The sequence below is a fragment of the Podarcis melisellensis genome, assembly GCF_964234715.1.
Source record: "Podarcis melisellensis genome assembly, chromosome: 12".
Lineage (NCBI taxonomy): Eukaryota > Metazoa > Chordata > Lepidosauria > Squamata > Lacertidae > Podarcis > Podarcis melisellensis.
Window position 1 is genome coordinate 4738841 of NC_138544.1, and position 71421 is coordinate 4810261.

Below are 71421 nucleotides of genomic sequence, written 5' to 3' on the forward strand. Positions count from 1 at the left end.
CGGGGCTCCAGAACGGATCCCGTTCGCATCCCGAGGTACCACTGTAGTTCTGTTTGGTCCCTATCTATCACTATCTGCTCTGACCCTTTTCAACCAAAGCTGGAGCATGTTTCAGAGAAAAAGAGTCAGGACATATTTGTATTAATATGCCATTTGTTCCAACTGCAACATTTGGATTAGTGCGCTGTTTTGGCAAGAACTAAGGTGGGAGTAGGGAAAGTGGGAAATGGCCACAGGGCACAAAGTTCTACAGTGCATCGGATTAGTAATAGGTTACTTTCACACAGCTCTGTGATTACTAATTTGCCCAACAATCACACTTTCAATGCAGACTTCCATTTGTGAGGCATCAACAATATAATCTCAGTTGTGCAGATTCCTGGACTTTAACAAGTTAGGAAATCCAATTTATATAAAGTGGTACCTTGGTTCTCAAATTTAATCTGTTCTGGGAGTCTGTTCAACTCCCAGAATGGTTCGCAAACCAAGGCGTGGCTTCCAATTGGTTGCAAGAACTTCCTGCAGGCAATCAGAAGTCATGTAAGCTGCATTGGATGCTTGGCTTCCAAAGAATTTTTGCAAACCAGAACACTCCCTTTTGGGTTTGCGACGTTCAGGAGCCAATTTGTTCGACAACTAAGGTACCACTGTACAGGAAAAATTTAACAGAAGCAATGGTAAAGTCACTCATCTGGAATGAAAGTTTTGTAATTAGCATTCCACAAAATATTTTTTTAAAAATGAAAGTTTATTCATAGTCAATGGCTCAAATAGCAAATAAAAAGAATCTGGTAAGGCATCAGCCTATGACAATAGTTTCTCTGTGTCCATTGGCTTCATAACACCTTGGTTCCCATTACACAAACATCAATGTTAGTGGTTAAACTCCCTGGTTAGACAGACTGAAAACAAATACACAATAAGATGAGGACCAATCTGCTTGGCCAGGCACATCAAGAACTAATTCTGCACAAGGTAGCGTCTACAGGAGAATGTACATACAAAAAGTTTTGATAAACAAGTGTTCTCTAAACAGCCACATTCCTAATGTCTACTTGTTAGCATGTTAAATATGTGTTGTCTAGTTTGCTCAGACACATCTTGAACTGTCATTTCATAAATTCACACATGTATATAAAAAAGTGTTTTTTGTAACTGATCTAACCTTTACACCTACACCCAAGAAACTTAAAAGCCTCAGATAGTGCTTTATCTTTCAATTCCACATACTAAATGTACTAATTATATTTCAAAAAGCAGAACAGTAAAGGGCAATACATTTTAGTGTATCAATGAGGGATTATGGAAGCACATGGCCAATATTTCCATACTGCAAAGTATAGTGGGGTGTTTGACTGATATCAGAAAAAGTAGCTATAATGCTTTCCCATTAGGTAATGCATAGCTAACATTTCCAAAGCCTTAGACAGGAGCAGCACAGAAAAATGGAAAATTTATATTTTCCAGGCAGCCCTAAGAGCAAGATCAATTTGTGCTCTAAGAACACATCTACCAGCAACTATTTGTCCCACACTGTGCCCCAACCCTAGGAAGATACCTTACCCAAATTAAGTAGTTACCAAAGGGCAGTGTCAATATCTGTGCATTAAGAAATACGTGACCACTTCTGACTGAAATGCGCTCCACCCTCTTTTTATATTCAATCTTAGATGTATATGACGGCCCTTCCACTGTAAGCAAAAGCAATCTTCATTGAATCACAGGTTAATAGTATGCTCTGGATTATTAAAGACCCAGAGTATGGCACACTTTTCTGATCAGAGATACTGCTAGCACACAGCTAGTTAGCAAAATTGCTCACAAAAACTGCACTCCACACTGAAGGATATACTTTCACAGTGATGCACACACCTCAGTGCATCACAAGGAAGATACACCCTTAACTACGTTAACTTTTTTAAGTTGTTTTTTTTTTAAATTAAGGCATATTCAAATATACTCATGAGTTTATACCATTTGTCTAAGCTAATTCCATGTATAAATGACTTCCAATAGAAGCAGAGAACAGAGCTCGTTTCTCTTCTCTAATTTGCATATTCTTATAACTGCAAAAAAAAAGAGCATATATACACTACCTTTGCTTAGTTTTGACCACTGCTGTAGTTTCCAAGGCAGTAGAAGACAAAGTGAAGTTTGGGTGATAGAAAACTGTATGCTTTAGGAGAAATGATAGAAAGTAATGCTTTGTTTACAGTTCAAGACGGACTGCCCATGAAAAAAACCCCTCTACATTCAGAAGAACCATGGTGAGAGGCAGCAAGTTATGAAATGGGTTGAATTCTGCTTCTCTTGAAGCCACACTAAACTTTTTCAGTGAAAGACTTTCAGTGCTGTCCCAATTCATGCTTTAAGTGGTACATTACAATTTCCAAACTGTTAAGAGTAATTTCAGTCATAGGAGCCTCCAAATGGCATGCTATAAGTTATGGATTTTATTAGTATGATCAGGGGATGATGAGAGTTTGGAACTTTGATTATAAAATGCAACATCTTTCTCTGATTCTCTTGGCTAGGCTTTTCCTTTTCTTTTTTCCATTCTTTTCTTTGCTGTCTTCCATCTTTCTTGCTCTGATTTCTCGCATTAAATCAAAAAATACCTAGAAAGAAAAATGCAAGTGTTAGTACATGTGTGCAAACATGTGCTACATTAATCAAAGCCTGCATTTTTAGGCTATTAAGTAAAGTAAACCAAGAGGTTCTGCTTCATTCCTTTTCAGCTATGAGTGGTAATGTATTGTAGGGTTAAAACTGTTTTCATATTTTTCTTTAACAGAATTCTATAGAAAGTAGAAAGAAAACAAAAATATATCTATTCAGACCTGCTGTTAATAATGTAAGTAGTAATAATAATAATAATAATAATAATTTTTATTTATACCCCGCCCTCCCCAGCCAAGGCCGGACTCAGAGCAGCTTACAAGCAATAATAAAAACAAGTTGAATGATTACAACTTAAAAACAAAATTAAAATTCAGCATTAAAATATTGAAACATTAAAATATTAAAATGTAGCCTCATCGCAGGAGGAGAAGGAAAAGAAAAAGGAAAGAGGGAGAGAATCAAATTGGCTCCAAGCCAAAGGCCAGGCGGAACAACTCTGTCTTACAGGCCCTGCAGAAGAAATCAGATCCTGCAGGGCCCTGGTCTCATGAGGCAGAGCATTCCACCAGGCTGGAGCCAGAGTTGAAAAGGCCCTGGCTCTGGTTGAAGCCAATCTAACTTCCTTAGGGCCCGGGACCACTGGGGTGTTGCTATATATGGACCTTAAGGTCCTCCGTGGGGCATACCAGGAGAGGCGGTCCCGTAGGTACGAGGGTCCTAGGCCGTGAAGGACTTTCAAGGTCAAAAGCAGCACCTTAAATCTGACCCTGTACTCCACCGGGAGCCAGTGCAGCTTGAAAAGCACTGGGTGAATATGCTCCCATGGCAGAGACCCCGTGAAGAGCCTCGCTGCAGCATTCTGCACCAGCTGGAGTTTCTGGGACAGCTTCAAAGGCAGCCCCGCGTAGAGCGAATTACAGTAGTCAAGCTTGGAGATGACTGTCACATGGATCACTGTGGCCAGGTCGGGGCAGGAAAGGTAAGGGACCAACTGCTTGATGCGGCGAAGGTGAAAAAATGTCACCTTGGCTGTTGTTGTAACCTGCGCCTCCATGGAAAGGGAGCCATGCTAAGCATAGCTTGCTAAAATCATAAAGCGGATATGAAGTCACATGCCAGAAACCGGTAAATCAATGTTGCATGTGACCCAACTATGGAAGTAAGGATGATCTTGCTTAAATGCAAACTAGCCTGCCACCGACCCTCAATGCATGAAAATATTCCTGAGTGCTACAGAACCAGTTGCTCAAATTAGAAGCCAAGAAAACTTCTAGGAAACAGCTGTCCATCATATTCTAGTGAGTCAATAACGATTCAGTATCACATTGCTCAGAGTAAACAAGCCAACTTACATTTTGTGACCCAATTTCTAACATCTGAGTTTTTAAAAAGGACTTTCTTGTTATGCAGTCATGTTTGTATATAGGTCAGAAAGGAGAGGTTTGCATATTAAACCAATAAGCCCCTTAACCTTTTGCTAAGCAGATTTTCTGCAAGGCAAGAGCTAGTACTTAGAACTAGTGAAGAATAAGTTTTAAAAACTATAGGGTTCTTATTGTTGTCATTTTTAAAAAACAAAAGATTTAAGAAGTTTTCACCTTTGTACCAGATCATTAAAACATGAGTTGATTAAATTACACCACTGCCTTCCATCTCATTTGAAAGAGATTAAGACACTGACGCTAGCATTTTCTGCCAAGGGTATATAATCAAATTCTTTAAGAGTATGAAAGAACTTTAACACACATACACACACGGTAGCCCATATACTGTTAAACCCCACTTTACCTATAAGCATTATAGCTCATATCTCCTTCAACAATGTAAGTCAGAACCCACCCTTCACCCTTTATAGGGGCAACACAGTCGCCAGCAACTACTATCCTGAGACTGGAATTAATCCCACTCAGAACAAATGGAAGCAGGTTCAGGCCATAGTCTGTTAGAGAATGAGCATCAACACTCCATCTCACCCCCACCCCACTTTGTCTCACGCCCACTGGTGGAGGAAGAGGGGGTTGGGGGGAGTGCACCGCCCCCTGCAGCGCGATCCCGGTGGGGTGCCATTGCAGCTGTCCCCCTGCCCACGCTGGCTGCCACGCCCCGCAGGCGGCACGCCACACCCCCAGGATGCGTGCCAGCCATGCCCCCGCCTGAGGCTCCATCACTGCTCACACCAGATTGCGATAAGGCTTCTGGTTTGTTAAGTTGCAGTTTCCCACGATGTCTGAACTAGAAATACTTACCTGCAAACTGGACTTAAAACTATGGATTGCGATTTACAGGCAGCAACCGAGGCATCATAGGAAATGGTAATTTGAAAAACCAGGAAATGTTCTCTACAGCTGAGCATACAAGAGGGAATGTTCAAGCCCAATGCTTGAACTCCTGTAGCCTTATTTGAGTTCACCGATTGGGTCTGCGTTGCTCCGGGACAGGAGGAAGGAAGTCAAATGACACCGAGGTTGGTTCAAAGAAAGAGTTTATTCTGCTCTCCGGATAGCAGAAGGCACTTGCATGATCAAGTCCAAAGAAATGAGAAGTTTCATGCAGTATATATATCCTCCAGACACCCTCTCCCCCTTCCCCAGCCACGTCAGCTTGTACACGCAGGTTGACATCACAGATGTTCCTGCTCCGGCACTCTTAACCATAAAAGGGATTTCCTTCCTGCACTCCTGACCATAAAAGGATCTTCCTCTTCCTACTCTTCTCTTGGAGGAAGAGGTCATCATCTCCGGGAACACGCTTCTGGTGTTGTTCCCGGATTTCGGTCTATGCGTGTCTGCTCTGTTCCTCTAGACCAGCCAGGGTCATCCCTGACGTCACAAACTGATAAAGGAGAGAGCTGTGTTCTTGTTATGCATTTGCTCAACGGCTCAAAGTTTATGCAATTTAGCTAAGGAAAAATAGGGATTTTGGTGCAGTTTAAAACTGCATGCACAGTCAGTTTTGGGTTTTGGGAAACCCATTCCTTCACTCCAACAAACCCCAGCGAAACTCATTAGTGAGCCATTTGAATGTCTTCTGTTCAGCTACCTGTTAGAGCATTCATCTTCAAGAAGAATGAGCAATACACAAAAGTGTCAGGGTAACATTAATAATTAGTCTTGACAAGCAACGAGTGGAATCAGAGGTTTATGAAGATGTATTTGGGAAACGGTAAACTTTTACCTTGTCGACATTAGCTCGTGTTTTAGCAGACGTTTCAACATAGTTAACATTCCACTGATCAGCTCTGTTTTTTGCTTCTTCTACAGAAACCTGTCTTTTGTCTTCCAAATCCGATTTGTTACCAACTAGCAAAAATGGAACATTCTCATCTTCTTTTACCCTTAAAATCTGCTCTCTGAAGAGAAGAGAAAAAATACATTTTAAGACACATGCAGTTTAATGGTCTTTGATTTTTCAGATATGATACATTAATACAACCTTGGTGCAATAAACATGTTTTTGCTGTTACCCATCATGTGCTATCACCAACTTGGTGCTTTACAGAGAATAATTAAAATTGCCCAGAATGTTATTGGGCTCCAACTACCAACCCTGGATGAGATCTTCACGTCTCGCAGCTTCAAGAAGTCACACAATATCCTGAGAGATCCCACCCATCCTGCTCACAACTTCTTTGAACTGTTGCCTTCGGGCAGAAGATATAGGACAATGAAAACACGAACCACACGCCTTCTGAATAGTTTCTATCCAAGAGCTCTGATTGCACTAAATAATGATCTCAGGGCCAGTTGCAAGAAATAGCAAGCAGGGAGTAGGAAGGAATGAGATAGGTTTTAGGTTATGTTATGCCTTTAATAGGTTATGTTATATTCTGGATTATGTTATGTTTTATAGATTATGTCTGAATAGGATGAGAGTGTTGGAGATACGTGCAAATGTGTATGTGAACCCGGTCTTTGGGTGTTTGATTTTCGTTGTTGTGTATACTGTGTATATACGGACAATGACAATAAATTTATCTTATCTTATCTTATTCACAATATGCAACTTGCAAAGACCCTACGCAGGAGAACAGTCAGAAAAGGAGTAGCAAGTAAGAAGCTATAAACTGTTAACTGATCGCACACATAAAGAGGACTAACAGATGAGCCTGTTATAAATTTTATAAGAGGATAACTTTGAAGATGAGATGGTAATGCAAGGGAAGCCAAACACAAGAATTAGCAGTTTAACATTAATAAATACTGACCAAGTAGCGCTATAGAGGATTATCAAGATTAATGAAGATATTTACTTTCAGAATTATTAAGCAGAAACAATACATAAATTGGGTTTTTTTTATAGAAAAGGGGAAATATTTTAAAGTGATAGTGAAGCAGACTTTACATTTTACCACTGACATTGGATTAATTTGGATTAATTTAACCTTGATATCAAACTATAAAACTATCAACATGATTACTCCCCAAATACCTAACTGACAGTCATGTCACAACTGCCTGCTTAACAGACTAGCTTCTGTCCCAACACACCTGTGGCAGTTCCTACAACATGAATTTCATGCTAGATAAAGGCTATCCAAAATCCTTGCCACTTTGCACTCCAACCTTTTTAAGAATGAAAATGCCAATCTACGATACAAAGAACTGATCATTTTCCTTCTGAAAAGAAGCTCAACAAATTATTGCCCACAACTGTAAGTCTTTAGAATATTTGCAAAAAAACTGGTTTATAGCACTTTCAGAAAAATTGACTAAGGAAGTCAAAGCATTAGCTGGAAAAAGGGACAGGGACGATTTCATAGTGACATGATATCCTTTTATTGGACATTCAACAGAACATCATTTACAGTGGCATCCACTACTTACAGTGAGAGGGGAAAGTATTTGATCCCCTGCTAAATTTGCCCGTTTGCCCTCTGTCAAAGAAATGACCAGTCCATAATTTTAATGGTAGTTTTGTTATAGCTGTGAGAGACAGAATAACAACAGGAAAACCCCCAGAAACCCAGAAGTCAGAGATTGATGTGCATTATAATGAGTAAAATAAGTATTTGATCCCCTATCAACCAGCCAGATGTCAGGCTACCTGGTATCTTCACTGTATGTAACAAGCTGAGATTAGAAGCACCTGCTGTAAGGGAGAGGTCTTACCTGCATTCCCAGTTCGTCACAGTACCTGTACAAAAGACACCTGTTGACAGAAGCAATCAATCCAGTAGATTCCAAAGTAGCCACCATGACCAAGACCAAAGAGCTGTCCAAGAATGTCAGGGACAAGATTGTACACCTGCACAAGGCTGGGCTGGGCTACAAGACTATTGCCAAGCAGCTTGGTGAGAAGGTGACAACAGCTGGTGCAATAATTCGCAAAAACAAAAGAACTGCCAACCTCCCTCGGTCTGGGGCTCCATGCAAGATCTCATCTCATCTCGTAGAGTTGCAATGATCAGGAGAACGGTGATGAAGCAGCCCAGAACTACACGGGAGGAACTTGTCAATGATCTCAGAGCAGCTGGGACCATTGTCACTATGAAAACAGTGGATAACACACTACACCGTGAAGAACTGAGATCTTGCAGAGCCCACAAGGTCCCCTTGCTCAAGACAGCACATGTACAGGCCTGTCTGCAGTTTGCCAATGCACATCTGAATGACCCAGAGGAGAACTGGGTGAAAGTGTTATGGTCAGATGAGACCAAAATCGAGCTCTTTGCCATCAACTCAACTCACCGTGTTTGGAGGAGGAGGAATGCTGCCTACGACCCCAAGAACATCATCCCCACCATCAAACATGGAGGGGGACATATTATGCTTTGGAGGTGTTTTTCTGCTAAGGGGACAGGACACCTTCACCGCATCGAAGGGACGATCGACGGGACCATGTATTGTCAAATCTTGGGTGAGCTTCTCCTTCCCTCAGCCAAGCATTGAAAATGGGTCGAGGATGGGTATTCCAGCATGACAATGACCCAAAACACACGGCCAAGGCAACAAAGGAGTGGCTCAGGAAGAAGCACATTAAGGTCCTGGAGTAGCCTAGCCAGTCTCCAAACCTTAATCCCATCAAAAGTCTGTGGAGGGAGCTGAAGGTTCGAGTAGTTACACATCATCCTTGAAATCTTACTGACTTGGAGAGGATCTGCAAAGAGGAGTGGGACAAAATACCTCCTGAGATGTGTGCAAACCTGGTGGCCGCCTACAAGAAAGCTCTGACCTTTGTAATTGCCAACAAGGGTTTTGCCACCAAGTACTAAGTCATCTTTTGCAAGGGGATCAAATACTTATTTCACTCATTATAATGCACATCAGTCTCTGACATCTGGGTTTTCCTGTTGTTATTCTGTCTCTCACAGCTACAAATAAACCTACCATTAAAATTATGGACTGGTCATTTCTTTGTCAGGGGGCAAACGGGCAAATTTAGCAGGGGTTCAAATACTTTGCCCCCTCACTGTACAACTCTGGAGCAATGTTTTCCCATAAAAATTATGTATCTTGGAGAGGAAGGGACAGGGACATTTGTTAGGGGAGCGTATATTTTCTTTGTTCGTTTTCTTGAAAATTAATTTTTAAAGAAAGAATCCTTGCCACTCAAGAGGACTTTTGGCAAACCTACAGTGGAATCTGTGATCTCAAATTAACAGAAATTAAATGCTGAAGTTAGATTAGGAGACAATAATAAAGACCCAGCCTCATGCACTTAAGAATGAAGAGGCAATCTATACCAATTGTGCCCATCATATGCTGTCTAGCAAACACTTCCTCAATGTTCAGTGGCAAAGAAACTTTTATTAACTGTGATTCAGTTTACAGTGGCCCAGTATGCACACCACAAAATAGTTTAAAATAATAGAAGAAGAAGAAGAAGAAGAAGAAGAAGAAGAAGAAGAAGAAGAGGAGGAGGAGGAGGAGGAGGAGGAGGAGGAAGTGGAGTTTGGATTTGATATCCTGCTTTATCACTACCCTAAGGCGTCTAAAAGTGGCCAACATTCTCCTTTCCCTTCCTCCCCCACAACAAACACTCTGTGAGGTGAGTGAGGCTGAGAGTCTTCAGAGAAGTGTGACTGGCCCAAGGTCACCCAGCAGCTGCATGTGGAGGAGCGGAGACACGAACCTGGTTCACCAGATTACGAGTCTACTGCTCTTAAACACTACACCACACTGGCTCATACGATTTAATGTATGGAGTACCGTGCTCCTTCCCAAGTCCTGATTGTGATGCAGAAGGGAAGAAACAAGTCAAGCAACTGGCTTGTTGCGATGCAGAAACCTGGGCTTGTGATTTTTCTCCAAATAACCCTTGACTTATCAGTTATCAGTTATCAGTTGTGGCATGCTTGGAATGAAACAAACCATGAGCAAACCGTGAGCACTCGTTTGTGCAAAGCCTGAAGCCAGACTCTAGCTTGCTTCCTCCCATGTGACCAATTCAGTAAAGAGAACAGTCACCATATTTGGCACTGAATATTGACTGAGTGTTTAGCACACAAAACCTTTTAATGCCAAGTAGGCACACAATGAGTTAATCAACAATTGGAAAGGCCGGTAGTCATTTTAAGCTTCCTTCTACCTTTTAAAAATTACACAGCATACAAAGGTAAACTAGCCTTTCTAAGTTAACACATATTTGTTTGTTCAGGCATTTTAAGTGTTTAAGCATGTGGTTGTTGCAGCCTCTACTGTTTTCACCTGCCTTAATTTTTCATTTATTGTGGCTCAGCTTGTTTTACTGTTGTTCAGACATAAATTCAATCATGTAATTTATTTTGTGGTACCCCACTCTTTGTACCAGCATCAATAAAAGACAAACTATAAATCTTTTAAATAAGTTAAACAACCACAAGATGATTCAAGTGTGTTCTACCCCTGATTCTATGGCATAGCAGAAGTGATACAGCAGTCACTACATACTTGTATCTTTCATGGCTCAGAACTTTAAAAAGATCCCCAGCCATGTCAACAGCTAATGCTGGACACAACAGGAACCAAGAATTTCCAACATAGTAAATAACCCAATAGTGTTTTGTGTCATTAAAAATAGGTTATATATGACCTTTATTCAGATACCAGGTGTGCCATGCCTTCTTTTAATGAAGCTCTTACACCATGATGCAATATTTGTATTATAAACATCAATCAAACAGTTTGCAGCTCCTGATTCCCATTGCGAGGCAGATACTTTATGTTGGTGATTTAATTGTTTTTGAACAAACAAAGTACATTTGTGTAAGAGTTATTGAGTAATTAGCTAGAATGACTGAGCCAACTGTAACCTCCAACTCCTTTTGTTTGACCTTGAAAATGCATCTGTGTTATAAGAACTGCATTACTCAGCAGACAGCAGCCACCCAGCAGTTACGATGAACAAAAATGCAATATTAAGCTGCTAAGGCTATGTAAGAACTATGTCTGCTGATTCTGGGGGCTTTATGTGAACTAGCACAATGTCGATTGTGGAAATATGCATGGAATGTAGCCATAAAGTACCAACTTTTACCTTGCAGCAAGTTGTTCTTTTTCTTTGGACTGTTGCCTCAGCTGTCTGCCTTATCTGTATCCTTAATTCAGGGCCTCTTTCCCTCTATTCCTATTTAGCTGCATCCCATCCCTGTGGCCATGATAATAGTGGTTTCTTATCCCCATCAAGGGCCTTGCTTCTTAGGTATTTATTCCTTAAAACTCTCCGATGTTATTGATGGAGAGGCCTGGAGTATAGGCTGATGTTAACTATCTAACCATGCACATATATTCTGCAGCGATATTATAGGCCAGAAAAGCATGGAACAAAGTCACAATTTAGAACAGTAAAAATAAGATGCTGAATTCACTAAAACAAACCAGTTTCTCTCGTACACATCCAATTACCTGAAGTCGGCTGTAGCAGCAAAAGATTCAAGCTCTGTAATAGAGAATACACAGAGGAAACCCTCTCCACTTCGGAAGTAGTTGTCTCGAATTGCAGCATAATCCTCCTGCCCTGCTGTATCCAATATATCTATCTGGACTTCTTCCCCATCTAGAACTACTTTTTTTCTGTAGCTGTCTGCTTTGGTAGGCTCATAGTCTTCCACAAACTGGCAAGAAATGAAACAGAGTCAGTCTTATTTTGGTAACTTCCACCAGGGATTCTAAAGAAACATTCCTTGACCAAATACTGGTAACATTTATATAGCACTTTAAAATGTTCAGTGTTTCACATGCATCATCAGCCCTGGGGGTGGGGGAGAGACCAGAGGTTGTGAGAGTGTCTTGTCCAAGGCCACTTGGTGAATTCATGGCAGAGGCAAGATGTAATCAGGGAACTTTCTAACTCTTAAGGCAAACACAGCCATTATGCTACACCAGCAATATCCAGTAATATTTAGGCAGATAACATGAAGTTCTATCAGAGGTTCAATTTGCTATAAAGTTAACATGAGGAGTGTTGGAATGAGAAAAAAGAATGGAACTTCAAAGGAAAGACCAGTTTAATTCTGACAAATATTTGTTAATTGGGCAATCCTAAATAGTCATCAATTAAACTGTGGAGAATTATATGCAGCCAGCAGCATGAACCTATAGAATGGCAAAAGAGTTATTTTGGAAGCTTTGTTGAAATTAAATAATCCAAAATACTATGAATTCATAACAGTGGATGGTTTGATTGAATAAGAATTAATGTAGAAAAATCAGTATCTACAATAAATATTGCTTTCTATGTAATCAAGCTAAACAATACTGTTACCTTGGCTGTATTAATTTGTAATACAATATGACTATTGTATTTTTAGTTATTTGTTAGTATAGGTACAAATACTGTATAAATATAGCATTTTAATTAAAAGTTGAAAATTAAACTGCTGTAAATAAAAGCATACTGAAAAACTATTGCTTAACGTCAGTCTCTTGGACTCTTTAAACAAATATAGCAGCAGCTAGGGCAAAATTCTACAACCTTTTATTAATCTAACTGCATCTCTGACTTGCAAGAAGTGCTCAATCCGACAATCAGCTGATTTTTCAGCAGTCCAATTCAAAGCACTGCAGAAAACAGTGGGCAAAAAAGAGTCACCTGACATTGTGTCAAACCTGGCCTGCAAGGGGTGGGGGAGATAACAATTGAGTTAGAAAGGTTCCACACCCCTGCCATAAACCATACAAAAATCTTTCCAGCTGAAAGAACTAGTCTGCTCAGGTTTGCCGAAGCAGTTGCCAAACGAACTAAAATGTAGTGATTAGACTCCTTGTTCATATACAGCCTGAGAACACACTTCTTTAAAAAAATGATTGTCACACTCTTACCTCATCATACATGAACTGCAGCGTTAATGCAGATTTTCCTACACCTCCACTGCCTACCATGATGACTTTGTGCAGAGCCAAAGAATTTTGACTTTTGGGCTTATTTGCTGCCATTTTTGGATTTCAGATATTTCACACAAAGAAGGAACCTGGGTGAAGAAATGTTTTTTTGAATTAATAAGGATTTTTAAACATTCATAAGGAGGTTCAGTAACTAAAATGTGCAATAGCTACAAAATAAGTAGAAGCATGCTCCCATGGCTTAGCCCAACTTCAAAAACAATTACAGTAATACAAACACAACCTGCTCAGCATAACAGAATAAAGCAAAGAGAATTATTCTCTGAATAAGGATGGCTTTCAGCTTTTAGATATAAAAAAAATTAACATGCTTGGGATTGAACCTGCAACCTTTTGTATGAAAAACATGTGATCTACCACTGAGTTACAACTCTTCCAGTTGTTTCTGCTTTGTGGACATATTCACATATAAAACTAGTTCAAAGTCCTCTAACACACCTATTTTTTAAAAGGGGGGTGAACTCTGAATTTAGCCTTCATGGTTTGAAGTATCTTGAAAAAAATCTAAGTAAGGCAAATGTAAGTGTAAGCCTCAGACATTTGCCACAGACTGGCCCAAAGTCATTCAGTGAGCTCCATGGCCAAGTGGGGATTTGAACCCTGATCTTTCAGGTCTTAGTCCAACACTTCAATTGCTACACCACACGTGTTTGTTCTTTCTGTGTACACACATACACACACCACATATGTATGGTACCTTAATGTTTTTCCCTCTAGAGCAAATAGTAGCTGGGAATGGGAAAGGCAGTTACAAACATTCCCCTCTGCCATGCTAGTTTATTCTGGGGGTCTAGCAGATGCTTTCCCTTTCCTTTTTTAAAAAAGGAAGTGTTGAGAGATCTGATGACAGATTTCCACTTCTAATACAGATTCCAAGTTGAGTGGTGTTAATTCCAATAAGGGAGTAGCTAGCCAATTCATGAATACAGTGGTACCTCGGGTTACGGACTTAATTCGTTCCGGAGGTCCGTTCTTAACCTGAAACCATTCTTAACCTGAGGCGCGCTTTCGCTAATGGGGCCTCCCGCTGCCACAGGCACACGATTTCAGTTCTCATCCTGGGGCAAAGTTTTCAATCCCAGGCACTACTTCCGGGTTAGCAGAGTTTGTAACCCGAAGTGTTTGGAACCCGAGGTACCACTGTATATACATTTAGATACAAGGACTATTCAGAAAGTTCGACTTACATACACTTAACTGTTATGCAGACTGATGCTTCTCAGCAAACTTGCATAGGAAGTGCTACTGTGTTCAAGAGAGCTTATCCCCAGGGAAACAAGCACAGGATCAGCTTAATATATGCATGGATAAATGGCATTTGTAGGGAAAACTTAATTTTTTCTTTAAAATGCTGTATGTACTAAACCACTCTAGGCGTAGAAGAATTTAACATTCAGCATCTCTGTTAGTCCACAGCTTATTACAAGAGAAAAGTTGGGTATCATAGATACTTTTTTTATACACTTGGCTGCTTACATTTGCTTTCCAGCTCATTATATAGAATGCAAAGCTCATAGGATATGCATTTACATATAAGGTTGTCAAATTAGTGACGACAGGGTTTTGTGATAGTTTGCTTGGAAACACTAAAAGTGTATACAGTACCAGTTATATTTTCAGAACTGAGGCAGCCAAGTACTGGACTCTTAAAGATCTTATGCAACTAAAAGCTGCCCACGGCTACAAGGAAGGAGGACTACAATACAAAAGTACTGTTGAGATCTGCGGAACTTGTACTTTACAGGTGCCATATATTTAATACTAGGCCGGTACCACTGATATATTATTTGAGATGCTTGCTAAAAGTTGTTTTTTTTTAAAGCAAGCCTACCCAGACATATAATTTAGGGTTCTGCTTTTTTAAATGCATATTTGTAAGTATTCATCCTTGTTAATCATTGCTGCAGTGGAAACAGCGTCCACAGTTCTAAACCTCCCTTCATATTGTGAAGAACTAGGCAAAATAAAACACCCTCTGCAAAGAGATGACTGTTATGAGTCATGTAACATGACCAGTTTGGAGGTAGAAAGAGAATGCCATCACCATAGTGCTTGACTGCACTTTTGCATGCCCCGGCTGGTCTACTACATCTACTAACTTCTTAACAGTACCATCTATATACAGTAAAGGTAAATCTAAAGGCAATAAGAAGTAATCAGAAAGAACAGGGGTCAGCAAACTTTTTCCGCAAGGGGCTGGTCCACTGTCCCTCAGACTTTGTGGGCAGCCAGACTATTTTTTTTGGGGGGGGGGATGAACAAATTTCTATTTCCCACAAATAACCCAGAGATGCATTTTAAATAAAAAACACACATTCTACTCATGTAAAAACATGCTGATTCCCGGACCGTCCGTGGGCTGGATTTAGAAGGTGACTGGGTCGGATCCGGCCCCCGGGCCTTAGTTTGCCTACCCATGAGAAAGACCATAAACAGAAGCCACAATGCAGGAGTGTAGGATAAAATGCAAGTAAGATATCTATAGCCAAAGTCTGTAAAAGTGCTGTTTTCAGTAACAGTCTGCTTAAATGTATGTGAATCTCAACAGCTTAGTGCTGTTACAGCAGACCATGTATTGGTTTGATCCAGTGGCTGGACATGGAAACCTAAATCCCGGACATTTCACACAACATGGAAGCATGTACAGTCGTACCTTAGAAGTCGAACAGCTCTAGTTCTTGAACGTTTTGGCTCCAGAACGCTGCAAACCCGGAAGTGACTGTTCCGGTTTACGTACTATTTTTGGAAGCTGAATGTCCGACAGGGCTTCCACAGTGTCAGATTGGCTGCAGGAGTTTCCTGCAGCCAATCAGAAGCCGCACTTTGGTTTTCGAATGTTTTGGAAGTCGAAAGTACTTCCGGAACGGATTCCATTCGACTTCCAAGGTACCCAGCAGGGAGATGTAGTCCATCCCAACTAATTGGACAAACACCACCTCCAAGGAGAGTGAGATTTCTATTGGGGCCTTCTAGACACATTACCTCAGTCTCTTTACCGCTATGCATCATTACCACAAGACAGTGGGACAATTTATCATATACCTACTAATGGAATCATCTCCGCTACACCTGCTAACATCCCCAAAGCAAGCCATCAAAATAGCAAATCCCATCATTTTTGGCAGGGATGAAGCGATCTACTCTGAAAATGTCCTCACCATTCAGGAATACAGTATGACTGTTCTTCCATCACTTGAGCAGTCTGAGCATGTTCGTGATTTAATAAACTAAGTTATCAAAACACTTAATGGGGGGAAGAGTCCAGCAACATCTGGAGGGCCAAAGGCCCACTGCTTCTGGTTTAAGAGTTACCATGGGTATTTATATCCTACCCTTCAATGTATTACAATGGCAGTTTCACATTTTATTCCACAGCCTAGATACATTGGTATTTACTGAAATCAACAAGTGATGCATGAATGGGACGTATTTATTCACAACTGCTCAGTGACTCATCCCAAGACACTGCAACTCCCTGGTGCCGGTCTATTGGACATCTTCCCTTCACACTGTGTTCACTGCAACAGCCATTAGCATACCCAGATGGAAATATTATTGCAGTGGAAGGAAATTTGACAAATGTTGGTAACAGAAAATGGTGCTAAATGACCTGAGAGAATACAAAGTTTTTGCCTGACACCCCCCCCATTAGAATAGGCACCAGGTGAGCCTCTTAATGGAGAGTATCCTATAGCCAAGGAGCAAACAAGAAGACATTCTGTCTCATAGTCACCCACATTACTTCAGATTGAGAGGGGGCTATTTACCAGTTTGATTACAAACCAGAGAGTTCTCCCTAATAGCTTCATAGGAAGAAAGGACGTAGTGACACCAATCTGTACAAAAGCACAAAGTGTTTTGGATAAAACTTAATATGTAAAGCACAGGATTATGCACATCCTCACAAGAAATCCAAGTTTAGAATACACAAATGTAAGTGTTAAGAAGATTAGAACAACTTCCCCATGTTGTTGCTGGCAGGTACAGACTAACAACTCTTAATAGAAATATTTTTAGCTTAGAGATAAATTTAATGAAAAGATTTGTTACATACAAATCCAAGGCCCAGTACAGATATACTATATACTGAAAATGAAATTGAGAAAAAACATTTTAAAAGTCAATAAAAGGCATTAAAATACTGGTTTTTGTGCATTTAAAATAACTGTAAAAGGACTATTTTCTTTGTTTAACTATGTTACCTCCATTTCAAACAAAGAAATGTAATACTCCTGGCAAGTTTGTCTAAGATTCATTATAGCCAGTGCAGTAAGTTGACAATGTAACTGACACTTGCCTTTCCCCCCCCCCGGTAGCAAATGTATTTTATGGCAAAATAATTTGATCAATTACCAACACAGTAAGTGTTAGGCAGAAACTCTCAATGTCTTATTCCACCTTGCATTTTCCTGATTAATTAAATGCAGGCCAAAGACAGAAAGAGAATCTCTTTGTGGTTTCCATTTTAGGAATGTATGCATTTATAATGGAAGTTAGAGATGTGGTACAAAAGCAAGACTCATGAACATAGTCTTGTTGATAGAGCCTTGACTACTTCAAATCACAGCTTAACTATGAAGTCAGTGTGGCCTTGGGCCAAAGCATTCTCAGCTTTTCCTCTCCCCACAATTGCCTTCTATACAAGTAGTTTTGAGGGCAAGTGGGGCATTTAACAATTCATAATCTAAAGACTTAAGACAGCAGGTGGGCTGCCTCTGTATATCTGCCCTGCCTTTAGCGAGACTTGTTCAATGTTGCCTGTTCTCATCAGCTCTGGAACACTTCACACAGCTGAACTACAGCAATCAGTAAAACAAAAGTCCAGCACGTTCTAGGTCCCCCAAAACAAGATCCCAGGGAAGCAAAAATACATTTTAAAAATCTTTCCTAATATTTCTCCAACAAGACATAAGTTTACACTTCTTTTCCCACTGAAGACACTTATAAGACAGAAGTTTGCATATGCCATGCTTGCCTATCCCTCCCAGAGTTGTCACTAGCAGATCTACTAGCAGATCCAAATTTACTTTCCATCCATCACTAATGTAGAGCTCCTCCACACAAAGGGAACTCCTGGTTGGTCTTAAGAGTCCCCTCTCCCTGGCATTCAGCTCTCTTGAAACTCATTGGTAGGGCCCCTTCTTTCTCACTGTTACCAAATGCAGGGCTCAACAAGTTTCGGCCTGCCTTACTTGCAAATTTGTCAGCACCAAGACATACATGCACCCTTCCCACAAGGCCCAGGGTGTTGCCCACAATCACATACTACATCTCATATCAACCACAATGTCAAAGAAACTGCTCCTCTTTCTAGGTCTAAGTTTGGAGCAGAGAACAGAAAAACACACACACTCTTTGGAGAGAGGGGAAAGGTCTGTTCTGTGTCTTTGTCCAAAGGGTTCTCTGAGCACCTATCGAAGACGGAGGGACAACCAGGCACCTTCATTGTCCATCTCCAGCTTTGAGCATATGCAGGGATGTACACTTGCTTTTTTTTTTATTACCCCTTTCACAGTGTGTGGCTGACAACGTAGCCAAAGCTAGTTAATTTGAACTCTCTTATTGAGAACTCTAATCCCAGGGGACAAAAATGGCGAAAGGATGAGGACACTGGAATAAGATGATGTTGCATATACTGGAGACAGGTGGCTCCCAACTCAACAATTCTGATTCAATGAGGTCTTGGGGAGCACAAGCTTTTTGGTTTTTTTAAAAAGTTTAAGTTATAAGATTTGTTCTAAAGTGGTAATGGAGAGCAGAAAAGATATTAAGGATTTCATCATGGGCTGAACAAGAATTTCTGCTGGGTTGCTAAAGTTATAATTTAAAAGCATGTTATTCTCATGGCTGTCAATACCAGGCAGTGCTGAAAGTGAGACTTGGTATACCATTCTACAAACTTGTGCAGTGCAAACTTGTAAGACTTCAATATAACACAATACTGTTAAATTTTAGAAACTGGGTAATGGAGAGCTAGGTTGCTTTCAGACACCCTGTTTATTAAGCATTCAACCTGATTTGTTTACACAAAGTTTGCAGGGAGGTTGGGCAAAGCTGGCTATTTACTGAGCATTAATTCCAATTGGTTTGCAAGGCGCTTATTCAACATTGAATCAAATGTTGTTATCCCACAGTTTTTTTTGGGGGGGGAGCAGAGGGGGCAGGTTTGTTTCAGAAGAGCATCAAATCAACTAACTGTGCAACCTGAATTTTCTGGTACGTGACTGACTTCAAACCAAAAATAGCAACACAGTCCAAATATGCCCATAGCTACATGTTTAAGTAGGGGCATTCAGTGTTAGAAATTAGCAAGGCGCATTTTGCTACTGGCGTGGGTCCAATTGTGACCACGTGGAGATCTCTGGATGCCAAGCTTGATGACTGACATCTCCACCTGGCTGCCCCCCAAGCTTTCTTAAGCAGGGAAGCAGAAGAACTTATTTATTGTATTTATATCCTCCCCCTTTTCCTCAAAGGATTCCATGGTTCACCCCCTCCCCCAGTTAATCCCTACAACAATCCTGTGAGGTAGGTTAAGAGGCTGTGATTGGCCCAAGGTCACCCAGCAAGCTTCATGACTGAGGGGGGATTTGAACATTGATCTCCCAGGTCCTAGTCTAGCACTCTAAACCATTATACCACGCTGGCTTCCTAGAGTACTTCTGCTATGGGGCAGCTATATAAAATAAATGGGTAAATAAATATGGGGAAAGCAAAATGTCAGTTGGAGAAGGATCTGAAATATTTCCCTTGAAGCCTGACTTTGTTTTCTTTTGGATTGTTTTCTTTTATATTTTAATGAGTTGTAAACTCATAAAAAAGGTACCTAGACATTCTGTTGTGGCAACCGTAACCTAGGTTTAAGGTGGCATTTGGCGATTAGCTTATATATATGAGTTTCTAAAACTGGGCACACTTTACTGTTAAAAGTTCTTGAGCGTTTTGAAAGCAAGTACCAGTGGTCTGGTGCTGGTTGTGGTTGCTGTTTTCACTACCCAAGCATCTGCTGCTAGAAGTGTTTTACTAATCCAACAGACTCTACAAGGCATATGTAATTTAGAATTTGCAAACATACTTAGCTACAGACAAAATTCACTAGCTTGAAATGGAGTTATGCAAATGTTTTCAAAGCATATGAGAATTTAGATATAGAAGGAATCTTCCCCCCCCCCTTTGACCCAGTTAAGGGAGGGGGAATGTAGACACTTAGAAATCTTGGTATTCAAACTAAATGATATCTCAGCTTCTCAAGTATAACAAAAAAAACTAGTAAAGGATGAACGCAAACAATGGAGTCACACTGAAATTACATCAGTAATTAAGCACTCTCCTAAGCTCTGTACTCATAATGTCTTACATACAGCTAATTTATGCTCAGCAAGTCTTGTATCCCAAGGTGCTTTCAGCAATGGGAAAGAGCAGTAAAGCTGCATTCAAGGCAATTCAACTGTATTAAGGTACGTAGGATATTCACCCATATAACTTCTTATGATAAATTCGCATACTTAACAGTACAAATTCCAGAATCTACAGAGTAGGTTTCCTGCGCTTAGGATGGCTCGCTTTGTATAAATGAACAGATTTCCAAATTACATGTCTAAGGTCAGCAAGTACAGTAAGTATATGAAATCCTTAAGTATCCCTGTAAACTTTGAAAATGCCTTTCTCATGATGACTTTGGCTTGAGTGCAGCAGCCTAACTAAGCCTAATGACACACCCAGCCCTCTTCAAGAAGCTCCGCTTCCCTACAGACTCAGGAGTGGAACATTTATTCACAGAGGAGGGAGGCCATCTAAGCTCCTGCTTATAATCCTGTCCTCAATACCCAAGTATTCCAGCAAGCAGTACAGCAGTAGCCTGGATCTTGTCAACAACAATGCAGCATAGAAGGGGGGCAATAGGTGGAAGGGGGGCAACTCCCCCCCCCCATGCTCTGGACAAATTATGCCTTTGGTCTCAAGAAGGGACCCGGAACCTGACTTCATCATATTGAAGGAATTTAGCCTGGGAACATTAAGCAGTCAAGTGGCTTAGATGGCTTTGTAAAAGAGATTACGCTAATTCGTGGGGGATGGAGGGATCCAGCAACAGTTCTTCAACCACCGCAGGTTAACGGAAGTTGTGCATTCAGAGCTAGTGCACCAAGCACTACCTGGTACACATGACAGACAGCAAGAGGTGCGTGCGTGTGTGTGTGTGTGTTGCGTGTCCACTTTCACACGCAGGTCGGCCTCCTGGAAGCACCTGGCTGGCAACTGCGGGAACCAGGAGCCTGACCTCGGCGGGGCCCCAAGCCCCATCCAGCAGAGTCCGCTCTCTTTGTTCTTGGGAGAGCCCCCGGCCCCAAACGGGAGACCGGCCTCCGAAGCCCCTCCGCCCCAGCCAGGTCAGCACTGCGGAGAGATAATGGCCGAAAGGCGACCCCCCAAAGTCAGCAGCCCCTTTGCTGAAGGCGAGCCCAGCAGCCCCCCAACCACCACCCCGCAGAGACAGGGAGCCCCCGCGGAGGCGCAAGGGCGGGAACCGGGCAGAGAAAACCCCTTCGGCCTTCCGAGGCCGCCTGCCCGCCCTCGACCACTAGGCCGCCCCACCACCCTTATTATTTCCCCCGGGCGCAGGGCGGCCACCCCGCTTGCAGCCTCGCCCGGCTCCCACCCCGCCGCCGCCGGGCCGGGGCCAACTCGAGGCGCGACCGGGAAGGGAGGGAGGGCAGGCCGGGCCCGTCTCACCTGCTGAGGAGGAAGGGCCAGGAGCGGCGCGCGGGGAAGAGGAGGACGGGGACGGGGACGGAGCTCGACGCGGCCTGCGCCTGCTCCCGGGCCGGCGGTGAGGCGGCGGGCGGCACCTCAGTCTCTGGCTGGCTGGCGGGCGCGCCCTGGTCGAAGCCAGCTCCTCCCGCTCCTCCTCCCGACGCAGCCGAGGCGGAGGAAGGGGGCGAGGCGGGGCCTAAAACAACCCAACGCCGCCGCCGCCACCGCCTCCTCGAGCGCCTTCCGGGCCGCTTTCGGGGGCGGGAGACGCGGCCGCCGTTCTGTGTGGCGGGGCGGGTGTCGGCTTCTCCTCAGGCGCCGCTCAGGCCCTTCCTGAGGGAGGGAGGGAGAGAGGGGTAAGGGGGGCCCCGCGCGCCAAGCCGCCTTCCCGCCTCAGGCGAAGGCTCCGCCCGCAGCCGCCGCTCTTCGCCGCCGGGGGAGGAGGAGGAGGAGGAGGGGGATCGCCCGGGTTTTAATGAACGAGGCGTCGGGGTGGAGCGAGAGGCGGCGGCGGCCTCGGCCTCGATCCCCGCAGCCCCCGCCCCCAGGGAGGCCTTCCGACCGGGCCCCGCTCGCCTCGGGAACCGCGACCCTCCGGGCGGCAGCCGGTTGAGCCACTGACTGGAAAGGCAGGTATCCCTTTCCGACCGCCAGTCCGCCATTAAACGACTCCCCGCCTCGGGAAGGCGTGGGGTGGGGGTGGGAGAACTGGGTCCCCCCCCCCCGGCTAGGCTAAAGGCCGCCGTCCAGCGGCAGAGCACCTGCCTTGCGTGCAGAAGGCCCCCGCTTCGCTCCCCCCGTGGCAGGAGAGACACTCCCCGCCGGAGGCCATGGAGAGCAGCTGCTGCTGCCGGTCAGTGTAGAGCAGCCTTTCTCCACCGTGGGCAGCAGCAGCAGCTCTCCAAGGCTTCAAGCGGGGAGCGTCTCTCCTGCCACGGGGGCTCCCAGGTGTTCTTGAACTACATCTCCCATCATCCCTGGGGCACTGGCAGTGCTGGCTAGGGATGATGGGAGTTGTAGTCCGGCAACACCTGGGGACTCAAGGTTAAGAAAGGCTGGGCAATACTGGACTGAGCAGTAGGCTCCAGTATAAGTTCCCATATTGACCTGCTAGTGCATCCAGCACTGGCTTTGGTTCCTATGCAGAGTAGCATCTCCCTCTCTTTCTGTCTCTGCCACTCTGTGGTCTTCAAGCCTCGGGCATGAGAAATGCTAGCTGCAAACAATTTTGTTAAGTGCCTGGTGCCAATAAATGTGGGGTAGGGTCTGTTGATGGGTGAGAGGCCAGACATGTCTCAGGGGTCCCTGTTGGGGGACTGACTCTGAGGGAAAGCAAGCAAGAGGGTTCCATGTTGGGGCTGCAGCTGGCTCCCTTCTTCCAGTGCCAGCAATACAAGGAGGGCAAGGAGAGCCATGGTGGGGAAGGCCACAGATCATGAGAAGGTGGCCCAGAGAAAGAGCATCCCAGCCACCACTGAGTCAAAGACTGCTGGGGTATCCAGGCTTAAAAGAGAAAGCATTAACTGGACCCCTTGAAGCAGGTGTCTCTGGAATGGAAAGAGACTAATCTTGTGGCTAAGGTAGTGTCTATAGACATGAAAGTGCTTGTGTCAATTATCTACACTATTGTGAAGTGGTCTTCTATAGGCAGTGTTTTTATTCTTCCTTTTCTTGACTCTGATGCTGATACTATTTGTAGGAGCAACAGTCTGACGACTTTAACTTTCCATCCTGTGTTAGCAGTATACTGCATATACCTACCAGTGAAGGTCTGCCACATATGCTGGTGAAAGGGATGTTGTTGACATGCCTGCAGTAGTGCAGTTGCACCATGGAAGATAACACATCTCAGAGGTGGATAAAGGAGAGGCCAAGTTAGGTATAATTCTAAACAATGCTCAAAAGGGTCAATCTCCACTTACCACCCACAGATCACCATTTTCCCATCGTGCACATGATGCATGTATTTATTTTTATTATTTAACACTTATAGAAGACAGTACCTACATGAAGGTTCAGAGTCTAACACAGGGGTCAGCAAACTTTTTCAGCAGGGGGCTGGTCCACTGTCCCTCAGACCTTGTGGGGGGCTGGGCTATATTTTTTTTGTGGGGGGAAATGACGAATTCCTATGCCCCACAAATAACCCAGAGATGCATTTTAAATAAAAGCGCACATTCTACTTATGTAAAAACATGCTGATTCCCGGACTGTCCGTGGGCTGGATTGAGAAGGCGATTGGGCTGGATCTGGCCCCCGGGCCTTAGTTTGCCTACCCATGGTCTATTTTTTTAATAAGATATTTATTGAAATTTTAAGAGTTACAAAAAGAAAAAGCAAAGAACATCATTTTAAACAAAAAAAGATAAAATACAAAAAAGAAAAAAGAAAAATAAAAAAGAGCGAGCAGAGAATTAAAATCCATTAAGCAAAAAGAAAAAACAAGAAAAAAATACAACAAATCTTCCCATTACTTATCTTTCATTAGCTTATTTCCCTGACCTCCTCACACCTCCCTTTTTTGTATTCCAGGTCAATTATCCATTTCAGCAAATCCTTTCCCTCTTTTCAAATTTTTGTCCTGTAATTTATCTTGATATTAATATAACTTTACTTTCCCTCCTTTCACCAATTAACAGTCTGTTTTTTCCTAAATCTTTGTAACATTTCTGCTAAAATCACATAAATTCATTCCAACATCATTCTAACATTCATTAATTTTATAATGTTTCTGTAAATAGTCTTTAAATTTCTTCCAATCTTCCTCCACCGACTCTTCTCCCTGGTCTCGGATTCTGCCAGTCATTTCCGCCAATTCCATGTAGTCCATCACCTTCACCATGGTCTAACAAATACTATACAAAAAGAAAAAGGATTGGTGAAGTAAGATGAAAACTAGCATTTCAGAAGCCGCTCCTTTGCTGACTGATGGAGACAACATTGCTAAGATTTTCTTCTTGAGAGGAAACAAGTGCAGGCATCCAGTGATTCTTGGCCACCTAGCTGCTGGCAGAGCCCATAGATTGCCTCATTTCATCTCTACGATCCCAGGTAATGGCAGTTGGAGCAGTGGGTTCTTTTATGTATAGAGGGTACGGAAGCAAGTTCCCTGCATCTGCTCTGGCACCTTGCTGTCATCTTCCTGGGAGGCAGAAGAGGTGGCTGCCTAAGGCTGTGATGAGTAAGAGAGTGTGCTTTCCTTTGGTTCTTCAAAAAGCTCATGCTAGTTTGAGTCATATGTACAGGTGTCAACAACACTACAACCATGCAGCAAAACAGCCACTCTTCACATGACAGACCAAGCAAATAAAAACTCTCCAAGTAGGAACAGGAAACAACAATCAAGAGCCCAACAACTAAAGTACAGGATGATGAAAATGTCTGGCTTTTAGGATCATGACACTTACAAGTCAAGGACAGGATTGAGACTAGCTCCTTCCACAGGTACAGAGTCATTTCTCGCACAGCAAACTGTTGCACTATGGAACCAGACGCATTGCACTGGTAAAGATGAAGGTACAGTTCTGCCTGCTACAGGCTTCTCTTCCCCAAAAACAGATCTGTAGTCTTAGTATTACTGGAAGAGTGTTGCATTTTATATACACACACATTTGAACACTAATCTTATAAAATAAAGAGTGAATCATAATGCTAGGAATTGACTGCAGTTTAGCCACACCATTCAGTGGAAATGCCTCTCCACCCACAGAAAATGACAGGTGCATAATTTATACATTTTGTGTTCTGACGAGAATTGTTATGCTGCCCTCAAAAGCTGTCACTCTATATTGATGAGGGAAATGGAAAAAGTGAGGGCAACTCCTGGAAAACAAAGGTTTCTCTGTGAACTGTTTCTTCATTCACTTGAACCACCAGAATAACCAGAGTTGAAATTAGTTTTAAATTATGTACACCTTGCATAGACATTGTGGGTTATATAAAGGAGAGCTTTTTCTAGAGGCAAGGTTTCTGGAGCTTCAGATTTTAGGCTGCGTGGCTTGCAAATAAGGAATGGCTTCAAATCCGGTAAAGTTGTGGGGGTGTTGTAAGTCTTTTTCTTTTTTTTACAAGCCTGTTGTACGGACACTCCTTACCATTGTTATAGCTTCTTGGTAGCAGGATGTAGAAGGTTCCCGTGCTCCTTGCTAGAAGAAGAATGGCGCTGCTTAGGAGCACCCCATTCTGACATTAATTCCACCAAGGCAGATGGCAGAAGCAAAATATGAATTAGGATTGTGTCAGATAACTGTCCAGTTTTTTTTTTACTACAGCACATGCTTTATGGCAACTCTAGCTTCTGGTGGGGAGGGAAATGCAAATCTATCCACAACCATAGCAGTAGTGCTGCTTTCTTTCAAAAGTGTGGCAGGGTAAGAACATAGCTCAGTGGTAAAATAAGTTTGGCATGCAGAAACTCCTCAGTTGAATCCCCAGCATATCCAGGACTGATTGTTGGGTGGGGGGGCCTTGTCTGTTGCCCGGGAGAGCTGCTGAAATAATTGACAGTATTGAGCTAGATGGACCAATGGGTTTGACTTGGAAAAAGGGTAGTTTCCTAACATTTTAATAGTCCTTTTGAAAGACCAGAAAGACTGAGTTCAATAGGTTTCCATAAGAAAGGAGTTTTATAATTGTATAGTCACCATGAATAATGCCATGTACAAAGTTTAAGCTACAAAAGTTTCCCCAAATAACTTGGAAAGAGAACTTAATAAATATTTTATTATTCCTAGAAACAAGAAGTTGAACATGTCTTTAATTGTTGAACAGAAGTTACCTGTGGTTCCCCTAATGGGTGGCACACCCACAGTATGTACAAATCCAGGTTCTTCTACTGCTTTTAGATGATCAGCTCCCCCCAAACCAAATGTATGCCTGAAATACTCTGGTGAATTGAAAGGTATTCTTGAGTATATTCTTAATTTGCACAGGAATATCCTTGCCTTGTCTCAGACAGTAACTAACCTTGACCCAGGTTTGTCCTCTGTGATTGTCACATTAGCTTGCTTGCTTACCTGGAAGACCGACTAAAGACTGACCCAACATGTTTAGTCAGTCTTTCAAGTAAGCAAGCTTTTAGTAAACACACATAAGACCGGACTGCAGTTCAAGGACAGTAAGTGCTATAAAGCTATAGATTTTTTTAGCTGCTGATAATCATTGTGTTCTGTCCTTTAAATATCCCAGCACAGGGTTTTGAGAATAAAAACATCAAAATGATGTAATAGTAACAAAAAATCGATATCAATCCAGATGCTCCTAACTTGTTGCTAGGAAACACTAATCTTTTGGGTAGGCTCTTCTTAAATTGCCAGGAAATTGCTCCTGAAATTCCTGCTGGTGGTGGGGAAATGTCTTAATAAACTGGAGCAACTGGAGCATACTGAAGAAAATACTATTTTTCCACTCTGCTACACTTAGCTAAACAGAAAAGAGTCCCTTTCACCTGTAACAGTAAATTGGACAGTTGCTCCAAGAGGAAGTCAGGTTAACTACTGGCACAAAAAAAACCCAACCTACTGGGAACAAAATGAATCATGCAGTAGATAATTAACATTCACACTGACTTTTGCTACACCTGCAAATTAACTTCCATACTGACTTTCTCTATATCTCCACTGTACACTTATTTTATATAAGCTGCCCAGAGTGGCTGGGGAAACCCAGCCAGATGGGAGGGGTATAAATAATAAAATTATAATTATAGAGAGAGTGAGAGAATATTGAAGAACCTTTATTTGTTCTGCACTAGTCTGTCAATCCTGGGAAAAAAAAGTTTTGTTACACGTAGTACAGGAAACTACCCATTTACTCAGGGGTTAGGTGAAATTGCATAGATTTGGAAAAGCCAGCAAACACCGTCTAAACCTCTGGAAACCCTTGGAAAACCCTTTAAAAACAAGAACACCTTTTGGTACATTAAATGCTGACAGATTTACTCTGCTATAAATTTCCCAGATGGAGCCCACTGCAAAAGCGCAATGAAGTGTTCTTCTTAGCTGTTACACCTGGATATATTTGGGGGGGGGGGAGAGAGAGCATGAAATGCATGAACTTTTGGACCTCTTGTTTCCTACTCATTTCCTCTCTTCCCATATGTCAGCTAAGACTTCTATGCATCTGATAAGATTGACTGTATTCTGCAAAAGCATCGGCCATAATAAATTCTGTTAGTCTTTAATGTATTACAAAGCTTCTCTTGGGTTATGAAGACACAACAGTTGGAAGTATCTGCTACCTCAGAAGTGACAAGGTTGGGCTGCTGGTGGCCATTTCTTGAGAAGACACTTTCTTCTCCCCTCCCTCATCGTGCCAATAGCGCAGTTCACAAACAAGCTGCCTCGTAAGCCATGGTTTTGATCAACACAAAGTCTGTTGTGACCCTGCAAGGAGTGTGAAGGTTTTAAGTTCCATTGCCTTTTTCTCTGCTCCTTGAAGAGAGGAGTTAATAAAAGTATACAGCCGTACCTCGGAAGTCGAACAGAATCCGTTCCAGAAGTCTGTTTGACTTCTGAAACATTCGACTTCCAAAGTGTGGTTTCTGGTTGGCTGCAGGATGCTCCTGATCATGGTCCCTATTCACCAGCAAAAGTTGGGTGTGGGGATTCAGAGTCTGGTCTCTTTTCCTTCATTATTTAGTGCAAGTGCTGAACTTCTCAACATACACACATTATCAGATGTATTTTATATGCAAACATTTGTTTCAATAGGTGTCATTTCCCTGCAGGTTTCAGTCTGATTGCTGAAGCTTACCACCCTGCTGCTTCTGCCCATAACCCCTCACGGTTATTATCACAGACAAGATGTCCTGGGTGCAAGCTGCAGTCAGCCAGCACAGCGAAGATGTGTTTGATGAAGATGCAAATGAAATGGACATAGCTCAGAAAGAATGGAAGAGCACCATGGAGAAACGAGTCAAAGTAATTATATGGTTTGGGTTGGGGATTGACCACATCATTGACATGAAAAAATAGCTATTGAGATTCCAAGCTGGATTAGCCTTTAGAAGGTTTAGCAGGTCCACACATACTCCGACACACCTCAGTCAGCGCTGTAGGGAGGATGTGTTGGTGGCAGAGAGAAGATAATCCATATTGGGGGAAAGGGAGAGCCTTGGGTCACTGGCCTTCACTGCAGAGTTGCTGATCAGAGGATTAAGCGTCAGCTATAGTGTTCTGTTTGGGAGAAACATAATAATAATAATAATAATAATAATAATAATAATAATAATAATAATAATAAATTTTATTTATATCCTGCCCTCCCCAGCCGAAGCTGGGCTCAGGGCGGCTAACAACAATCAAAATAGTCCAACATTCTAAAAACATTCATTATAAAATTAATTAAAATCAAATTAATGGCAACCATCAAGCAAAATTCTGTGCAGATTGCCAGAGGAGGGGGTCAGGCTGCGCCCTGACCAAAGGCCTGGTGGAACAGCTCTGTCTTGCAGGCCCTGCGGAAAGATGTCAGGTCCCGCAGGGCCCTAGTTTCTTGTGACAGAGTGTTCCACCAGATTGGAGCCGCGGCCGAGAAAGCCCTGGCTCTAGTTGAGGCCAGCCTAACTTCTCTGTGGCCTGGGATCTTTAGGATGTTTTTATTTGCAGACCGTAAATTTCTCTGTGGGGCATACCAGGAGAGGCGGTCCCGTAGGTACGAGGGTCCTAGGCCGTATAGGGCTTTAAAGGTTAAAACCAGCACCTTAAACCTGATCCTGTACTCCACCGGGAGCCAGTGCAGCTGGTATAGTTCTGGAATTAAGCAGAGAAAGTCATTTTCAGATGAAACTAACGGCAATCCACAAGGGTAGCTTAACTGTTAATAATGCACTGTCTTGTGTCATGCTTTATAATCAAAGATTCAATTTTCCTCTTTTTTTAAAATTTGTTCAGTCCATGCAACTGGAAGGGCTGAAAAAGATCTCACACTTTTGTTATTGTGCCGGATATCCTCTGTCTGCTCCAGAAGCACTTTTTTCATGATGAGGTTGACTTTTTAAAGCTACATGATTGGCACACATATTATGTGTAAGCCACACCTCTAGAGCAAACATTTTTATAACTGCAGATGGACCTCATTTCATGATGGCTTATTTGAATAAGCCAGGCAGATACTGATGAGTACTATACTGTTTCTTTTTACATCCTAGTTGTTAATGTGATTTTGATCTCTTTGCTCAAAGGAAGGCTATAGGGAGGGAGCAGAAGCTGGAAAACTGCTGACAGTTCAACAGGGTTTTAATCAGGGGTATAAAGAAGCAGCAAGGAAGATGATCTCATGTGGCCAACTTAAAGGAACCATAAGGTATGTAGTAAAGCAGCATTTTTAAAAAAGGGATGGAAATTAATTGTACAAGTTGTTAAACTGATAGCAGACCTCCACCAGAGAAATATATCTATCAATATCCTCTGCTAATATAGTGCCCATTTAAATTATGAACACTTAACTTTTTATCCATTCTTTATCGTCACATCCTGCAGGGAACTGGGGTGCACAGCCAACACAGCAGGATTTAACACCTTGCTCATCAGCTGATGGGGGTGCCTTAAATCCTACTCAATTCGGTAGGATTTAATGTAAATCTCTTCACGATCAAGAAGGGTTTTGCATTGAAATTCATTCTAACAAAATCCCCTTCCATCTTACCAGCACCTTGCTTCCTGCAGGTTACTTTGAAGTTATGACAATGGGACTTGTCACCAGATCGCCTGATGCCATTGTGATGTTCGGTGATTGACAGGAGGACAGATAAGGATCTCTCCTGTGAAGCCAAAAAGGCTCCCCACCCCTTAATATGGCCACTTGTCCTGATACAATGTCACTCTCTGTTGAACTTGAGCTACTGGAGAACAGAAAAAGATGGCAACAGTAGTCCGTTTGGTTTGTAGCATTTGAAAGCTACAGCCAACTTGTCCTTCCGTGCTGCTATGAAACCTGGAGGCAGCCTCTTCCATGTGTCTACACTCCACTGAAGGTGCCTTATAGGATGCACTGTGGAAGGAGGAAATTTTCAGACTACAATGGTACCTCAAGTTACAAATGCCCCAGGTTACAAATGCTTCAGGTTACAAACTCCACTAACCTGGAAGAGTTGTCCCGAGTTGAGAACTTTGCCCCAGGATGAGAATGGAAATCGTGTGCCAATGGTGCAGCGGCAGCAAGAGGCCCCATTAGCGAAAGCACGCCTCTAGTGAACAGTTTCAGGTTAAGAATGGACCTCCGGAACGAACTAGAGGTACCACTGTACTCCATGCCTGCCATTTCTGAGCAAAGACTGTCTCCTGTCCCTTGATTTCCCCCCTCAACTATCATGGGCTGTAGGAACTTGATTCCATTATAATGAGTATCTCAGGTATTTGCTAGATAGAAAGTAGGAAATGATACATCGTACTAGGAAAAGGTTATTTGATTGGTGCCATGGTGATTTCTAGATTTCTTATATGGCACTGCAAATTGGAATACAAAACCATTCTAGGTTAATGTTCTGCTCAGTTGCCCTTTATAAATGAGAATAAATCTGGGAGGGGGATAATGTTTTTTAAAAAGCTGTCTTCTTATTTACATTTGGTCTCAGATCCATTTTTAACTTTCATTGTTTTTATAGTGCTCTTTCGTTCTGGTGTCAGCACAATGGATGCAGTTCTGGAGTGCTGAGCGAGGTAACTGACCTGCTGAATGAACTGGGAAAATATGAAGAATCTGTGTTTAGAAGTCTTGACTCTACCCACCTGCAGCCCCGTGTTGAAGACTTGATGGATACTATTGAGGACATGGACCTTGGTCATGCCCTCTTACCTGAGAAACAGCATGATGGAACTACAGGTGGAAGAATCTCTGAAAACGGCATTGAGTTTAGTGGACAGTGTTGCAGAAACGATAGCAGGACTGGATCCTTCCAAGAAGAATGTTGCAGAAGGAGAAAAGGTGGCACTGATTCCAAAAAGCCAGTGTTTACTTGGCTAAAAGAAAAAACTATCAATTTAGTAGATCAGCTAGGTTTGCCACCAGACACAATTGAACACATTCGACTATTGCAAAGTTAATTCATTGTGTGGAATTTTAAAAAGTTTTTTTAAAGTATCGTTTCGCCCCAGATATACAACTACCTCAAAACTGGCTGAAATGCAGAGATTTTGCTTTCAAATATTGCTTAATGTGCCCTTTATATAGTAGATAAAATCCTGTGGTACTACATGGATATGGCTTCTGATTAATTTGTACACCTTCTAATCTCCTTTAACAAACTTTGCAAACACATTTTATGTTAGTAAATCATTCCAGGCACTATAATCTATGTTACATCGCTGTTCCAGAGATGTAAAAAATACAGCCTTGCAAGAGGGGATTATTCTCTCTCCCCTTCCCTGATACATAGGAAGAATGGGTGTTAAATGCAATTTGTACAGATATCTTTAACATTTTATTTGCATTGTTAAAATATGTATGGTGGAAGGATCCCAGTTATTGAGATGAACAGGCACAAAGCTGGGAAATTAATTAATTACTCCCCTGCTTTGTTTCAGGAAATTTTCTGAAGCTAGGATTTGCTTTGAGGAAGAAATTCTTCGTTGGTGCTGGCTGGTGCTATTTTTTTAATATCTGAAATATAAAGGTGCATTTAATGTCACCTTGAGTTTGGCCTTCAGATATTTACTGAAGCATTTCTTAGCTGGTAAACTAGTCTGTACATAGTACGGTTCTCTCTTCATAAGCTTTCTGGGGAAAACCTTCTTGCCCAGAAGTCAGCGCTGCACTAATCAGGGACAGGTGGACAATGCGAGAAGAGGCAGACCTATTTAAGAGAACAAAGAAATAGAAATTCCTCTTCAAATGGAATTAACGTTTCTTTTGAACAGGGTGACAAACTTGTGTCCCACTTCTGTGACCTCCAATACCCTCACAAAATTTGACATCACTAAATTTAATAAAAAAAACAACAACTGATAGTGTAAAATAATTTATTGGAAAGCAGCCTCGAGAAGTGCAGTTCTTGCTACTCACTGGAAGGTTGACTATGGGTCAATATGGCCCCCCCCAAATGATTAGCTGCCTCTCTCCCAAATAATGTGAGTTCTATGGGTCTTTTGCTGCCCTTACTTTGCTGTACTATAGCTACCACTACTTAAACTCTACCTGGTTCAGACCAAGAGAAGTCATGTGTGTGACACACACACACACACACGAGAGAGAGGGGGGGGGGAGGGAATCATGTAAAAATACTTCATCTTACATGTAGAGCAAGGTGAACATAATGTCTGTGCAAGGGCAGATTTCAGGAGAGAGCTTCATACCTCTATCCAGTAGAGACTGCACACAAAAGAGTATCATTATGGGAAAGGGCTGGGGTACAAAAGTTTCATTGTAGTGTAAAGATGGTTCATTTATCTCTTAATTTTAACTATGTCCCCAAGTAATCAAATCAATGCTATCTGGAAAAATGTCCCTATGTGACTAACATTTGATGGAATCAGGACCCTATTTTTAAAAGATCGTGTCTGACTTTGAAAAAAAGGAAGCTTTAGTGTTAAGAAAAAAGCCCAATTTAGACAAACGTTCAGGTGGACTAGAGTTCTGCCACAGGGTGTTACCAGTATAAAGATCAAAGTTGAATTAAAATAACCCACCCACCCCTGCCAAAAAATGTTTATCCTACTAAAAAAAAAAAGGCTCCTAAAGCTTTGTTTAACATACTACTTCAGAAAACCTACTTTTTCTAAACACTGTCTATAAAATAACCCTTACAAAGTTGAAACTTAATGTTTATTAAGGTGGTAAACTAGCATATGCAATTTGACATCAACTCTCTGCATTCAAATTGCTTTTGTGACTTAAAATGTAACTTTTCCCAATGTTTTTCACTAAGCGGAATTAGTTTTGCCCAGTTGTAACTTGTGAGAGAAATAAACCAAGAATTACACCAAAAATAAGAATGCTGTTGCTCAGTTTCACAAGTAGCCACATTACTGCTGGTTATGTTCAACTTGTTGGTCTTTGCAGTTTTCCTCACAGACTCCGTCTTTGCTCAGAGAAGTTTCCTCAGCTTTTTGTTGGGTGGCTTTCTTGAAAATTGCTCTCATGAGAACCGGAATTGACATACACCTAAGAGAAGGGCAAAGTCATCCGATATTTAAGGAATTGCTAATTCGCTAAATATAATCTGGCTGCTCCATATGCAGAACTAACTGACTGGTGGATAGAGCAAGCTGCATTTGCCACTGTCTCCAAACAAGTCAGCGCAGTGCAGAAAGCTTTATAGATTACATAAAATAAATTTCTAAAGTTCCATGCCAGTTCTTCTGTAAGGTGACATAAAGGTAAAGGGACCCCTGACAGTTAAGTCCAGTTGCGAACGTCTCTGGGGTTGCAGCGCTCATCTCGCTTTACTGGCTGAGGGAGCCAACATTTGTCTGCTTCCACAGACAGTTTTTCTGGGTCATGTGGAAATTATGACTAAGCCGCTCCTGGCAAAACCAGAGCAGCGCACAGAAATGCCGTTTACCTTCCTGCCGGAGTGGTACCTATTTATCTACTTGCACTTTGATGTGCTTTCAAACTGCTAGGTTGGCAGGAACTGAGACTAAACAACGGGAGCTCACCCTGTTCTGGGGCCTCAAACCGCCGACGTTCCAATCTTATTTTGCATTGCTCACTCAACAGGAACAGTTTGACTCTTTAAAGTTGCATCTCGCCACACTGCTGAAAATCCTACTCATGCTTGATGTTTCACAAGTATTTCCTATACCTCCACCACCCATTTCTTTCATCAATTTCCTGATCCTTCTAACTTATAATAATAAGTTATACGACAGGGTTGCCACAGCCACTCTGGGCTGCTTCCTCCTATAACATCATTGTTTTACTACAATTGTTGTTGTCAACAACTATCAGCCTTTTAATTTCCTTCAACACTTCAAGCTCTTTCCTGTCAGAGCAAGGGAGACCTTGCCCACTCCTGAACCTCTCTGTCTTCTGGCCACCATTACTCTGCATGCAGAGTTGCTAGTGTTGCCGTTGGTCCAGCCAAAAGGCTATGGCAGGCAGTGATGCTGAGGCCTACCTGAAAGTGGCCCAAAGACCACTGCTGAGACTCAGCCCACTGATGCTTAGACAGTGGTCTAAGCTGCCCATTACAGAAGCAAAGGAGCCTCTAGTTGCGCTAACTATTAAAAGATGGAGGAGATTTTTTTTTATTAATTTTTTTTACAAATTTCTCTTTTACAAATTATTCAAACATTTTCATATTTGCCATATTACGAATTTTTTACTTCCACCAGCTCCTCCCACAATCCTCATATTTTATATTTATTACGCATTTCCTTTATAATATATTGCCAGTTAATAATAATAATATTGGAGGAGATTTTTAGTTCCCATGAATTCCAGAGAATGTCACACTGACATACAGGGCTCAACTAACTCTTCTGACCATGTGGAGCTAGACATTTATGGAGCTTGTAGGTAGGTTATTTTGGTTGCCTGTTTCTCATGTCTTAAGCCTGATGGAGCTATTCCACTGTGTTGTGCTTTCCTATGAAAGCTTACTCAGAAAGCTTACTCAGTATTATTAAGGTCCAGTTCCTCCAGCAAACTGTCTAAATGCATGCATCATTTGAGAATATCCTTTTTAAAAAAGCTGAATTGGCCTGTGAAACCCACCATTCTTAATAAATTCTTCATTACAATATTTAAGATGGTATGGTTTCTCCTGCCCCAATGTTTATTCAAATACTGAGAAAATTTTCCCATTACATGAAATGTTTTTTTAATCCTTTACATCACTTAAAAGTTTCTAGCTGCTGTACAAAGTCATTAAATTTATAGATATCTGCCCATCAGTTTACAAACCATTCCATTATACATGACACAAAAGGAAAAGGGATGGGAGGGACAAGAAAACTTCGCCCCTATATATTATAGAAGTGTTACCTACCGCTTCAGAACTCTTGTGAGATAATCATTGCTGCAGATTAATGCTCCATCTTCAGAATGTGTATGAAGAGTGCATATAATGTCCCTTGAACTCAGAACATCGACCATCACTAAAACAGAAGAGGGGAAAAATGCTCTAAAACAAGTCTGACATTATAGTAGAGACAACAGTAAGAATTATTAACCACCACCAAATCTATTCAATACTTAAAATAGGAATTCTTTCTGGTCACTGCATTGGTTTTATTTATTTTCCTGAAAGCATGCATGTTTCGTGGGAAGACGTCACATATTCATGCTCATTCCATGCAGACTAAAAATGAGCAATTACAAATCACTACAAGATAAAAAATATATGTCACCAATACTTTCAAAAGGAGTCCGTTCACACATCTACCTATGAGTAACAGGCATTTGAACTGGCTCCTGTTATCCCATCACCGGCCCAATCCAAAGACGTGCACATTGGAAGGATTAACAAAACAGTAAACAGGCTGTTCACCTGTTGCAAGTTTATCCCAAGCCATCTTCAACGCTGGCGTGGTTAAAGTTTAATTCACAGATTATGTGATAAACTGCAACATCTGCTTACTTTTTAATATTCCCAACCATAGTATAAAACTGGGAATCAGACCTAATTTATACCTAGGTAGTCACATTGCACAATATGTATTTCCACCCTGGGACCATAGGGTGAAAGATGGACTGTAAATGACATAATGTGCTACTTTTTGTACCAATAGCACCCAAACCAATTTAACAGAGTAAAACACAAACACTAGAAACGCATGCGCACGCACACACACACCACACACACATTGTGCAATAGTAGAAAAGGGTTAATATAGATGGCCAAGAAGTAAATGGGAAGAGTTTGCCAGTTTCTTCAATGTGTGCTAAAGTAAGAGCTCCCTTGTGTATAACTATAACCATATTGTACATCACCATGAAACACTTGTGTAGAAGACTAATAATAATAATAATAATAATAATAATAATAATAATAATAATGGCAGCCCTGCTTAGGGAAGTTTTTAATGTTTGACAGACTATTGTATTTTAATATTTTGTTGGAAGTCACCCAGAGTGGCTGGGGAAACCCAGCCAGATGGGCGTGGTATAAATAATAAATAACAATCTATTTATTTATTTATTTATTGTTGTTGTTGTTTGTTGTTGTTGTTGTTGTTGTTGTTGTTGTTGTTGTTGTTGTTGTTGTTACTACCACCTCTTTTCAGACCTTATTTATGAATATGTGGCAATAGGTCACAGATGTGATCCAGCTCCTCCTCTCTAGTTCCTTCTCTCCATGTGTTCAGACTGCATGGGGAGATGGGCAGAATTGATGAAGCAAAATTTTGGGTGTTGGTTCTAGCAGGGGACTATTTGGGCTCGACATGAGGCACCAAGTGTCTTGGGCCAGCACTTTCCCTATAAACATCTGAAAGCAGTCACAAGGGCCAGCTATTTAGGGCTTTGCACAGTGCTGCTCTGGAAAAAGTGAGGTAGCTTTGCAATGAACTGGTTATTGTGTCAATGTGTGGTATGGACATGCAGTCTGTTCTTAACACTGAAACACACATATACACATTCACACTTTCTACCCCGGCCCGAGCCAAATGAGGCTACATGTGTAGTGCAAAATGCAGCGAGGGCATTTCTGCACCACGTTCCCTGCTGACTTTTTGTATGCCTGTGTGCATACACCTTTCCTTTGGGAACATACCACAGGCTAGGTTCTCCTCCAATGGATGCTGGAATGTTACTGAAAAGCTAGTGGCTTTTTGCTGAAAGACGTCAAAATGAAGCAAGTCTGATGAATCTGGAAGGAAATACCTGTTTAGTGACTGTTTGGGCTAATCCTTTAGCAACAGAGCTAAACATTTAATTTGAACTAGAGATATAAATTAGTGCATGTAGTCAAAAAACATTTGTATTGATTTCTAGGTATTCTATATCCCTTAACTTAAAACATTACCATTGAAGTAGGAGTGGGTTGGCTTTTGCTAGACTCAAGGAGTCCTGCTTTGTACACGCTCATGAAGTTTCATGGTACAAACATCAAATGAAATACAGTTGCTGAAAATTTCCTTTTCAGTTTCACTATCTCCAAAAAAATAAGTTGTAAGGTGTCAACACTGTTTGGCAGGAATCCAAACAGTTCTAAGCACACCTGAAAACAAGTCCATGTGAATACTTCACTCATTTATAAATCTCTGCCTGCAGCAACTTTTGCTCAGAAGGGAGGGCCGTAGCTCAGTGGCAGAGCGTGAGTGCCTTGCATGAGGAAGGTCCCACGTTCCACCCCGGCCATCTCCAGATCTGACTGTGAGAGAACCTCACCTGACACCCTGGAGAACTGATACCAGGGTAGTGTTGTACTGAGCTATGTGAGAAAAGAGGGGCGGCGGCTGAAAACAGACTATATAGTTTCAAGATGGGAGTTGCAAATGAAACAAAGAAGAAGGGGGAGAACATTGCAGCCAATGCACATTTGATTTGCGTGATCTGTTCTGCGCTATTCATATTGTTTCACCCCACCCTCAATCTCCATGGTTTCAGGGATTCCAGGTGCTTAAACAGGGTTTGTGATTTCTTTTGGGAATGAGGCACTGCGTCTTTATGATGTATGGTTTATCTACACGTATATACAAACTGAGCCTACAACATTAGTTTCTCCCATGGCGGCAGCCTTGGATCCAAACAGAAATCAAATATTTCTCTTTGACCCTGTCTCCACCTTGCTGCTTTTCTTCCTTTTTTTTTTTTTTATAAAAATTTTTATTAAGTTTTTTTACAGATACATATTTAACAAACAGAATAGGTTTTATAACATCCTTTCATTCTATTGCGGACTCCCTCACGTCTCCCGCTTCCACTTTCATCATTAAAAATGAATTTTTCCAAGCAAATTATCATCTTGTTTATGCTCTTAAGTGCAATATTTAGGTTAAACTCAAATAATAAATTATAATTTAATGGTAGACAGTTATTTCTGCTCTGGCTTCCTTGTTAGGATTCAGCCAAATCACAATATTTTTGTAAATAAATCTTAAATTTCTTCCAGTCTTCTTCAACCCTCTCCTCTCCCAGGTCGCGGATTCTGCCAGTCATCTCAGCCAGTTGCATATAGTCCATCAGCTGCATCTGCCATTCTTCCAGTGTGGGTAGATCTTGGGTTTTCCAGCTCTTAGCAATAAGTATCCTTGCCGCCGTTGTAGCGTACATAAAAAATGTTCTGTCCTTCTTTAACACGTTCTGGCCGACCATGCCCAGAAGGAAGGCCTCTGGTTTCTTGGTGAAGGTATACTTAAATACCTTTTTTAACTCATTGTATATCATTTCCCAAAAGGCCTTCACTTTAGGGCAGGTCCACCAGAGGTGAAAGAATGTTCCTTCATTTTCCTTACATTTCCAACATTTATTATCAGACGAATGGTATATTTTAGCCAATTTCACTGGGGTCATGTACCATCTATATATCATTTTCATTACATTTTCCTTCAGAGCATTACATGCTGTGAAGTTCAGCCCGGTGGTCCATAACCTTTCCCAGTCCTCGAACATAATGTTGTGCCCAATATCCTGGGCCCACTTTATCATAGCCGATTTAACCAATTCGTCTTGTGTGTTCCATTTCAGCAGCAAGTTATACATTTTTGAAAGTACCTTGGTCTTAGGTTCTAGCAGTTCTGTCTCCAGTTTCGATTGCTGCTTTTCTTCCTGGTCACTTCACTGCTTCTCTCTACTCTGGCTTTATCTGTGAGAGGGGGCCCCACCCATTTGCCATCTTGCCTCTTAATCCCCCTTAATGGCTCATCGCTCAATTTTATCACCTCACTACGCGGCTAGCCTGGCTATTCCTTGGTTAAATTCTAACACTTGCTAGATCCAAGGATTAGAGGGTCTGGTACCCAACTTAACCTCCACAGATACGATGGGCTCACAATTTTCCCAGCCACTTTCAATGAATTGGATCACAAAAATGGTGAGAGGGGAGCAGAACCAGTATGCTGCCCATCACACCTCCTTATTTCCAATGCCTGAATATCTTGTCACCACCATCCAAGATAGACCTAACTTTATGTGCCTCCAACATACAAATACCGGTCCCAATTGATATATTTGAGCTTCACAGCAAATACTGAAGATAAACTCTTCCCAAAATTCACTAGTAGAAACACAGCAGAATCAGAAAGAGGTGTGAGCAAAAGATGTGCAAACATCTTACCTTCACACTCAGTTGTCTCAGACACGCAGCTGCTAATGAGGGTGTTATATGCTGCTTGACTTCTGAGAACTTCAATCATATCAGGCACACATTTGGGATGGGTGAAAGGGATTTTCTTGACCATTGCTCCAGCCATATCAGATTTTTCTATGCCTTTATCTAGGAAATAGCTGTGTTTTGGGCAGCCTGGAAGAGACTGAACATAGACAGTACCAGATTTGTTCATGGATGTAGTTGCAATTGTTTCCTGCATTGATTTTTTAAAAAAGTAGTAAATAGGAAACATGAATGAAAGGAACTTCCCTTCAAAAACATACCATATTTACTTGAGTCTAATGTACCATCAAATCTAATGCGCACCTCAATTTTCAGAACCCTGAAACCAAAAAAAAAAAAAAAATTGCTGGTGAATGTAAATGTGCCATTGAATCTAATGCATACCTTGATTTTCATAACAAAAAAGGTGAGCATTAGATTTGAGTAAATATGGTAGTTGTCTAGAGCAGTACAAAGAATGTGGCACTGGACTTTTAAGCAAACCTTGAAATAAGCTGCTTATACTATAGATGCCTTGACCACCCATTTTTAAACAAGTTATTAAATGGAGTAGTCTCTGCACTGGATCTGAAGAGTTGCTCAGCTCTCAAGCCCAATGGCACCGTGGGGGAAAACCAACCTGGATGTGTATACATGGTAGTTTAAAGTGAATTTTATGCATCTTATGTGTGCTTGTTTTTCACCTTGTCCACAGGACATTGCCCTCATCTAAGTAGAAGTCCACACTTCCCTCCGCCATTTAATTCAGAACGTCCCAATCCATGTGATAAGGGGAAAAAATCCAATGTAAACTCACATGTTACCCAGACACACTGAAGCACATTGTGAGGGCCACTTCTTTTTATGTGTGTGACAACGTTTTGCTGGGTGAACTGCCACCTATTCCTGCACACCCTACTTCCACTGGTGACGTTTCCTTGGTGGGCTTTTAGTGGGACTGAGACAGAGACGCACTTTGGGGGAGGGGGTGAACCCACAAGTGTGGTATATTAGAAATATTGACCACCCGCACAGGTGAACAAATGATTGACATGCCCACAATGGACTTCAGTTTTCCAGAACTCAAGGGGAGGGGTGGGAAAATACTGAGAGGAGAGGACGGCACATCCCATGAAAACATCCCATGAAGTGCGGCCCAGAAACATTGAGACGGAGTTCTGATGAAAGTGCCCATGTATGGATGAATGCACATGGACAGAAGTGCACGTGGACAAATGGTGTCTGTGTGAGCCATGTGCACATTAACCCTCTGGTCTGCATACCAGTAGTGCCAGTTTCTGCATAGTAGGATTTATCACACACAGCTGTGTCAAGGGCAACTTGTACCAAAAAGAACTGAATATAAACTAAAAGCATAGCCAAGAAGACGTAAGAAATAAATATAATCCACCAACAGGATTCACTCCAGTTGGATCTTTCTATCAATTTATTCCCTACAATGAATTCATTCTATGCTACATCTTTATGAAACTTTCCCAGCTATTATGAGACCATGTGTGCAAATGGTTTTAACTTGAAACAAGGCTTTTAAAAAAGTAGTGTTATGGGTTAGTATAAGGCCGCATTTAGCTTTTTAATGACATCTCATGGATGACAGCCCCACAATTTTGCACATTAGAGTCACTGAATTGAGTGTAATTTTGTGTGTGAGAGAGGGGGAGAGTAAGGAGAGAGAGCGCGCACACACAATTTGTGTATGTTGTGTAAAGGCCAACCAGGGCAAAGAATTGCAACTTAGGTCATAATCAAATTTAGCAGTGTTAAAGTCATCTACTTCAGAAATGTGACTTCCCAGAATCCAACACAGCTTTCAGTAAGCTGTAGAATTATGACTCATTTAGCAGCTTCATTCCTGACCTCATAACAACTGGAGTGAATACCAACAATTGGAGTATAATTACCACAATGAAGGAAGAAGTACTTGTTATCAAACCATGTGGATGATTTTCTGAAAGGGCAAACTGAACAATCAGCTCATGTAGAGGACCTGGCTTCAATCTAGCAACTGGAAGCCCTAAAACCAAATTAATTTTCCCCCATTAGTACTGTACAAGAGCATCATTAAAGATGGAATGCATTTGATTGAAACAGCATCACATGAGAAGAGGCAAAGAGAGATGTGATCACACAATGGTTATCAATAAATCAGTGGGATGGTTGCCAACAGAGGGACAGGGCTATTCAGATCAGCAAGCACTTGTGCTCCTGAATGGGCAAGTTGCTTATGGGAAGGCTGAGACAAATACCAGCACGCATGCTATACTCCTAGTACAGAAGCAGCAATACTTGGTTCTCATTTTACGCTCCTGCCACTTCTCCCTTTCTAACTTAACCCTGGGGGCCCATCAGCCTTCATACCCCTGTAGAAATCACAGGGGAAGAATTAACCAAATGTTAATTAGGGTCTATTGAAATGCTAGCATGTTAGGAGGGAGGGTGGAGGTACAAAATTATGTACTTAATTAAATTAAAGCATGCCTGTAAGCTCCTGTAGTTTATGAATACTGGATGAAGACAGAGGAAAAGGACAGTTCTGGTAAAACATCAGGAAAAAGCAAGCTGATAATGGTGCGGAAATTACTTCCTTCAGAGGCAGGAATCTGGGGCTGCTGAAGAAAAGGGTGGAAAGTTAAGCATCAGGTAAAAGGAAGCTAGTTTGACCAGTACTCTGGTAGCACAATCTTATAAATTAAGCCAATGTTTCTCAAGCTTGCGTCCCCAGATGTTGTTGGACTACAGCGCCCATCATCCCTGACCACTAGTCTTGCTAGCTAAGGATGATGGGTATTGTAGTCCAAGAACACCTGGGTACCAAAGTCTGAGAAAGGCTGTTCCAGGATCTCAGGCAGGATTTTCCTTTATCAGATCCGGAGGATCTGTGGCCCTCCAGATGTTGTTGGACTTCAACTCCCACCATCCCTGACCATTGACCAGGCTCACAGGGCCTGGTCAGAGCTGGAGACCACCAACACTGCTCACAGTAGACAGCACCTTCAAAAGAAAACATCAATTGGTGAGGAGAGGGGGCAAAATAAGAGTTCGGAAAAGCACATACTGGGTCATGGATTGGCAGCTGCCTTTTCTTCAGACTGAAAATGGCCAGTTTAAACATGTACTCTTAAGAAGTGTGAAGAACACAATGTGTAATTTGAGGACGCACTTCCAGGTTTTGTACACATTTTCATACCACGTTCCTCACAGTGTCTTAAAACGACAGACTATTAAGAAGTGAATTCGATGTGCTATCACACACCCATTATAACCCACACAGAGCGAGGGATTTCCATGTTCAGTTATACTGATAGGAGCATGAATGATGCCCTCAAGTCTTACCCATCTCCACCAGCCGGCGAATTCACAAGTGAGGGCGCAAGAGGGAGTCGGTGGACTGCATCAGCCCCTCCTATTATGACAAGCACCTTCCTGCCATCTATTTTCAAGCCTGATAGAAAGAGAAGACACAGACACGTCAGATTAGTGAACATGATACACAAATGGCCTTGAAGTCTTTGTCCAGGAACATTGATTTCCCCCAATACTTAAGTGAATTGTGATTCTAAGTACTATAGCCAGTGATGTTATTCTGTCAGAGAACAGAAGGTTGCCTGATGGATGCCTTGCTTGCCATTTGAACACATTTTGTCTTTTGTTATTTCAGAGCTAGTTCTGGACTAGTCTGATGGAAGACCCTGTGGCAGTATCTATTTAGGCCCCCTGTGAGTTTCCATGGCAACAGCTGTGGGTCTGGGAAGCTGGCAGCCATTTTAAGTCCCCACAATGTCTTGGACGGATACTATGTGAACCAGTCCAAGGCACTGATGGGAAATTTAATATGGTGGTCCGCTTCCATTTTGTTGTTGTCAGTAAAAACTAAAGTGGGGGAGCAGGTGGGCCAAGCTGTGGTGGTCAGCTCTGATGGACTCTGCTGAAATGCTAAGTACTGTCTTTAGTCCCCTACCATCATGACTGATTGTCATTGCGGTTTTTTCACCCAAGCAGATAGTAGGACAAATAAAGCCACAGGCCACCACCAACTCTTAAACGTGTCCATCTTCTCACAAAATGACCACATCCAGACCAGTACACTTCATTTTCCTCCCTCATTGTTCCAGTACTTTTCTTCACATACGTGCATTGCAATATTAACACAGTTGTGTGCCATGTAAAAAAACATTACATAAGACAGTTTCTTTTTTAAAAAAACACACACATCCCGGAATGGATATTAGAGAAATGGAAAATGTTACCATGTGGCATCCATTCACTGTATGTATTGACCAGGTCAGGCCGATTCATGGCGAGTCACCCTACCTTCCTCTTGGTATTGCAGGAGCCCCCTTGGGTTTAAGTTTGTGCTACTACATCCAGATACACCCTGCAACTTTGATGTGGCTTGCCAAGAGAGTGATTGAAGGCTAATAATAATAATAATAATAATAATAATAATAATAATAATAATTTATTGTTTATACCCCGCCCATCTGGCTGGTTTCCCCAGCCACTCTGGGCGGCTTCCAACAAAATATTAAAATACAATAGTCTGTCAAACATTCAAAGCTTCCCTAAACAGGGCTGCCTTTAGACTTCTTCTAAAAGTCAGATAGTTGTTTTTCTCTTTGACATCTGGTGGGAGGGCGTTCCACAGGGCGGGTGCCACTACCAAGAAGGCCCTTGGCCTAGTTCCCTGTAACTTGGCTTCCCACAGCGAGGGAACCGCCAGAAGGCCCTCGGCGCTGGACTTCAATGTCCGGGCTGAACGATGGGGGTGGAGATGCTCCTTCAGGTATACTGAGTTGAGGCTGTTTAGGGCTTTAAAGGTCAGCACCAACACTTGGAATTATGCTCGGAAACGTACTGGGAGCCAGTGTAGGTCTTTCAAGACCGGTGTTATGTGGTCTCAGCGGCCGCCCCCAGTCACCAGTCTAGCTGCCGCATTCTAGATTAGTTGTAGTTTCCAGGTCACCTTCAAAGGTAGCCCCACGTAGAGCGCATTACAGTAGTCCAAACGAGAGATAACTAGAGCATGCACCACTCTGGCGAGACAGTCTGTGGGCAGGTAGGGTCTCAGCCTGCATACCAGATGGAGCTAGGGGTAGCTTCCACTAAAAGAAGCTAGCAATATTATCAAGCTGTCAACTTGAATACATGTATCAATACACACTTGAATGTCTGTAGCAATACAGAATGAAGGTTAAGGCAACGAGTCACAGCACAGGAAGGTTGAGAAGGGACAGGAGTGGGATTACATAAAGATTTCTGCTCCCATCACACAAAGGTTTGTGGCTGTGGGTGTGCATGTGTCCACACCTCATGCATGCAGAAGGTCTCAGGTTCAGCTCCCCAAACCTCCAGTTAAAGGATTTTAGGTGGTAGAGATGGGAAAATCTCGACCTCACACCCTTCAGAGAGCCGCTAGCATAACCATGCAATCCTGTCCACGTCCACTCAAAAGTAAGTCCCACCAATTTCAGTGGGGCTTCATCTTACACAAGTAGGGATAGAATTGGTCTTCGTTTACTCACTCAAAATGAAGCATGTGTCATTCAGTGAGTGTAGAATCTATTTTAAAAGGGAATGCAGAATGAGACCACAATGGAAGTTTTCTAGTCGATTCACAATCCCTCACTCTTCACTAAGAATAATATTTTTGTGCGACCTGTCTTTTATTTTTTATAGATGTATTTTATTGGTTTGTTTACTGTAATGGATTTTAGTGTTTATACTGTGTTATAAGCCACTTTGAGTCACTTTTGCGAGTAAACTGACAAAATAGTAATTAATAAATACCTGGGGTGAGTTGTTCCTCTAGAATTTGATACTGTGATAGATAAAATTCAAGGTTCATAGGGCTTCCTATAGAATTTGAGAAAATCAGATGGATTAAACAGAGAAAGCACATAACGGATAGCAATGTAAGCTATGTAAGCCTAGGATGTTTGATCCCCTTCATCATTTTTGTTTGCTTCCAGTGCAAAGGATTCAATACCCCAGGGCCATATTGTGCGACAGGGGACCCAAACAACTGTTTGGGGTTGCAAGGAGATTGTTGTGGAGAGCTAGGTATCACCTCAACAGTTTAAACATATAAAACAAGTAAGTTCCTTTGTATAAATCACAGAATTGTAGCATTGGAATGGACCACTTGGGTCATCTAGTCCAACTCCCTTTAATGCAGGAATCTTTTTATCCAATGTGGAGCTCAAACCCACAGCCGCAAGATTAAGAATCTAATCTAATGCTCTACCAACTAAGCTATCACTCCTAGGATGAAATCATGCATACAATTCATGCACAAATATTGAGGAGCAAGCTGCAGGACACCCTAAAATAAAATACAGTGGTACCTCGTGTTAAGAACTGAAGTTGTTCTGGAGGTCCGTTCTTAACCTGAAACTGTTCTTAACCTGAGATACCACTTTAGCTAATGGGGCCTCCCGAAGCCGCCACGCGATTTCTGTTCTCATCCTGAAGCAAAGTTCTTAACCTGAGGTACTATTTCTGGGTTAGCAGAGTCTGTAACCTGATGCATCTGTAACCTGAGGTACCACTGTATTTAAGAAGGTTGAACAAATGGGGGGAGCCGCCCCACGAGATGCTCGAAAGTGCCATTTAGGGACAACTCTGCTAGAAGCAGCTGCACACGGTCAAGTAACTACCAAAGATAAGAAGAATTATAGGCAGAAGAAAAAGGCATTGGGGGAAGCAGTAGCCCAATGATCGGACACCCAGGAAATCATTAGCTGGTCTTGGTTTTAACTTTTAAGGCAGTTGTGCACAAAGTGCACAGTTTGATCCTTTATCATCATCTAATACATGGATCACACACACACAGCCGCAACAGGACTAGCACCTTATCAGGAAAAATAAGTGAGATGGGGGGGAGCAGCATTACTCATAAACAAGGAGAAGTGCATGTGCAAAGGGACCAAAATGCAAGCAGGAACTAGTCAGGACCTCTCCTCTATTTTCACAGCTACCTAGAAAAAGACTCGGGGACAGGAAAGGGGTTGTACACACTCACATTGGTCTCACCGTCATCTCTAGTCAAAAAGCGGTTTTGGAGCACAAAGTCCTGTAAGTGGGAACCTCGGGTTACGTACCATCCTCCTTACGAACGCTTCGGGTAACAAGCACCGCTTGTTAGATGTTCCTGGTTGTGGACTTTGCCCCGGGATGTGAGCGGAAGTCGCACGCCGCAGCACAGCAGCAGTGGGAGGCGCCATTAGCGAAAGTGCGCCTATGAACGGTTTCGGGTTAAGAACAGACCTCTGGAACGAATTAAGTTCGTAACCGGAGCTACCACTGTATTACAAACAACAATGCTTGTATCATACATGCTACCCACAAAGTCACCAGAAGTACCCAAATCATAGTAATACCCAAGGTATTACTGTTCTTTAGCATTCTTAAATTATGCTTGGCTACCATGACGCGGGTGGCGCTGTGGGTAAAAGCCTCAGTGCCTAGGGCTTGCCGATCGAAAGGTCGGCGGTTCGAATCCCCGCAGCGGGGTGCGCTCCCGTTGCTCGGTCCCAGCGCCTGCCAACCTAGCAGTTTGAAAGCACCCCCGGGTGCAAGTAGATAAATAGGGACCGCTTTCTAGCGGGAAGGTAAATGGCGTTTCCGTGTGCGGCTCTGGCTCGCCAGAGCAGTGATGTCACGCTGGCCACGTGACCCGGAAGTGTCTTCGGACAGCGCTGGCCCCCGGCCTCTTGAGTGAGATGGGCGCACAACTCCAGAGTCTGGCAAGACGGGCCCGTACGGGCAGGGGTACCTTTTACCATGATCACACAGATATCTACTTCAGTCTGAAGAAAGAAAGAAAAATCAGTTACCTCCACTTCTTGGGTTCAGATAGCCAACTTTTCCACATAGTATTTCAGTGACTCTGTCCATACCTGGTGTTCTGTTTTTAAAGTATATACAGTAATCAGTGAGATCAAGCATGCACTTAAATGCCTTAAAATATTTATTATTATTATTATTATGGCAACCTTAGGCTGGAGTGCAAACATTTGAACTTGCACCTTTCCCACCACTGATACCTACCTGCTCAAAGCAGACAGTGAGCAGAGGTCCTTTTCCAAAGCTAGGAAGGCAGCAAACACCTTGGATTTTGTTTCACTAGAAAAGAAAGACCTTATTGGAGGAAGGGAGTTTTATATACAATATAATAATTTAAGTAATGTAATTAAGTTGCAACAAACATACCTGCTTCCTGGAATCTGATAAATATTTAACATGTCTGCTAGCATGTTTCCAAAGGCATCAAAATTTTCCATTCTAAAGAGCAAAATACATGCAACAATTGTCAGTGCTGATAAGGCAAAGAGAGCCATCTAGCCAATATTTGGGAAAACACCACCACCAAAGTGAATCTGATATTGGCAGCATTGTGCTACCATCAAACAAGACATCTAAAAAGCAGCTAAATAACTTTGGAAAGTGGCTCAAATTGGTCCTGGATGAAGGGCAGGCAGGGATGGAAGCAACAGTTATCAGAACTATCTATTCATTTTTACCTCAACCACAGAAAACGATATGGGAGCAGTGGCAAAGGATTTTTATTTTATGAAAATTGTGTGTGTTAAAAATCCACCTAGCACATATGTACCTTAGAAGCTGCAAAAGATCTTCACAGGTCTAGAAGACGAAAGAACAGAGGTTATGGTTTTCTAAAGAGGGGCACTATTTTCTTAAAAACAAAGCAGAAAGGAGAAATGACATAAGCCGAACCTTAGTCAACACGAAGCCTTAGCAGACACTACGAGGAATATCCAAGGATGTTTTCCCCAAGATCTATTCAGGAACAGTCACTTTTGGCTGTAAACCAGAATCTATAAAGGCATATATTTCCTACTCTTCTCTCACCCATAGTTTTATGGGTGCATCATTTTGAAAGCCCTTGGGGTCCCTTCCAAATCCACAATTCTATGATTCTATGTTAAAACGCCTCCCCCCCCCATGCACCATGTGCTTCACTGCATCCACATATCACATTTACTTCCTTTATTGGACTACCCCTCCAGACTAGGAAAATTCAAATTTAACGGGGGAAATTGTGGGCTAGCAGTTGGATGAGGATATTATGTGAATGAGGAACAACCAGCTTCAAACCCACATTAAGTTCCCCATGTGGATGAGCCCATAGTTGCTACCTCATGTCAAGCAGTCTCATCAGATGGGGACAAATTAAGGAGAAATGGTCACTCAGCTATAAGGAAATTTAACAGTCCTTGTGCAATTATTTTGCAGTTCAGCTTTTGTGAATGAAACTGCTATTCCCACAAATTTTGCAATTACAACTGCAGAGGTTTAGTTTGGTTGTAGCAGCAACAGCGTAAGTGTTATAACTAATGTAAAGTTGTCCCTTTGACTTAGATGCAAGTATCTCACTTGCTCCACAGGGTTTATTATGAAGCTATAGATATTTCAGAAGAACTAGAAAAGCAGGATTACATTTCATCAGATCAGAACACCCAAAGGAAAACAAATTAAAATTACCAGGGGTTTTTTCCCAGGGTGAGCCAACCTGACATCAACCACTTTTCCATCCTTCTCCAGGTGAATCTCAATGTAGAAGGATTTTGATGTTATATAGCAAACTGCCCCACTGGGGCTCACATAATAATTAAGTCTACAGAGGAAAGAAGGAAGAAGAAAAAATGCATTGCTTATTTAAAAGTTACAGTGTGCAACGGAAGCCTAGCAGGGCTGGCCCAAGACATTTTGGCACCTGAAGTGAATGACAAAATGGTGTCCCTCTCCCCGCCAGGAAGGAAGGGTGAGTGAAGATCTACATCAGGAACAAAGTGATGAGGACTAAATATCGACATAGTGGCTAGAGAAACCCAGCCAGATGAGCCATGTTATGTACTGAATTTCTCACCCTGGGCCAGCAGGGGGATACTGTAGATAGTTCAGGTCCACATATGCAAATAAGGGATTGAAAGTGACATTCAGTGATTGGATAGTTACAGAAAATGGTTACTGCTGCGTTCTAGTGGAGCTCTATATAAGCATGCTGACTGAACCCTTCAGTTCAGTTCTGTTCTGGCCTGTGAATAAACAAGAGCTGTTTGAAGAATCGCTGTGTCGTCTGATATGTTCACCCACAACTTAACAGGCCAGGTATAAATTACTACTACTACTTCTACTACTACTACTACTACCATCTGCTGCTGCTGCCCCTGTGGATCCTGCCACCTGAGGCAGGATGCCTCACTTGCTTCATGGATGGGCTGACCCTGAATGCAAACTTTTTTCTTCATCGTGGTTGATGTATACGGGTTCTACAGAAAGGAGTGTTTGCACCCAGCTTTCCAAATGGCTGTGTTTCAGTTCCTGATTAAACGTCAGCAGCAGCAGGTCTGTACATCAGTGGAAGACCACATGCTTTGGACTGAACCCCCCACCCCACCCCAGGTTCAGCCTCCAACATCTCCAGGGCTGGGAAAGGCAGATGATGCAAGGCAACATAGAGATCAAAATACTAATAGCTGAAATTGGCATAAAGCAACTTCCTACTCCTGCATTTTCTGAAATGCCACTTTGTAGTGGAATTTATCTACGCTTTGTCAAGAGGCTGAGGTGAAGCAGTAATCATTTCACAGGCCCAAGTATGGTAAATGTCCCAAAACTTTCTGCCCGAGGGGAACTCCTGATCTGCTCAGGCTCATCTCTTTCAAGGATATCACAGGAAAATGGCAGTAAGCCGCAGCTTAGAGGATGCGTTAGCTGAATGGCATGTACGCATGTCATGTGAAAATTATACAGCAGTAGAAACATACCTAGCAGTCCCACAGCTGCAGGAAGTGAAGAGAGCGTATTTAGTAGATGCAGGGTATACTTACCCCTTTCGATTTGACAAAAGTGACAGCTTGTTCATTGTTGCAGCCAAAGGTCCTGCTGCACACATGAAAGAATAGGGAATAAGGTTCCATCACAGAGAATCAACGTGTTCAATAAAAGCAGTCAACAGATCCCATACGTTTAAGAGCAAAAGACCAAAGATTCTTGCTTAATTGTGCTATATTGCTCATCGTACCGTTTGTAAAAGGAAGGCACCTAGAACCCAGGCACATTCATTGCATAAGATGACAAGACAGAAGCTAGACATCGTTTCCATAACAGAAAAATAGGCAATCTTAGAGCTGATTACCGTGCAAGGTTCTTTGTATTTTCTCAAGGCAAATAGATATGGGAGACTCTGATGTCTTACTCGAAGTCCAAGAATGTTTGTCCTCACCGAGAAAGAGAGAAAAAGAGAGAAAGAAAGAGAGAGAAATATTTGTATCATATAATCACATGCACATGCATCATATAATCACATGCAAGTCAGAAAATTGGCTGGTATGTTCAAAGCAAAATAGGAAATTCAGCACTCTCAGTCAGGCCTCCTATATCTTGACCTTCATTGCCCCCTTTGGGGTGCCAGATTACAATGCTGCAGCAGCAGTGAAAGCTACAACTGGCAGAAGACATCCCCCCCACAGGCTTTATAACAGACCAAGTAACCCCACATCCCAGAATCAGCTGGGGGTGGATTGGAAAAAAGATAAAATCAAATGGGGAAAATTTGCCTATTCAATTTTTCAATCCGTAAGGGATTGATTAGCTTTGCAATTACAAAGCATTACAACACTGCCATTTTTATTTTCCATTCTGACCATGGAATTTGCATCACTCTCCCAAGACCACACACAAACTGTCCATTTAATTGAATTTAGTTTCTTCCTCGATAATCACAATCAATCAGTATTTTGGGGAAGTTAAGAATCCCCTCCATTATTCCCACCTAGAGCCATCTTGCCAAAGTTCCCCCTTCAGTGTTATCCATCCAAGTTCAAGAGTGGAGATGACAAGGCAGTAAAATAGCAACCTCACATGTTAAACTTTGGCCCGTCAGGCAGAAAATAAGATGGAAGACCTATACACACATTGACTCACTTTCCCTTCTACTTCCAATTATTCTCCTCAAGAAAGCATAAAAAAAAGTTTCTCCCACATTACTCCTCCCCAACAGAACTGATTTCATTACAATTCTTACCATGGAGAGACGAACCAGTTCCATAGTTTCACTCCACGGCTTCTGTGAGAATTTTAGACGTAGCTTTTCCATTATGTCATTTGCAGACCCAGTTTTCGCAGGATCTGGAAGAAGTTAGGAATTTAATTAGCTGAGGGTGTGGGAAACCTTTTTCAGTTCAAGGGCCACAGTTCCTTGCTTGAAGCCTCCTGGGGGCCATGGGCCAGAAGTAAAAAAGGGTGGAGGAAGAAATGGGAGTAGGCCGGTGTCTTCACCTTCCCTAGATCCCTCTTTATCTTCCGGAGAAGCCAGAAGCTTTCTCAGAGTTGAAGGAAGCATTCCACCCAGCAAAACCCTCCAACGGGCTGGCAAAGGGTGTAGTTTGGGAGGCTGTCTGGCTTAGGGAGATTTGAGGGCCAGATGAGAGGCTCGAGGTCCCATTTGGTCCCTGGGCTCAAGGTTCCCCACCCCTGATATAGCAAAACAGCCAACTATTATATGACTTCAACGAACAGCCCACACTGCAACAATAGTCACTTTAAATTAGGACTATTTAGTCCCAGATGGGTGAGATATTTCAGATTAACTGGCTCATACACTTGGCTACAATATAGGTACTAATATTAATGGACCTGTGTTTGGCTTAAATCCCACTCTTCCACCTGTTGAATGTCATAATCTGAAACTACAGCTATTTTAAAAGTTCAGTTTTATATCTTAAGTGTCTTTGACATTAAATCAAGATACACCCCCACACACCCCCATATATCATTCTAAGGAAGCAATCCTACTCTTACCTGAGAGAAAATCCTATTGAGCTTATTGAGAATTGCCTCAGGCACCATTTTAAAACGAATACAACTTAAGTAGCACAAAGCATTTTTTCTAGCCTAAAGGTTTAAAGTTTCTGTAAGGCAATCCATTCAACACCCACTTTTTGGAACTCTCTGCCTGGTAAAATTAGGTACTTTCTACTGTATTGCTTTTGGTGTTTGCAATAATTTTTATTTTTGCAAGCCAACTGAGGCATGTAACTTTAACATGTGATTCCATTATGCACAATTGTTTTTAAAATGCTAGTTTCATATTCAGGTAGCTTGTTTTTAATGTTTAGCCCCATTGGTATTTTATAATTAATATTTGAGAGGTCTTCTGTTGAGTAAGTGGTATGTGGTTTTTGTATGTTTGTTAAATACATCAAATGGCCATAAAGCCTATATTGGACACCTGATTTCTCCTTTGTGTTATGCTACACATCAACATCATTTGCTTCACTTAGTTTCCCTATACTGCAGGTAACAGCACAGTCTATGGAGTCCAGAAATGGCAAAGTCTCTGTCCTCAGGCAGGTTAGATCTAGACATTCCATCTAGAAGTGCAGGAGAAGGTGCAGGAGAAGATAGGAGTAATGGGATGGAGTCCTCAACCACACCCAAGGGCAGCAGGGTCATTGTGGGGGTAAAGGACAGGTCTTGGGGCAGACATAACTCTATCTTACCAGAGCCAGGGACCTCAGGGACAAACAACCAGCAGCTTCTACGGCCTGAGACAGTAGCCTTGCTCAACCTATAACACCCTCTCTGTGGTGACAATACATCATAGTGGTGTAATCCAGCCACACCTTCCACATTAGCACCTGCCAGATCCTCAGCGGCTGCAAATACAACAGCCCAATTAGCAACTTACTTACCCATTTCTGTTTCTGCAGCTGTTTAAATGGCTGAAGCCAGTAGACAGGAAGAAACCTCCTAACAGCCTCTCCTGTTTCCTCACTTCCTCCCTCTGTCTACCTAAGAATGGTAGTAGCAGCACCTGGTTGAGATACCCTGGATTTAAGTAAACTGAAGCCTCAAAGGCCACATGTGCAGGGGGAGAGAATCTTAATTGACAGGGTTGCCAACTTCCTCTATTTTTACACTGCATGTGCTTCTATGCCTTTAATATCAGCCTAGCCCACAGAGATTTAGCAGGCTGGTGTGGAAGTAAGAGTTCATCTATATATTTCCTTTCTCTCTAATGTGACCAGGTGCAAACTGGTGCAACGGCTTTGTGGATATGAGATTTCTGCGTATTTCTGCAAATGGTTCGGGCTACTGTACCCTTAAAAGCTGCCTAGAAGAGCGAATTTTAATAGGTGCACTGAATAACAGGGGGTGTGCACACACCATACAGTCACAGCACCCACCCCATAAACACTGAGAGCTCTAGTTTACGCCTTACGGAGCCACAATTCCTAGCACACTTAATGAACTTCTGCACAACTATTTAAAGTAAAGAAGCCTTGTCCTCCCTTGTGCTTTATTGCTCCACCATAACAGCATGGTGATTGTGTGATGGGGGTGTGACATAACCCACAAAGAGCAGAAAAAGAGACAGGAGCAAAACATTGTTATAATATGTGTGCATGAAAGTATAAACTTGAGCCCTGAACGCAAGCTGCAAGTGGGTGTGACTTTGCAGCCTCTAGTCTACACCCTCTGTCTTCTCAGTTTTTCTCTCTTCCGGCTTCCTGGAACAGCAAGGAGCCCTGCAGCCATTGGCTTCCAACTGCAAGAAACATAAAGTGAACTGAATCTCTCCAAACAGAAGATTTTACAGCATGCATCTTTGCTAACCCAACTTAAATAGCTGTCTATTCAAGTAAAGTTCTGAGATGGCTTCTGGTTAAGAAATTATGTTGGGATATGCACTCAAATATGCACACACACATACACAGTCTTACGCAATACCCAGATGGCATTATATTACACTGTCTAAAATTTTGTTTATATTCCAATGTTATGTCAATGGCAATATTAATACAATATCTTTTCATTTAGCTTGGCAGCCTAATCAGTCTTTAGTCATCATGGTTTCATGGAGTAAGATCACCAGCCTACACTGTGACGTTTTCAAGATGTTTGGAAAGGAGTGTAAGTAGGGTAGTATCAACACAACAGAGGACCGATCAGTTACTATTTGGTGTTCTTGTTCCATGTGCCTGGTATGTATTGCAGTTCGGTGTTGACTCTACAAGGAAATCAGGCTGAACTGCACGGAAAGAGGACAAGAGAATGAAGTGATAATAGGAAAGATTGAATACCAATGTCAATTAAATTGAATCCTCCACAAAAAATGAGGATGTTCAGCGGATGTTCTTCACAACCAGCTCAGTATGCAGAGGGAATGTTTTCATTTCATTGCAATCGTAAATTTCAAAGGCACAGAGAGATAAAATATTGGCATTTCAATCAGCACAGCTTCACACACCCACTGAGCTCAGCCAACTCTGCATTGAAAGCTTTAAGAAAGAAAGCCTATAAGATATCCATGAGATTACTTACAAGATTTTAAGGGATGGAATTTTATGAAATCCTTATAACTAAGCCTGGTGCCTTTGAAATATCCTTTGAGCTCCCCTGAGCACATATAAGAGGAATGGAAGCAGCAGAATAAATACATATGCTTAATAAATAAAGTCAGAATCACAAAGCAAACATGTGTTCATGGGGAAACATGAGGAAACCCGAGCTCTCTCAAGCAAATATAACATTGACTCGCTCTGGCTGGTGATGGAACACTTAGAAATTTAACAAATCTAAACTATTTCTTAGCATGTTCGTCAAAGGGAAAGAGGTTTCTGGATTTGTTGTTGTTGTTTTAGCATGTCTCCATATGTGCTGTCTTAAGCAATAAAGTCCTTGGCTCAAAGAACTTGCAACCTGAAAGGTCGCCTGACCTTTATTGCCCCAGTTCTACAAAAGCTTAAAAATGAACCAGAACTCCAACGTATGAGAGCCTTGGTAGAAGATAAGGTTCCTGAAATTACGATCAATGTTGCCAAATTCTGTGTAGCCGCTATTAGGGCAGGAACCAAGAGCTTTCCAATGTCAATATGCAGGCGAAGGCAAATACTTAATTTTATTTATGCTGTCTAATTTTAAATTGCTGTTATGGCCTAATCTGTATTGAAATTGTCCTTTGTTTTTACCGGTGGTATGTTTTGCTGACTAGCTGTACGAGTTAATCTGGTCTGTGACCGTTTAATAAAATTTGATTTGATTGATTTGAACTTTGATAAACGAAGGGTAAAAAGAGATGAGTGTGAACAAACAGAGTTACAGCACGGTCCTATGCATGTCTACATGTAAGTAAATCCCCTTGTGTTCAATAGAACTTACTCTCAGGTAAGTGTGGGTTGTTAAACTAGGCTTCACCTAACAAGGGATTGCGGCCATGGATCTCCCCCCCCCCCCGGTCCTGATCTCGTTTGCTCCAGCTAATTATTATTAAATCTTTCATACTAGGACTATGCATGTGACAAACATCGTATCTAATTTGGCCCAAAGGTTGATTATTTTTAAAAAACTTTTTAGCTCATTTATCAATTAACAAAACATTAGTTTATGCTTGGCTGTGAAACTTTTGCAAAAAGAGAAATTAAATGATTGCAAATGAAGTAGCTAAACCTTCCCTTGTTTACACACACACACACAGAGAGAGAGAGAGAGAGAGAGAGAGAGAGAGAGAGAGATTGAGAGAGAGAGATTGAGAGAGACACACAGAGAGAAACCCACCCCAGGAATACTGGTATCAGCATCAGCAAGAAGTACATGGGAGAAGCTATGTCTTTAATTTGCCATATTGCCCGGGCGCCCTAGCCCTATAGGGCAACGAAACCAAACCAACACAAATCAGAACATTTGTGGTATGAAAAGTGATGGGATTTCAGCAGGAAACTATGGGCTATGCACAGATCATTAATGATGTCATGTGACTCCCCCAAAATGTTATGAGGGTGCAAATGAATGCGTGAGTGTGTATGAGACCCCCAATAGTGTCAAGAGCAAAAATAATCCTGAATGCATATTAAAAGACCCATCTGGAGGTGCCTTCAGTTAATCAATTAGATTATTTTGCCTGAACCTTCTTGAATGAATGTGCTCCTTGTTAGCTGAGCAGCAGATTTTTATTTATTTTTTTTTAAATAGTTTTGAATTATTTTTAGTGTGCACTCTTACAAAAAAGGTGGCTGGTGCCATCTTAGAAGAGTGATTCACCCCCTCCCTGCCTCCCTCTCTCACCTGCACACCCCACTTCTAAAACGGAATGTGCTATACCAGGACTTAATCTCCAAAGAAAGAAAGAATGCCTTTTCCTCTAGAATTCTTGTTCTTGTATGCAAATGGATAGCTTCAATGAAGTGCCTTAAAGTTCAAATGGTGAACTGATCAATGCTTTCTTTAATGAGGGGGCAGCCCTGGTGAGGACACACACGCTTTGCTGTTCCTCCAAAAAGCCTCCTCTGGCAGCTTATAGTTCTGGCAGAGTTGCACCAGTTGCCTTCAAGTTCTCTCCCTCTTGGGCAAAGAGCCGGTGCATTTTAACAGTTACATGGGGAAAAGGAACAACTTGCCAGCACTCTGATACAGTGAAGTGAAAAGTTTCACTAGCCAAATTCCTGCTTGCCACGCTCCTGTGAACAGTACAGGAATTGCGGGGAAAAGGAAACGGCAAAAGGGTGGGAATCCCATCCTTGTCTGTGGATAGATTTCACTACTGGGTCTTGTAATTATTCTCTAACACACGTTGTTCTTCTGGCAGGGGTTCAAAAATACCCAGCCAGTTAGGAGCTATATAACAACAACTCCATGGCGTGTTTTGATCTGATCATAAGCACATCCACCTCTCTAAATGGTATTATGTTTAAATGTTTCATTGTTTTTTAATGATGATCCCCCCTTCCATGTTCTTAGCTGTTCTTTAGCTGTTCAGTCCCTGTTTGGGAAAAAGGCAGGGTATGTCTGTCTGAAGAAATAAATGAATAAATATGATTTTGCAGAAAATGCTCAGGTTCAATGTAAGATGGGCAAGTGGGGCTTGAGTCTTTTTCAGCCAAGCCAATATGAGCAAAGAGTAGTTCAGTCTCCCCCAAGTGGTCTACTCGTGTGAGCAATGCACCATCTGAGGAGATGTGGAAGACAGAAGCAGCAGCAGCTATAATCACAGAGAATCCTTCCGTTGTGCAGCTATTTGCCAGCCCAGATAACTTCAAGAACTGACAAGTCAGTTCCATCCAAAATAGACAGCACTGGGCTATGGATCTAACTTAGCATAAGGCACTTAAATTGTTTTTGTTTCTTACTATGTTGTGTATTCTTGTGTTTTAATATTGTGAACCACCCTGTGATCATTGGATGAAGGGCAGTATAGAAAATTACCGTATTTTTTGCACCATAACACTCACTTTTTTTCCTCCTAGAAAGTAAGGGGAAATGTCTGTGTGTGTTATGGAGGGAATGCCTACGGGTGGCATGCCTACGGATTTTCCTCCTCTAAAAACTATGTGCGTGTTATGGTCGGGTGCGTGTTATAGAGCGAAAAATACGGGTAATAAATAATAATACAATCCAAGCATCCTCATCCAAAAACTCTTCTGCAAGGAAGTGATTTTGTATTCTTTTATACAGATGTATAAAAGTGAATATGACAAGGGCGGCGGGAATGCAGTGCTTTCAGCCACTTGTTACTTTTTAAACTTGGCGAGGGGGATTGGGTGGGGAGTGAGTGAGCAACAAAGTTGAGTCCTAGACACTGGGAGCTCCCTGACCCCACTCCATGATTATTTATTTAAGGTTTTCCTTCAACTTAATAATGCCCTCATTCTTCTGTAGAATATTTCTGCTGACAGGATTTCAGCTCCCCCTGTTGCGATGCATTGTATTTTGGTAGCAGTCGGAGACTCTCACGTTTCATCAGTTAGATGGGAAAACAGCAATACCCCCAGTTCAACAAAGTCTCTGTTCTGCAAAACATACTAGGAAACTATATTCTTCTTCCTATATATTATTTCCAGCTGCAGTTGCTGCTTGGCTGCGGCGCAGATACCTTGTGACATATGTTAGTTAGGAAAAGTTTGGAGCCCGGCTGATTTTCTGCGCTAAGGATGGATGGGGGTTATAGTGTTTTTTTAAATTATTTACATGGCCGTGGTGTCTGTGACTTTAAATTATTGATGCAAGTGATAGCAACTGTCAATGAGACAAAGCCAGTGCGGGAAGGAGCGACAGCGGCATGCTGTATCTACCCGGCGCTGGTTCAGATCGGTGCTTCTCATCTTTTCCTAGGCAAGCAGAATGACTGTGGTTCCTGTCTCTCAGTACAAACAAAAGAGAGGGAGGGAAGAGGGAGGAATTGTTAGTGGAAGAATTTTCCAGCACAGGCAAAGAAGCTTTCTAATTGCCAGGGATGGAGAACTGTGGTCCTTCAGGTGTCTCTGACCAGTCCCAGCGAGCCTGGTCAATGGTCAGTATTGATCGCCCAGACTGGCAGACGTTTGCCAGGATACCAGGCAGGGTTTTTTCCTCATCATTGGATCCTTTTTAACTAGAGATGCCATAAACTGCACATGGGACTTCCTCCATGGTCTCTCTCGCTGAGCTAGGGCTTCTCCCCAAGCCCAGAAAATTTAGGGAATGACTATCAAGACAGACCACACTCTGAATCCCTTCAGTGCCCCCTATGAATTTGTTGCCCAGGTGTGATTTGAGGATTTTTTGGGGTAGAATTGTGTAGTATCACAATTTTACTACACAATTTTACTACTGAGCTACGAACTGGTAGGCCCCACTTCAAAATTTGACTCTGGAAGTGATTAAGAGTTCGATCCTATCAGTGTCTACTTGGAAAATCAATGGACTTACTCCTGAGATAACAGATGTGTCTGACTTTGAACATGCTTAAATGCTGAAGAAATATCAACATTAGTAAATATTTTTAAATGTTTCATTTTAAATGGCTGCATGACTAGAAAAACCGCTGTAGCAGGGTATCAGAAACAAAGAACAGGAAACAAAACATACCCAATGTCTAGGCCTGTAAAACAAACATGGTTCCCCATGAAGTGAGTTTGAGAGTAAATTGCAAACAAAATACGGCGGAGTTGTGTGTCAGTCAAATATAATTCCAGATTTACCAGGCCTGTGATGATGATTGTCTCGAAAATGTTGTTGTATAAGTAATAAAGCATTACCTTGAGCATTTCTCGTTCTGCAAATAGGCTTGCCTTTCTCACACATCTCCCTTGTACCTTAATGCTGCACAGCAAGTGAGTGGCAGTTTCCCCAGCCTGCTTCCATCGGAAGAGCTTCACTTGTTGAATTTCTGACTTTCATATGGCGATTAAAGGCACAGGAGCTCTCCTAGAAAAAAAGTTGGCAACCCTGTTTGAAAATCTAGGAGGCAGCTGGGTCTTGCCGAATGCCCTCTACAGTGGTACCTCAGGTTAAGAACTGTTCTTAACCTGGAGACCACTTTAGCTAATGGGGCCTCCTGCTGCTGCCGCGCTGCCGGAGAACGATTTCTATTCTCATCCTGAAGCAAAGTTCTTAACCCAAGGTAATATTTCTGGGTTAGTGGAATCTGTAACCTGAAGCGTATGTAACCCGAGGTACCACTGTATATTGACAAGAGTGATATTGTTGCAGTCAGATGGGCAACACTGCCTTGCTCTCCAGACCAGCATTTATATAGGTTCTTCCTGAGGTTTTTTTTTTTTTTTGCAACTTTGTCTCTGGATACTTTAAAATAAGGCTACAGTCCTCAACTTGCTTGTTTGGAAGTTTACCCCATGAAAATAAACAGGACTTATTTCAGAGGACGCGGGCTTAAGATGGTTGCAGTAATATGCAGCATACCATTATTTCTTGTTTGAGAAATCTAGGATGTGTGACAAGTACATCAAATGAGATGCACTTGCCCATTCTGTGTCCATCCCATTTTAATTTTGCCGCTGCTGCTTGTGTAATTCAACATTAACATTGCAAACAGATAGAAAATGTGCAACGTGCTGTAAGCTAGGGATCTCTCGCCACGTGGAATTTTAAGGTTGCAGTTTTATCTCATAGGATCATAGAGGAGGAAGGGACCCTGAAGATCATAGCTGTCAACATTTCCTTTTTTTAAAGGGAAATTCTCTTATTCTGAATAGGATTCCTTGCAAGAAAAGGGAAAAGTTGACAGCTATGCTGAGGAATATCTAGTCCAACTCCCTGCAGCTGCCCCTTACAGGGATTGAAACTGCAACACTGCTGTTGTCAAAACCATGTTCTAACCAGCTGAGCTATCCACTTATTGCACACTTCTGAATCAACATGGCTGTGCTCAGGCTGCACAGCAACTTCCTAATTAATGTACTTTTCTACTATTTTATTTCTCATGACCATCACCCTCCGTGGATTCAGATTGAAAAGAAGAAATATTGACTGTAAGCACCAGATGGCGCTAAAGGATTTTAAATACATTTCCAAACACTTGAGTTCCAGCAGTACCACACTTTCTTTCTGTGACAGAAAATCTCTATTTGATGTACTAAAAGCTTTAAAAAAATTGACACATACAGCCTTCATAATGCACTTCTGTCCTCGGTCAGTTAGAAATGATATCAACATATTAAGAAAGTTTCAAAAAGCATTTAGTTATGCATCTTGTGGCCAAATCACTGTTTTCCCTCCAGGCCTTGGAAGGGGCCAAGGCCAGTTAGAAATGCTATCAACATATTAAGAAAGTTTTTTTAAAAAATTAGTAATGCATCTTGTGGCCAAATCACTGTTTTCCCCTTGGAGGCCTTGGAAATCTCTGAAGATTTAAATAAAGGCGAATGGGAAGCCAGTCTTTAAGTATCAAGGTTTAATATACTGTATCTTTGTTACATGAATGACGTTCTTATTTATTCATAGGCCCTGACGGGATGGGGAAATGGAAGAGTTTCTAAAATGTTTCCAAGTACAGCGGTACTTCGGGTTACAGATGCTTCAGGTTACAGACTCCGCTAACCCAGAAATAGTACCTCAGGTTAAGAACCTTGCTTCAGGATGAAAACAGAAATCGTGCTCCGGCAGCGGGAGGCCCCATTAGCTAAAGTGGTACCTCAGGTTAAGAACAGCTTCAGGTTAAGAATGGACCTCGGAAATGAATTAAGTTCTTAACCCGAGGTACCACTGTATGGCGCTTGTGTGTGGGCTTTGCCTGTGGTTATCCACTTTGCTGCTTGCTCGGCTAGGGAGGGTGATGGGCAGTGAGAAGGAAGAGCAGCTCCTGACTGTCACCTAAAGAAAGAGCTGCTTCTGTCTCAGGAAGTAGCATGGCAAGTGGGGAAACCCCTTTGGATGGCACGGTGCCAAGGACTCTTCCTTTCCTCAGGGGAACAGGGTGGCAGCTAGCCCCACCCCCTCTTTTGCCTTCCAGGAAAATTAATCGTGGATCAAAAATGCATGTTTTCCACATCTGACTTTTTTTTTAAAAAAAATCCAGAATATTTAAAATGCAAAACTGTTTCTCGACATCAGAGCAAGAAATGTGTTCGTCACGATACACTCTAAGCAAAGGCCAAAGGAAGCTGCATCAAAATTTGCATTATTATTCTTCTCATCATCATACATCTATTTATACCTTGCCTTTTCCCCCTGACAGGGCCTCAAGGTGGCTTTAAGAACATCTAAAAACGTAGGAGGGAAAACAATTAAACATTAATAGAATTGAAACTATATATGAATCTATTAAAAACATATAGACCATCATGATAAAAAACAGCAGAGCTCAGGCTGAAATTGTCTGTCACTTGGTCTTTTGCTAAGTTGCTAGGAGAGCAGAAAGCTGGCTGCTGACCTAATGATCACTACAGAATTGGTAGACAATATTAAGTCACATTGTTGGACTGATGATAAACCTCCCATCTATTCTAGTATAGGCAGAATCTGGTGTGTTCTTATTGACTGGTTAAAAACGGCTGTCAAATTGGCCATGCAATAAATCTTCAACTCTCCCATTGTTCCAAGGGCGTACATGAGAATGTTCCTCCTAATGTGAGCATTCTGGCAGAGTCAGCTCTCATTCCACCTTTTCAAGTGATTTTTGTCAATGGCTCTCCTTGCCTCCTACTTGATTTTGTTTTGCAGAGGATGCAAATGAGGCCCAAGTAACATAGCTTCTGACCCAGGAGGAGAAAACATGGTGCCCACCATATATTGTGGACTACAACTCACGTCATCCTGGACCATTGGCTATCTTGGCTGGAGCTGATGTGAGCTGCGGGCCAAAGCATGTTGAGGGAAGCCTGTTGGCAGCACCCACACAAAAGCAGAAAGATGGTACCCTAGGGTGCTTTCACTTCCCATGCCAAATGGATGGCTGGGCAGAGCTGGGCATAAAATGACGGTGAAGGGGTAGCCATAGTGCAAATTTTTTTAGCAGGGTCTCAGGTCAGTATGTACAGTGGTACCTCAGGTTAAGAACTTGATTCGTCCTGGAGGTCTGTCTGTTCTTAACCTGAAACAGTTCTTTTTTAGCAGGTCCACTGTGCCTCAGACCTTGTGGGGGGCCATACTATATTTTTGGAAAAAATAAAAATAGCCCACAAATAACCCAGAGATGCATTTTAAATAAAAGCACACAGTCTACTCATGAATCCCGGACCGTCTGTGGGCTGGATTTAGAAAGCGATTGGGCCGGATCTGGCCCCCGGGCCTTACTTTGACAACCCATGGTGCAAGGGGTGTGGTGCAAATGGCAATACGTGGTTTTACGAATCTCAGTTTCTGTGCCTCTTCCTACCTCTTGACCACAGAAACACAATTAATAGTATTTTGTTGTTGTTGGCTTCCTTCTGTCTTGAGGGACAATGATGTGCGCCTTCAGGAGTGAAGTCAAACCACTGGAGGATCCCAACACCTGCTGTGGCCACAGAGACCGGTAACTCATAACTGCTCTCTCCCATGTTGTTTTCGCTGCATTAGCAGCACCAAAGTGACCTCTCTGGGGTGCAAGCCTGGGCGGTGGATATGGAGGTCCTAGGCTGCCCAGATGACAGTAACCGCTGACTTCCTGCTCTTTAATGACATGGAAAATCAGGTGACTGAGGTGCCCACCTCACTCTGCGTAACACAAAACTAGAGTAATCCCATCACAGTTCTTCTTCATCAAAGACGTGATGAGAAATTTGAAATAGCAGCTCCCCAAGCAATCAGTGAGACTTACTCTCAGGTCAGTATGTACAGTAGTACCTCAGGTTAAGAACTTAATTCGTTCTGGAGGTCCGCTCTTAACCTGAAACTGTTCTTAACCTGAGGTACCATTTTAGCTAATGGGGCCTCTTGCTGCTGCTGCCACGTGATTTCTGTTCTCATCCTGAAGCAAAGTTCTTAACCCGAGGTACTATTTCTGAGTTAGTGGAGTCTGTAACCTGAAGCGTCTGTAACCCGAAGAGTCTGTAACCTGAGGTACCACTGTATAGTATAGTGGGGGAAGTGAAATGTCAGTCTGAGGGTCTGATGGGGCCCACAAAGGCTCCTCTGAGGCCCGGCCAGTCTCCTCTGCTCCAGTCCTCCTTGTGGGCAGAGCAAGTGGGACTGCAGAAGAGCCCTCTGTTGGAATCTCTGCTTCCAGCTGCTGCTGAAGGAGGATGTGAGTGGAGCTCAGCCATCTCTGCCTCCCTGCTGCCAGCTGAGCAGTGATGACCAGGGTCCTTTGGGTTCCTACTTGGCTATGTGCGTATGTGGTGTGGTTGTTATTTATTAAATTTTTATGCCGCACTTCATCCATAGATATTGAGGTGGTTCACACACACAAAAAATACAACATAAAAAACCAAAGAAAATACATGAAAAAATCGAAAGCAAGAACAAACCAAACTGATATGCACTTACATGTTGTTTATTTACCATATTTCATAACATTTTATATGCCATTTGATTGTGAACAACAACAAGAAACCTCAATGCGGTTTACAAAAAGATAAAATCAATTAAAAAAATGCAAAAAGTTAAAATACTAAATACTTTTAAAGCATCTGGGTAGGCTTGTTTTTAGCAGGGCCTAAAAAGCATACAGTGAAGGTGCCTGATTGATATCAATAGGCAGGGAGTTCCGCAGTGTAGACATACCTGCCTGCTACATGTCTGCATGTACGTCTGTGTGGTGTACATGTGGATGCAAAGATCTGCCTGTCCCCTGCTAGCTTCTTTTTTTTTAAAAAAATAATTTTTATTAACAGGCCAATCAAATCACATTATTTCCAAATCACATTAGTTCCAAATTATACAGCCAGATTTTTAAATTTTGTTGGGGGTACCCATACTTCAAGCTCTGAACGGGGGTCCAAGCATCACTTATATTGCTGCTTTAATTAGACAGTTCTATCCAGTTCTGTCCAGATAGTCTCTTTATTACTTTCTTCATCTTCTTGTTATCATATATTCCTTTCTTTGCAATCTCTGATAATCTTCACAAGCGGGTTAGAAACAAACATCCTCTGTGTGGGTTTTACACTCTCCAAAAATCATATCACATAGGGACAGACGCCATTCCACACTTCCATAAAGAATTTATCCTCGGTCTGTCCTTTAATTTTCCCAGGCTTGCCAAGTATATCACAGAGGGCTCTGCCAGGTTTAGATCACATTCCAATCATCATTCACATTCCGATGATTCTGGTCCTCCTCCCTCCGTCTTTCTTAGACAAGCCTGTCTTAGCGAGACACCATTTAAAACTGCGTCATAAAATTTTCCTCCGTAGTCCGATGTTTACCAATCCTCTCTTTGATCAATAGTTCACTCTACACAGTTCTTGAATTCCTGCTTGTGATTAATAAAATGCAACAAACTTCTTTCTGGGGTGGAGGGTTATTAAAACTCACATAAGGCAAAGAAAATAAAAGTTTTTTCCTCCACCCCCTTCTGTTTCGCTCCAAACATACCAGTGTCTTAATGGTGATTCATCACTTGATTTATTTGTCCCGCCCGCCGCTCCGGTCACAGAGATCCATTAATCAGCAGTCTTATCTCCCGAACTTCGCTTGATGTATGTGCTTTAGCTTCTTTCCAATTATATGTTTCCAATTATATTTTTGAGCTAAAGCGAACTCGGGCACTGGTTGGAGACAGCGTCAGGAAGAGCCGACTTCACCGAGAGCTTGTGCCAAGTGACCGGGCACCCCCTTCCTTCGAATCCGGGGGTGCATTATGGACACCGCTGGCAAGGCAGTCCCCCCCATCTCCTGGGGGGGGCGGGAAGGCTGCATACTTCCCGTAGCAGCCTCTTAATTACCTCATATGGGTCGGAGAGATGTTAATGTCGGCCATCTTCCAATGTGCCACCTGGTGGCCCCCGTCCCCTGCTAGCTTCACCAAGGCACTCTTTGACCACCCCACTTTTCTTTTTGGCCCCTGACATGAGATCCTCAGACTGAAAAAAAGATCCTCTACCTTTGCTATATACTAGGATTGCAGACAAAGATCAGGCTGCAGGACTTGAACCAGCAACTAAGTCAAACACAGTCTGTCGTTTATGGTAGCTAGGGATAGGCAAATCTGCCAATCTTGTTTTCTCTCAGTGACTCGTTTTTCTAATCTTAAATTCAGTTCTTCATATTTCCATTATCAGTTTGCGGATTTGTTCTTCCATTTTTACATGCATCATGAAAATTCACCAGCATTTTCTTGTGAATTTCTCCTAAAAGACACCTTTTTTGCAAAGCGATTTCCCCCACTGTAACACATTTGTATCCACACTTTACCTCAGTGCTTGCACTTTTGTATGCATTGCTTGGCTGGAGAGCTGACCTACAACATTTGGAGAAGTGCGAATTTCGAAAGACGAATGTGTTTCGGTTCGTGAAAAGTGCAAATTAGGTAGGTTTGCCATTGAATATGTGAAAGGAATCTAATTTCTTCCCTGATGACAGCCCACTCAGGGACTTGGCAAGCATCTTGTTTTTGCTGTCTGTTCAGTGCTGCGAAAACATGGGGGGGCGTCAGGCCCCTGGCAGGCCACAATAGGCTACATATGGCTTGTTTGGTCCCATTGTACAGGCCCAGCATAGATAAATAAGCACTTAAGAGGGGCTTAGTGCATTCAACTTTCCTGGGATTGCACCCCAAAGCTTTGGATAATATCGTTCTGTGCCAGTGCTTGAATGGTGTTTACACTAATTGGAACCACAACGGAGTTAAGTGCAGGTAGGGGGGGTTATATATTAGACATAAAATAGCCTCCTCAGCTTTTTGTTCCGTTAGGCAAGGGAAGGAATATTGATTGAAGCAAAAACGACACCTTGCAGAGCCGGCAGAAAGACACCACTGGGTGCTACTATCCGCTGTGTTTCTTATTACTGCTTATTCTGCCAGGTGCGCCAAAGCCATGTTGATACAACGGTTGTACTGCATAGCAGTGAGTTGATACACCAATAGACTCAGCCGCGTTAATTGGAATTGTGCGGTGCATATTTTTATGAGTGAGCGTTGCGCGACTCTTTTGCTGACAACGGCAAAAAAGAGAGAAACCCAAGTTGTTTTGAATCCCAGGTTGCTGAGGTCCGCGGAGATCTTTTCATGCACACACACACACACACACACACACACACACACACACAGAGGAGTAGTCAGGGCATCAGCTAATCTTGAGTTGTTTAACTTCACCTTTGGTATCCACCGCTCCCCTCCTGCTATAATACAGGTAGACTGCTGTGACTCTATTAGTTCCTCTGCCTGGAATTTCACTACAAAATGATTGCTGGAACAAGGAGTGTGTATGTTGCAGGGGGTAAAGAGAGAACCCTGTGCAGATGCTCATGCTGTTAAGAACTACACAAGCTGCTCTCAAATCAGCTGCCTCAGATTTTCTTTTCCCCATGCTGAAACAATACAGTCCAGTTCCGATATTCATAAGCCCTTCGATGTAATGGCAAGGATAAAGCATGAATTGGAAGGTTCTCTTTGGAATTCAGATGTTAGCCTCTGGGACTGATCATTCCTCAGGCTTGCAGGATTGGCCTCAAACCCTTATTCAGTTTACACTTTGCTGCTGCATTTTTCAAAGAAATGAAAGATGGAAGCAACCTGTTAAAGATAAATCTTGTCCGTCCCCCTGAGTACAAGAACTTTTGTTGTGGTGGTAGTTGCTGCTGTGGTTGAGGCATATTTGGACTATGTTTCAGGAGCTGGATTTAATGAATAATTTCTAACCAAGCAATGGCTTCATTTCCCCAGCATCTCTCTCTCTCCCCACCTTCTCTAAGCCACCTCTCCTTATCTATGTTTGATCTTTTGTATACCTGAAATTACACTTTTCACAAGTCATCAAAGAGCTCCTTCTGGGAAAATACCAAAAGCTGCTTCTCTGATCTCATCATCCTGATGGTTTCCTCAGCTGATCACTCAGATCCGCTGGGCTGCCTCTCTCTGCCCTGCTGCTGCTCGCATGGCTGCAAAAGCTTTCCCCTGAATAGCCCCTCTCCCCTTCATCTGCCCTCTTCATCCCTGAGCGTTTCTGGGGATTCAACTTTTATTCATCTATTTAAAAGAGTAGACCGCTTTTCAAACAAAACGCCCCCCAAAGTGGTTTACAAAAACGTATGCCGACAACAACTACAATTCAAAATACAGTAAAAAAAACAACACCAAACCAGACATTTAATTACATTTAAAGCAGTACAAAATCAGAGAGGCGGGTTCATTAGGGCAAATGGGGAGAGCAGTGCCCCACTGACCTCAACCGCGCCCCACCTTCCTGCCCTGCATTCTTACTCAACAACTAGTCTAGTATCAAGTACCACAGTTCCAAGCACTTTTTTCTTTATTGTTTTTCTTTTGTTTTGCTTTCCCTTCACTTTTCTCCACCCTTTCCACTTTATTTCTTTGCTGAAAATTTTCAATTATATATATATATATATATATATATATATATATATATATATTTGCTTTCGTAGATTTTCACGGGTACAGGAATGCAGGTTTTGGTGTCCTCGGGTGTCTTCCCGTGTAAAAGTTGGGGTGTCTAGGCGACGTTTCGACGAGGTCTCACTCGTCATCTTCAGGCTGGTGCTTTCGGCTTCTTGTTACTGGAACAGAGCAGGATCTCAGTGTTTGAGTTCCTATAAATACTGTTGAGGGGGTGTGGTGTATAGCCTCCAATGTTCTGGGCAGAGAGGAAGTTCCCAGGCTAGTGTGCCTTTTCTTCTTTTGTTCCTTAATTACTTGAGGGATATCTTGAGTGATTTCTTGAGTGATATCCTGAGTACCACTTAGGTGGGTCATTAGGTGTGGATTAGTTGCTAAAGTCTTTGTGTCTTGACCTCTTGAACTTTGTGAAGAGTTTTTCTGAGAAGATGGCTGTACTGCACTTAGTTGTGCTCTGGCTTGGCTTCGTGTATAGGGGCGAGCTGTGGTTTTGTGGCCTGTGTCAGCCAGATCTGTGTAGGGATTGCAGGGGGGTGCAGCATCCGGAGGTGCCACCATGGTTTGGCTACTGGATGGTGTCTGTGGGGAGGGCCACAAAAACTGACACCAGATCCAGAGGCACACAGAACGCCATCACCAATCAACCACACCAGACCCAAACCCAGACCCTCTCCACAGATAAATTACAGACACCATCCAGTAGCCAAACCATGGTGGCACCTCCGGATGCTGCACCCCCCTGCAATCCCTACACAGATCTGGCTGACACAGGCCACAAAACCACAGCTCGCCCCTATACACGAAGCCAAGCCAGAGCACAACTAAGTGCAGTACAGCCATCTTCTCAGAAAAACTCTTCACAAAGTTCAAGAGGTCAAGACACAAAGACTTTAGCAACTAATCCACACCTAATGACCCACCTAAGTGGTACTCAGGATATCACTCAAGAAATCACTCAAGATATCCCTCAAGTAATTAAGGAACAAAAGAAGAAAAGGCACACTAGCCTGGGAACTTCCTCTCTGCCCAGAACATTGGAGGCTATACACCACACCCCCTCAACAGTATTTATAGGAACTCAAACACTGAGATCCTGCTCTGTTCCAGTAACAAGAAGCCGAAAGCACCAGCCTGAAGATGACGAGTGAGACCTCGTCGAAACGTCGCCTAGACACCCCAACTTTTACACGGGAAGACACCCGAGGACACCAAAACCTGCATATATATATATATATATATATATATATATATATATATATATATATATATATATAAAGCAGGTTGGGGGTGTCACTGGTTGTTAGCTTCCTCCTCCGAATTTGTCAGTGTTGCCCTTTTAGAATTCAGAAGGGAAGAGGATGGAGACAAAACTAGATTTATTTGGCTGTGCCTGCCATTGGCTCTGGCTCCCCTTACTGTTGGCCTCCTGCTTTACAGTTTGCCAGCCCCAAGGGGCACTGGCAATCTCTGTGCATAGCAACAGCATAAATTGGTAGCACCCAGCACCATGTGACCACAGCCACAGCCACAAACTAGCCACTAAAAGCTGCAGCTGTTAAAAAAACCAATCAGGTCTTTAATGTCCATGTAAAAGTATTGTTTTGACTTCACACGGAAATGAGGGGCCACCATGGAAAGGCCCTGTTTGGTCTTCCAGGGAGGCATCACCCACTTTAGATCACTTCAATGGGACACACATTCTGCCCTAACTAGTCAAGCCAAACTTCACACAACTATAGCTGGACAGGAGTGAGTCTTGCAGTGGACCCCTGGCAGGCAATGGCCCATGAGCATAGCACTGTAAGAGAGAGAGTTTAAAGCTGGAGTGGAACAATGGTTGTGAACAAGTGTGTGGAAGGTAGATGGCTTCTCATGACCATTTTGCCCCATCCCCAAAACTCTGCATAGGACTAGAGTGCCATTAGTTTGCCACCCACCCACCCACCCATCTAGAATTAGATCCTGCCTTCTGGTAGTCCTAAACCATTCAGCAGACCATTAGAATAACAAGATGCTCCTGAGAGCCATTCCACTAGTATGAGCATTGCAGATATGACCATGTAAGCGCAGGCATTAGGTACAGCGGCTGGATGCGTGCTTTCTTAATTTCTTGATATATTTGGGATCCCAGTGCACACTCCCCAGTCCAATAAGCAACTAGCAGAAGTTAATATTTCTGCTACAGCCTTTAATTCTGTGGATCTTGAGATTTTGTAGCTCTAATTCTACCTTTTAAAGAAATTTATATGAATGGTAAATGCCGGCTGTTACAAGTGGCCAGACAGAAATGCTATTGGGATAGATTAAGCTGCTGAAGGAGTGATGTATTTCCTTGGCATATTTTTTCTTTGTAGTTGTCATTTCTTTTTGAACCTTCTACTAGATTTTGTATTAAAAATGAGAGAAAATGGTTAAAAAGTAAGACTTCTGCAGCTGTTGAAATGCCCTTGGCTTCTCTTTGATATGAAAAATAAAAGAATAAAATACATATCTAAAGAAAAGTTTTAAAAACTGTCAGCTAATAATAGCACATTCTTCGAGACATCCCTAGAATTAAGTATTTTTGTCAATTATTTAGTAAGTGCCTAATTTGCTACTGCTTGGGAAGAAAATGACATGGTTGCTTCTAAATTATTAAACAATATTTTGATGGCATTGACAGAACAAGCGGTGAGGTATTGACTGGAATCATCATGCGATAGACAAAGTCTTTTAGTGTTTCTTTTTATGTGAAATTGGAGAGAAGAAAAATATCATTAACTTATGAACTACAT

The 71421-nt window shown here is 42.4% G+C and overlaps 3 protein-coding genes and 1 long non-coding RNA gene across 4 annotated transcripts; 1 reads left to right on the forward strand and 3 right to left on the reverse strand.

Moving 5' to 3' along the window:
- Positions 1-729: 729 nt before the first annotated feature.
- Positions 730-22553, reverse strand: RALA (RAS like proto-oncogene A). Its single transcript, XM_081931190.1, has 5 exons — positions 22458-22553; positions 12861-13009; positions 11445-11653; positions 5797-5971; positions 730-2618 (listed from the first exon to the last, which is right to left on the reverse strand). Exons 2-5 carry the CDS (start codon positions 12972-12974, stop codon positions 2496-2498), a joined length of 621 nt encoding a protein of 206 aa, XP_081787316.1. The 5' UTR covers positions 12975-13009; positions 22458-22553; the 3' UTR covers positions 730-2495.
- A 4907-nt stretch (positions 22554-27460) lies between these two features.
- Positions 27461-28454, reverse strand: LOC309380976. The gene is made up of 2 exons (XR_014173248.1): positions 28354-28454; positions 27461-28305 (listed from the first exon to the last, which is right to left on the reverse strand). It is a non-coding gene; the product is annotated as an uncharacterized lncRNA (long non-coding RNA).
- On the forward strand, positions 28294-31890 carry YAE1 (YAE1 maturation factor of ABCE1). The gene is made up of 3 exons (XM_081931189.1): positions 28294-28612; positions 29875-29996; positions 31297-31890. The coding sequence occupies exons 1-3, from the start codon at positions 28496-28498 to the stop codon at positions 31733-31735; spliced, it is 678 nt and encodes a 225-aa protein (XP_081787315.1). The 5' UTR covers positions 28294-28495; the 3' UTR covers positions 31736-31890.
- Positions 31891-32468: 578 nt separating this feature from the next.
- On the reverse strand, positions 32469-53715 carry LOC309380907 (mediator of RNA polymerase II transcription subunit 1-like). Its single transcript, XM_081931128.1, has 17 exons — positions 53628-53715; positions 51959-52062; positions 51071-51152; positions 50763-50817; positions 49414-49546; positions 48524-48552; positions 48121-48192; positions 47959-48033; positions 47745-47815; positions 45697-45762; positions 43243-43351; positions 42388-42518; positions 41811-41923; positions 39853-40048; positions 37348-37443; positions 35623-35731; positions 32469-33791 (listed from the first exon to the last, which is right to left on the reverse strand). The coding sequence occupies exons 1-17, from the start codon at positions 53629-53631 to the stop codon at positions 33653-33655; spliced, it is 1584 nt and encodes a 527-aa protein (XP_081787254.1). The 5' UTR covers positions 53632-53715; the 3' UTR covers positions 32469-33652.
- Between the last annotated feature and the right edge of the window lie 17706 nt (positions 53716-71421).

What these genes read in the sequence shown, in the direction of transcription:
- RALA (XM_081931190.1), bottom strand. Translation starts at nt 12,974, where the DNA reads ATGGCAGCAAATAAGCCCAAAAGTCAAAATTCTTTGGCTCTGCACAAA. An exon ending in TGCAGTTCATGTATGATGAG is followed by an intron (nt 11,654 to 12,860) that starts GTAAGAGTGTGA and finishes ATTTCTTGCCAG; the next exon opens with TTTGTGGAAGACTATGAGCC. An exon ending in CACGAGCTAATGTCGACAAG is followed by an intron (nt 2,619 to 5,796) that starts GTAAAAGTTTAC and finishes TTTTCTTTCTAG; the next exon opens with GTATTTTTTGATTTAATGCG.
- YAE1 (XM_081931189.1), top strand. Translation starts at nt 28,496, where the DNA reads ATGTCCTGGGTGCAAGCTGCAGTCAGCCAGCACAGCGAAGATGTGTTT. An exon ending in CCATGGAGAAACGAGTCAAA is followed by an intron (nt 28,613 to 29,874) that starts GTAATTATATGG and finishes CTTTGCTCAAAG; the next exon opens with GAAGGCTATAGGGAGGGAGC. An exon ending in CAACTTAAAGGAACCATAAG is followed by an intron (nt 29,997 to 31,296) that starts GTATGTAGTAAA and finishes TTGTTTTTATAG; the next exon opens with TGCTCTTTCGTTCTGGTGTC.
- LOC309380907 (XM_081931128.1), bottom strand. An exon ending in AACTGGTTCGTCTCTCCATG is followed by an intron (nt 51,153 to 51,958) that starts GTAAGAATTGTA and finishes TTTCTCGGTGAG; the next exon opens with GACAAACATTCTTGGACTTC. An exon ending in AGAGGAACAACTCACCCCAG is followed by an intron (nt 43,352 to 45,696) that starts GTATTTATTAAT and finishes TCTTTCTATCAG; the next exon opens with GCTTGAAAATAGATGGCAGG.